General features: G+C 49.0%; 1 protein-coding gene and 1 long non-coding RNA gene across 5 annotated transcripts; one reads left to right on the forward strand and one right to left on the reverse strand.

Annotated features, from left to right (window-relative positions):
• Positions 1–16500: 16500 nt before the first annotated feature.
• On the reverse strand, positions 16501–59661 carry KCNA6 (potassium voltage-gated channel subfamily A member 6). Of its 4 annotated transcripts, none has more exons than XM_005207188.4 (3): positions 53952–59661; positions 34473–34616; positions 16501–22383 (listed from the first exon to the last, which is right to left on the reverse strand). In XM_005207188.4, the coding sequence occupies exon 1, from the start codon at positions 58662–58664 to the stop codon at positions 57078–57080; it is 1587 nt and encodes a 528-aa protein (XP_005207245.2). In that variant the 5' UTR covers positions 58665–59661; the 3' UTR covers positions 16501–22383; positions 34473–34616; positions 53952–57077.
• Positions 35991–41893, forward strand: LOC132345348 (uncharacterized). Its single transcript, XR_009494645.1, has 2 exons — positions 35991–36288; positions 39975–41893. It is a non-coding gene; the product is annotated as an uncharacterized lncRNA (long non-coding RNA).
• Positions 59662–71554: the final 11893 nt, after the last annotated feature.

Consider the following 71554-nt stretch of genomic DNA (forward strand, 5'->3'; position numbering starts at 1 on the left):
GCAGGGGTCATGGGTTCCATCCCTGGTCAGAGAACTAGGATTAGGGTTAGGGTTAGGGTTAGGGCACGCTGCATGGCACAGCCAAAAAAAAAGAAAAGACAAAGAGAAAAAAACAATGAATGACCACTAGATCACACACTACTGCTTGTCACCCTCTGCTCAACAAATGGCACCAACCCTAGACTTTATTTGATGTTGTATGCATATATGTGTCAGTCACTCAGTTGGCTCCAACTCTCTGTGACACTATGGACTGTATGTGGCCAGACACTTCTCTCTGTGGGATTTTTCAGGCAAAAAAATACCAGAGTGGGTTGCCATTTTCCTCCTTGAAAGGATCTTTCTGACCCAGGGATCAAACCCGCATCTCCTGAGTCTCCTGCATTGTAGGCAGAATCTTTACCTGCTGTGCCATCAGGAAAGCCCATTTGCTGTTGAAATGTAAGTAATAAAGAGTTCATATCTTATGCTTCCTTCACCCAGGACGAGTGTCATTTCTCTTCTTTGGAGATGTGTTCTGTGAGCCTTCCGCTGAGTGGTTACTTTCAGAGCCAGGAACACACTTGGCTAAGAGGGTCTGGGGATATTATTTCCTGCAAACAAGGCATTTTGCTGATGACAAGGAATCACTCAGAGGAGGCATTTGGGAAGCTGATATATATAAACTGGGCTTCCCAGGTGGCGCTAGTGGTAAAGAACCCTCCTGCCAAGGCAGGAGGCAGAAGAGACATGGATCCCTGGGTCAGGAAGATCCCCTGGAGGAGGGCATAGCAACCCACTCCAGTATTCCTGCCTGGAGAATCCCATGGACAGAGGAGCATGGCAGGCTACAGTCCATGGGCTGCAAAGAGTCGGACATGACTGAAGTGACTTAGCATACACACATATACACACGAACCAGAGCATAGGTCCTTTTTGGTTGTCAGTTTGATTTGGAGTCCTTCTGTGGAATTTTTTTTGGTGTAGACTTGTTGGACGTCTTGAGGAAAGGGGCCCTTGAGACCCACAACTGGCACAGAGGGAAGAGAAGTGACCTAGAATCAGGATATTTGGGTTAAAACTACAGTTTGGGTTCCAAGTGGCTTTGGAAATGTCCTTTATCTTCATGGTCCAAAACAGCGTATCTACAGACTGGGAACTATGATCCATGCTCTATTAACCTCATTAGTATGTTGACTTTTTTGCTTGTCTGTTTATTGAATGCTGCTTAAGCATAGGCCCATGACTCTGAGACCTGTAAAGAAAGGAGAAGGGGTCCAACAGAGCCTGGAAGACACAGGGTTATTCAATTGAAAGAAGACAATGACAAGAGGATTCGTGACATGAGCCCAATTCCCACATCATGTGGAAGCTGTCAGCTGGTAGACAGGGACACATCTGATCAGCAACAGGAAGGAGCCCAGGTGCTGAGGCTCCTTTAAGGTGAAGGAGGGAGGATGTGCCTTATTGTCCAAAGTGGAACCATTTCGAGTAAACATAGACACTATTAGTAACTATGCCTGGACGCTGGGTGTAGACACGGCTGTCCTGGGCAAACCAAGATGGCTGGCCATCCCCCTTAGGAGATGAAGAAAGAGTAGGAGGTACGTTCCCTTTGATTCTTCGCTGGTGCCTCAGTGGTAAAGAATCTGCCAGCCAATTCAGGAAAATTGGGTTGGATCCCTGAGTTGGGAAGAGCCCCTGGGGAAGAAAATGACAACCCACTCCAGTATTTTTGCCCAGGAAACCCCATAGACAGAGGAGCCTGGAGGGCTACAATCCACAGGGTCACAAAAGAGTGGGACGCAACCTGGTGAACAGCAGCAACTTTTCCTTCACATCTGTGAACTTCTCTATGGAGAGGTTGGTAGAGTTTTCAAAAAACTCTGTGATATAGGCCAGAAGGCCCTGGAGAAAGGAGAGGTTTGTAGTAGGCTACTGCCTTCCACACCCCAATCTCAGCTCTCCCACCCTACAAAATGCCGATCAACCCAGAACCGACAAAGCCTCAAAGCCTCGTAAGTTACAGGAGCTCAGGTCCTGAAAGTCTCCTATTCAGCAGCCCAAGACAGTTGGATGAGAGAAATATAAATAAAGCCCTGTGGAACCTCCCTCCAGAGGCTTGGTTCACAAGATGCCTCTGAGCCCTTGCTACAGCGATTTCCTTGGACGATGCCCGCCGTCCAGATGGTGAGCCGGGTAAACAAGAAGTCCCTGTTCTCCATCAGCGTCAGCGCGCGCCTCGCTCGGGGCATCTGCCGAGCTGGCGATGGGAGCTCCGTTTACAGCTTGGCCCTCCTCAGCGCACCAGAAATGTGCCCTTGTGTAAACACCAGAGCCTCCTCCAGGAGGACACGTGGACGGGGCAGTGGACACCTTGCCCCAGGGCCTGGGAGAACAGAAGCTTACCCTCCTCTCCCTCCACCAGCCCTTTCCCCAGCCTCACAACCCTCCAGCAGCCTCCAGGCCCCCAAATGCAGGAAGACACCCAACTGATTCCATTTCTACGAATTCAAATGGCCTGCCAATTTTTCTGAATGTGTATTCAGCTGCTACCCTTTTATCCTCATTGGCTCTGCCTTTTACCAGCTGTGTGACCACAGGCCAGTCATTAACCTCTCTGAGTCTCCCTTTTCTCAAACAAAAAACAAAATAATATTGCTGATTTCACAAGGTTCTCACCTTGCTAGTAGAACTTCAGAAAATACGTGTGACAGAAGAACACGGGTATGTGATAGTCACTTAGTTGTGTCCAACTCTTTCCAACCCCATGAACTGTAGCCCACCAGGCTCCCTTCCTCTGTCCGTGGAACTTACCAGGCAAGAATACTGGAATCGGTAGCCATTTCCTTCTCCAGGGGATCTTCCTGACCGAGGGATAGAACCTGGGTCTCCTGCATTGCAGGCAGACTCTTTACCATTTGAGCCACTGAGGAGGTCTGCACGTGGGTATGGGGATGGTAAAATAGAGGTTGCATCTGATCTAGCAGTCCCACCCCTGGGCACACATCTGGAGAAAACTCCAGTTCTAAAAGACATGTATCCCATGTTCATTACAGCACTATTTACAATAGCCAAGACATGGAACCCAACTGGGCTGGGTTGGGTTTTCTCTAGTAAACATGTATCTACAGATGAATGGATAAAGAAGATGTCGTCTGTATATACAATGGAATACTTCTCAGCCATCAAAAGAACAAGGTAATGCCATTTGTGGCAACATAGGCTGGACCTAGAGATTATCATACTAAGAGAAGTCAGAGAAAGACAAATGTCATATGATATCACTTATACGTGGAATCTAAAAAAACAAAATGATACAAATGAACTTATTTACCAAACAGACTCACAGAGACTTGGAAAACAAATTTATGGTTACCAAAGGGGAAAGAGGAGCGGGGTGGGGATAAATTAGGAGTTTGGGATTAACAGATACACACTATTGTATACAAAAGAGATAAACAATAAGACCTACTGTATAGCACAAGGAACTATATTCAATGTCTTGTAATAACCTATAATGGAAAAGAATCTGAAGAAGGAATATATGTGTGTGTGTGTGTGTGTGTGTGTGTGTGTGTGTGTGTGTAACTAAATCACTTTGTAGTACACCTGAAGCTAACACAACATTGTAAATCAACTATACTTCAATAAAAAGAAAGGAAGGAAGAAAGAAAGAAAATATACGTAAAAACAGCCTTCTTGACCCTGAATTTCCTGTTTCTGGTGATAGAGATCCCTTCCCTGATTAAGGAGGGTAATTTCACACAGGAAATTTATTTCCTGGTTTCAGGGGAACAAAAGAGAGCCCAAATATTTTTCTTTTACCTGCTGTTGCTTATGCAACTTTCATTTAAAATGATAAAATACTGACGTTGCATCTTTTGCAGTGGCCTGAATGCTATCCACTGCTTTTTTTAAATTATTTTTTATTTCTGTATTTTTGGCTGGGCTGGGTTGGGTTTTCTCTAGTTGCGGTGAGCAGGGGCTACTCTCTATTGGGGTGCACAGGTTTCGCATTGCAGTGGCTTCTCTTATTGCAGAGCCTGGGCTCTAGGGCACACAGGCTTCAGTAGTGGCGGTGCACAGGCTTAGTAGACCTGTGGCATGTGGGTTCTTCCCAGACCAGGGATTGAACCTGTGTCTCCTGCATTGGCAGGTGGAGTCCTAACAACTGGACCACCAGAGAAGCCCCACTGCTTACTGTTTCACTTTCACCTTGCAAGCAGGACTCATGGTCTGTCGCCCGCTCCCACCCCTGATTTATTCTCAATGCCTCACTGGTGGTCCTTCTCTTCTGTTGCCCATAATCTCCATGCCTGCCCTCCCAGTTATGTCAGATGAATGAACGAACAATTGATTAAATGAATACCAGGACCATAGAAGCACTTTGGAAATTGAACAATGGCATATAACCTTGTAGCAGATGCATTGGATTTGAGATATCCAAATTCATCCATCACCATAGGATGTTGTTGTTGTTCAGTCACTAAGTCGTGTCTAACTCTTTGCAATTCTATGGACTGCAGAATGCCAGGCTCCTCTTCTCCACTGTCTCCCAGAGTTTGCTCAAATTCATGTCCAAGGAGATTTGTACTCACTATTAAAAATGTGCCCTGACATTATTTTCCCAGTTCTGGTAGGAAGATGTAACCCATAAGCCTCAGAAGCCAGAGGAAATTTTTGCTACCACTGAATGTTAAATCTCTCTTGAAGGGGATCCAGGCAGAGATCAGAGTCTGTCCTCGTAAACAGAGCCCATCCAAACACGTGGCTCTGCCGCCAGCATGCCAGTTTCCATCCCTCATCAATCCCTGAGTATCCAAGTGGGTCAGCTGTGGTCTGGGTAACTCACTCTGCCTCTCTGGGGGAAGGACCACCCCCAGTGCCGATACGGATACAGGCCAGGGGAGAGCACAAGGGTCACACAGAGGTGTGGACCCGACTCCTGCTGGCTTGTTAGAACCAACTGTTAACTTTTCAGGAATTCTGCAGCCCTGTTGATAACCCCTTGGTAGCCTGAGATCAGCCACAACAGGGGTGTTAATGCCAAGGAAATTTGCAAATGCTCCAAAGCTGGGCTTTTTCTCCCTAGAGGGATGGTTCTTTACCATTTGTCCACATCCTCGAATGGGCATGCCCCCTCCATTCTGAGCCCCAAGGGAAGCCAGAATAGCATGGAACCTGTGAGCCTCAGCTGCTGCTTCTGCAAAATGGAGCAATTTGCCTTGTCTCCCACGTTGTGGGCAAGCACAGCCTTATCTGTGGGTGCAAGAGAGGGCCTTCTTCCTGCTGGCACGGTTTGAAGGAATACAGAGAGTATGTCTCCATCCAGACCTGAACCACTGCAGGTGCTTTCCTGAATACAAATCTGACCTTGCCATTGCTCTGCTCAAAAAACTTTGATGATTCTGTTGCCTCCAGGTTGTACTCAAATAAAACCTCCTTCATTCTCTCATCCAATCTGCCTCTCAAGTTTCATCTCCTTCCCCCAGCCCCCCTCTCTGCTCCCCAGTCACCAGTTCTGGGCACTTTCCAGATGTGCCAGGTGGACTGCTCCCTATGCCCCTTTTCCTGGGTAGGAGCATCTTCACTTTGTGGGAGCTAGCTAGGCCCATTATCTGGATTCAGAAGCTAGAGTGCATGAGGGGCAGCCAGGGACTAAAAACATGGTGGAGGCATTGATTTAGGGCTGGCTGTGGAGGCAGGCTTCCTGCATGAGAGACTCAGTCCTACTGCCTCCCTGCTATGTGACATACAGCAAGTTACTTAACCACTGTGAGCCTCAGTTTTCTTATCTGCAAACTGGGAATAATACTAGTATCTGCTTCATTGGATAGATGTGAAGATGAAATAAGCTCTTGTACATTAAGAGTTCAGCTCAGTGCCAGGTACAGAATTAGCATTCAGACCTTTTAGAACTAACACCCAAAAAAGATGTCCTTTTCATTATAGGGGACTGGAATGCAAAAGTAGGAAGTCAAGAAACACCTGGAGTAACAGTCAAATTTGGCCTTGGAGTTCAGAATGAATCAGGGCAAAGGCTAATAGAGTTTCACCAAGAGAACGCACTGGTCATAGCATACACCCTCTTCCAACAACACAAGAGAAGACTGTACACATGGACATCACCAGATGGTCAACACCAAAATCAGATTGATTATATTCTTTGCAGCCAAAGATGGAGAAGCTCTATACAGTCAGCAAAAACAAGACCAGGAGCTGACTGTGGCTCAGATCATGAACTCCATATCGCCAAATTCAGACTTAAATCGAAGAAAGTGGAGAAAACCACTAGACCATTCAGGTATGACCTAAATCAAATCCCTTATGACTATACAGTGGAAGTGAGACATAGATTTAAGGGGCTGGATCTGATAGACAGAGTGCCTGATGAACTGTGGATGGAGGTTCATGACACTGTATAGGAGACAGGGATCAAGACCATCCCCAAGGAAAAAAAAATACAAAAAAGCAAAATGGCTGTCTGAGGAGGCCTTACAAATAGCTGTGAAAAGAAGAGAAGCAAAAAGCAAAGGAGAAAAGGAAAGATATACCCATTTGAATGCAGAGTTCCAAAGAAGAGCAAGGAGAGATAAGAAAGCCTTCCTCAGTGATCAGTGCAAAGAAATAGAGGAAAACAATGGAATGGAAAAGACTAGAGATCTCTTCAAGAAAATTAGAGATACCAAGGGAACATTTCATGCAAAGATGGGCTCAATAAAGGACAGAAATGGTATGGATCTAACAGAGGCAGAAGATATTAAGAAGAGATGGCAAGAATACACAGAAAAAATATACAAAAAAGATCTTCACGACCCAGATAAACACGATGGTGTGATCACTACTCACCTAGAGTCATACATCGTGGAGGGAGAAGTCAAGTGGGCCTTAGGAAGCATCACTACAAACAAAGCTAGAGGAGGTGATGGAATTCCAGTTGAGCTATTTCAAATCCTAAAAGATGATGCTGTGAAAGTGCTGCACTCAATATGCCAGCAAATTTGGAAAATTCGGCAGTGGCCACAGGACTGGAAAAGGTCAGTTTTCATTTCAATCCCAAAGAAAGGCAATGCCAAAGAATGCTCAAACTACCACACAATTACACTCATCTTACATGCTAGTAAAGTAATGCTCAAAATTCTCCAAGCCAGGCTTCAGCAATACATGAACCGTGAACTTCCAGATGTTTAAGCTGGTTTTAGAAAAGGCAGAGGAACCAGAGATCAAATTGCCAACATCCACTGGATCATCGAAAAAGCAAGAGGGTTCCAGAAAAACATCTATTTCTGCTTTATTGACTATGCCAAAGCCTTTGACTGTGTGGCTCACAATAAACTGTGGAAAATTCTTCAAGAGATTGGAATACCAGACCACCTGACCTGCCTCTTTAGAAACCTGTATGCAGGTCAGGAAACAACAGTTAGAACTGGACATGGAACAACAGACTGGTTCCAAATAGGAAAAGGAGTATGTCAAGGCTGTATATTGTCACCCTGCTTATTTAACTTCGACGCAGAGTACATCATGAGAAACGCTGGGCTGGATGAGGCACAAGCTGGAATCAAGAACCTCAGATATGCAGATGACACCACCCTTATGGCAGAAAGTGAAGAAGAATTAAAAAGCCTCTTGATGAAAGTGAAAGAGGAGAGTGAAAACGTTGGCTTAAAGCTCAACATTCAGAAAACTAAGATCATGGCATCCAGACCCATGACTTCATGGCAAATAAATGTGGATACAGTGGAAACAGTGGCTGACTTTGTCTTTTTGGGCTCCAAAATCACTGCAGATGGTGATTGCAGCCATGAAATTAAAAGACGTTTACTCCTTGGAAGGAAAGTTATGACCAACCTAGACAGCATATTAAAAAGCAGCGCCATTACTTTGTCAACAAAGGTCCATCTAGTCAAGGCTATGGTTTTTCCAGTGGTCATGTATGGATTTGAGAGTTGGGCTATAAAGAAAGCTGAGTGCTGAAGAATTGATGCTTTTGAACTGTGGTGTTGGAGAAGACTCTTGAGAGTCCCTTGGACTGCAAGGAGATCCAACCAGTCCATCCTAAAGGAGATCAGTCCTGGGTGTTCATTGGAAGGACTGATGTTAAAGCTGAAACTGCAATGCTTTGGCCACCATTTGAAAAGACCCTGATGCTGGGAAGGATTGGGGTCAGGAGGAGAAGGGGACGACAGAGGATGAGATGGCTGAATGGCATCACTGACTCGATGGACATGAGTCTGGGTGAACTCCGGGGGTTGGTGATGGACAGGGAGGCCTGGCGTGCTGCAGTTCATGGGGTCTCGAAGAGTCGGACACGACTGAGCAAATGAACTGAACTGAACTGAAGCATTAGCTGATATCAACATCATCACGATCACCACCACCATCATCACCATCACCACCACCATCATCACCATCACCAGCATCATCACCATCACTGCATCATCATCAACATCACGACTATCATCACCACCATCACCACCATCAACATCACCATCACCATTACAATCATGACCATCATCACCAACATCATCACCATCACCACCATCATGATTAACATCACCATCATCACCACCATCCTGACCGTCATCACCATCCACATCACTGTTATTATTAGCCTCAGATCGTCATCATCACTGTTATTCCCAGAAGCAGCACCTTAAGACTGTAAGTCAGTCTCTGCCCATGCAGTCTTCTGATTTCTGTCCTCAGGTGGAACATCTTTGGACCAGAAAAATCTCAGGGAAGGACATAGTTCAGTGGCCTTCACTCCCTTCCTGCTACATGGGCAAGGACAGACTTTGGAGACTCCTGGGACCAAGTTAACAGTGTGAAACTCCCACGTTCCTATAAAAACCCACACTACGGTCAGATAGATAACCTAGTAGACAAACAGGAACCGTTATTTTAAAATGCACAGAGGCACAGGATGGTTCCTACAAATGGAATTTGGCCCAGGGCTCTCCCACCCTGCACATTTCAGTGTTAGCTCAGCCAGAGCCCTTAGCAGACCATATCCTCCCAGAAGCTGCATCTTTGACCAGAAGCTCAGTGCTGGAACTGTGCTGCTCTGGAAATTGCCAGGGAAGCAGAAGTGCCCTGGAGATCTGGTGGTTCATCACAGATGACTTGAAAGGGGAGAGGATGACCCAGGGAAAGCGAAAGTGCTGTGAAAATTAGAAGTTACTCCCCATGTTCTCTGCTGCAGTGCCACAGACTTCAGGGGCCCTTATGAGTGTTGAAGGTCCCCAGCTTACCGGCCTCTCCCCACCTGACTCATTTTAAAACAAAGGCTGGAGAAGAGGAGTTCCTTCACCTTGTATTCAGGCCATCTGCACATCTGAAGGACCATCAAGGAGAATCTGACAGAGCAGGTGATAGACATTAGGAAGCTTGTCTGCTGGGGAGGAAAAAATTCTAGAATAGCACCAATGGTAGCATCAGTGGGGTAGAGAGGAGGCGTATGGTTCTGAGTGTCACTCGGGTCACCCCACTCCCAGGACCTGTACCTGAATCCTGGCTGGGGGCTGGGGAGAAGTGATGGGGATGGATTAGATAAGCAGTGAATACTGAGAGTTTTTTCCCCTAAAATCTGTGACGTATGGGCTACACAGAGCAGCCTGGGGTGGTGAAGCTGCTCTTCTGTTCAGGCTCACATGGGAAACATTTCAAGGCAGGAGCTGCAGCAGATGATGGAGGAGAATGAGGGATAATCATGGCATGAGAGCAAAACAATGATGGGACCTCATACTTGCTGCCGGAACAGTCTTAGAGGATCTGAGGCGCTTTGGGGACACTCAAAACCACGTGGGAAGAATCTTCAAGGAACAGAGTTTCTTCTTAGAATGGACAAAGGAAATACACGCGTTTGTCTCTAACTGTGATCTGACATGTAACCAGGTTGGTCCCCAGTCCTAGAGAAATAGGACCATGTTCAGCTCCACGTTGGGCTTCCGCATGGGTGGCTCAGTGGTAAAGAAATCACCTGCCAATTCAGAAGACACAGGTTTGATCCATCCCTGGGTCAGAAAGATCCCCTGGAGGAGGAGAAGGCAACCCACTCCAGTATTCTTTCCTGGGATATCCCATGGACAGAAGAGCCTTGCAGACTATAGTCCATGGGATTCAAAGAGTGAGACACGACTTAGTGACTAAACAGCAGCAATTCCACACTGTCCCGTTCTGCAAATCCTGCTTCGCTCTTTACTACCGGCAGGCAGTTTGCAATTTACCCGAGTGAATGTCCCCACTTCTTCATCCACAATAGAACCTGTCTCCAGGGCAGTTAAATGGGCAGTAAGTGGATTAATACAGGTCAAGTGCTTTGGCTTCCCAGGTGGTACTAGTGGTTAAGAACCCTGGCCAATGCAGGTAAGACGTAAGACACGCTGGTTGGATCCCTGGATCAGGAATATCCCCTGGAGAAGGGAATGGCAATCCACTCCAGTGTTCTTGCCTGGAGAATCCCATGGACAGAGGAGCCTGGCGGGTACAGTCCATGGGGTCGCACAGAGTTGGACATGATTGAAGCGACTTGGCACAGCACAGCACACAAGTAAGTGCTCCCTAAGAGTAGCATCCACCACTGTCATCAACATCAAAGAGAAGAAGACCGGCATGAGGGTCTTCTTGAGTCAGGGTTGGACTCCCAGCCCCACCCGCCTAATCAACAGTGAGATGTTGGGGACTTTAACTCCTCTGTGCCTCTTTAAGTGAAGTGAAGGTGAAAGTGTAAGTCACTCAGTCATGTCCAACTCTTTGAGACCCCATGGACTGTAGCCTGCCAAACTCCTCTGTCCATAGCATTTTCTAGGCAAGTATATTGGAGTGGGTTGCCATTCCCTTCTTCAGGGCATCTTCCCAACCCAGGGATTGAACCCAGGTTTCCTGCATTGCAGGCAGATTCTTTATCTGACCCATCACTAATACCCACCCATAAGGTTGTCCCAGGGTTTCAGGGGCCTGTGTCAACGACTGGGATCTAGTTCACAGGGAGCCCCAGGCACATGATTGTGTATCCACATTCACAGCATTGGTTCAGCGTCTGGCAGTCCTGCAACTGTGTCCCAGCAGCTGTCCCCCATGCCCTGTACCCCAGTTCAGTGAGCTCCCCCAGTTCAGTGCTCAGCTCACTGCAGTGCCCCTCTGCATGGAACACTCCCCTTCCCCTGTTTCTCCAAGGTAACTGGGTCTTCAGTGCAGGTGGGAGTTAGGGTGACTGATGCTCTGGCATCAGATCTGTCCTCCTGCCAATGAGCCCTGGTAAGGGCTTTGGTTCCACTGGGAACAAGGGGATGCAGCCATCAGTTGCCTCCTGGAGATGCAAAGTGTCTCTTTTTGTCAAGTGGGTTCTTTACTGCTCCTGGTCTGGGTCCTGCTGAGAGCCAACATCTTCACAGGCAATGAGCCTTCCAGCTGGCCGGGAGTCTGGGATGTTGTTTGCTGATCTGTCCACCCCGCATTTGGGGGAAATCTTCCCTGGTAGCTCAGATGGTAAAGAATCTGCCTGCAGTGCAGGAGACCCAGGTTCGATCCCTGGGTTGGGAAGATCCCCTGGAGGCAACCCACTCCAATATACTTGCCTGGAAAATGCTATGGACAGAGGAGTCTGGTGGGCTACAGTCCATGGGGTCGCAAAGAGTCAGGCATGATTGAGAGACTAACACTTACCCCTCAGGGTCAGGAAAGCACTTGCTCCCTGGCCTGGGAGGGAATATAATGCTTTCCTCTCATTTTGAGGCAGAGCAGGCGGATGGTCCCTGGGACTCCCAGAATCATAACCCTGGAGCAGGGGACCCAGGTTCTGCTGCCTGTCTCTCACAGGCTGTGTGACTCTGGGCAGGTGGCCTCACCTCTCTGGGCTTCGATCCCTTTTTCTGCACAAATGTGGGGCTTAGTTCTGAGGACCTCTTCAGCCCCTTCCTGCTGAGCTTCTGAACCGCTTTTTATTCTGGGGCCAAAACTGATCTCATCTGTGTGTGCTGGGAAGGGAGGTGTCCCCATTTGGTCACCTCCCTGAATGCTCTGCTCGAGGGAGAGGGAGTCAGAAAGCCTCCCTAGGGGTGCCTCCACCACGGCATATTTTGATTTTTTTTTATTAATTCATTCAGCAAATACACATTCAGTGCTTAAAATATGCCAGTGCTGCCCTGGGCGTTGAGGGACTTGTCATGAACAGAGGAAAGGAAATTCCTGTCCTGATGGGACTTATGTTCCTGGAGGCAGATCATGAATAGGAGATGGAAGGATGTGTGTGTGTGTGATGGTGAGCAGGAGGGGCACACGGGTAAGAGGAGGGGATGACGATCTCACATGGAAGTGGGCAGGGGAGCCCCACTGATAAAGTCAGAGTGATGGAGCAGACACTCCAGAAAGAGGGGGCCCTGGGCTCTGTGAAGCCTGATCACGACATACCAGGCGAGGAGGGCATGCTGAGATTGGCCTGATTCCAGGTGGATCACGGTGGGGAAGCTGCAGAGTGTGGGCATCTCTTTGGGGCACCCAGGACTGGGCCCCTTGCCCTCCCACAGCAGGGAGGCCAGGCCAACCTGGATGGTCTGCAGTGCTGGCAGAGTCCAGGGAGGGTAGTGCTGCCAACCCCAATGGACCCACAGCAGCATCCTCAGAGCACTTGGCCAGGTGGCCAGGCGATGGTCAGCTAATGAACTGGAATCCAGGACTCCCTCCATCCCTGCCTCCCTCCTCCTATCCTCCAGGTGCAGCCAGAGGTGGTGGGGAAGGGCGGGGGCGGGACCAGGGGGCACCAAGACCCTGGTCATTTTCAAAGCAGCCCAGTGGATTCGGTTCCAGGAGGAGGGAGAAAGGAGAGGTGCGGAAGGACCTGGACCTCCTGCGAGTTGTCCTCTGTCCTTCCCTAGGTGCAGAGCAGAGAGAGAGAGAGGAGACTTCCGTTCAGCTGCAGAACATTTTCACCAACTCTGTCTGGAATTTTCCAGCCCAGCTCCTGTCCCCACCTGCCCCATCCAGTCCCACAGGCCGTGGTGGGAAAGCCTAAGGGAGCTGGAGGGCAGGTCTGTTGGCCCCCTCAGCACCTCCACCCATCAACGCCTCTGTCCAGGCAGCTCGGAATGGAACCTGAGTTTTCCTAGAAGCAGCCTTGCCCTGGGTCCCCGGTTCCTCCTCTTTCTGCCCCTCCTGTGGAACCTTCGGTCAACGGATCCCTGCCTGGCCACTTCTCCACCTCCAGCCACCTCCTGGGGCCCCCTCAGCCTCTCTCCTTACCCAGGGCTGGCCTCCTACTGGACTCACTGCCCAAAACCTTCCACAATCAAGCTCTCCTCTGCCAGGGGGGCCATGGAAGGAGGGGATGGGGAGACACATGAGTGTAGAAATTCAAGACACAGAGAAGGAAACGCAGTACATAAACCAGTGACACATATGAAGCCGTGGCGTTGCAACTGCCAGAGCAGACTGTCCTGACTCCCAGGCTTCTCGATGGAGGGAGAAGCAGGGTGGGGTCTCCATAGACCCCCACCACCGCCTGGGGCCCAGACTCTGCCAGCACTCCCTAGGCCTTCCCGGACCACCCTCTCATCTTCAGGAAGGCCTCTCCCACCTAACTCCAAAAGTTCTCTTGGGGGACACTGGATGCTTTAGCCTCCGTAAGGGCTTTAAAAATAGACTGTGGATCCCCTGCAAAAAAAAAAAAAAAAAAAAATCTGTGGCTAAAAATAGCTCTCAGCATCTAAGGAAGGAAAAAAAAGAAACTGCAGCAAAATTCAACTGGAGCAGCGACTTTCCTGCCTCTGACATTCCGGGTCAGTTACAGCGCTGGGGACTGCGGAGTGGGAGGGGGCGGGGCGGGGTCCTTCAAGGACCCGCATCAGTATCTCACTCCACAGAGAAGGGCCCTGGACCACGCGGGCTTCCTGACTGCGGGCCGCCGGACCCCTGCCTGGTCCCAGCCGGCAGGCTGCACTGGAAGCAGCAGCGGCCGGAGTCCGCCGTGGAGGTGGGCAGGTGCCAGAGGGGACAGGCCCTGCAGTGTCCCCAAAGATGCAAGTTCAGGGGCAGCTGTAGGGCAGCCTCGAATCCCATGCTGAGAGTCCCTGCCATCCAAAGAGCTGCAGGGGAGGTGAGGCCGATGCTCCATCTTGGAGAGCGACTGCCTCCGCAGTCAACAAGGGACAAAGAAGCCCTTTGGGGCACTGTCACTAGGAAAGTCAGAATTTATATCCCAGACTTAAGTGCAGGGGAAGGGGGACCCCGTGGTCTTTGGTTTAAGATGATCTGGGCAGCTGGCAGTAGAGCTATCTAGGGAATGAGCAGACAGCGCAGGGATGCGGCTCTGCTCACTAAGGGTGCTGTGTGTGTGTGTGTGTGTGTGTGTGTGTGCATGCTCAGTCACGTCTGACTCTTTGTGGTCCCTCGGACTGTAGCCCGCCAGGCTCCTCTGTCCATGAAATTTTCCAGGCAAGAATACTGGAGTGGGCTTCCATGCCCTCCTCTAGGGACTCTTTCCCAACCCAGGGATCAAACCCATGTCTCTTGCATCTTGTGCCTCGGCAGGCGGGTTCTTTACCAGGTGAGCCACCTCTCTTACCCAAAGACACTTTAAGGGGTATATGTGGTGTGGGAGCTTGTAGTCTAAACACTCAGACACACAAACATACATGCACACAGACACACACGTTTTTGTTTCTAGCCACAAAAAGGGAGTCTGCTCATCTGCGCAGATCAAAATGCTATCACAGGGAGCTGGAGCAAAATTTCAGGCCCCAGCCAGAGAAGAGAGGCTTCTGGTCCCTCCATTTATAACATTCTGGTCCCTCTCCTCCTCCTGTCATTCCAGCTTTGGTACAGGAGGAGCCATCTCCCTTTCATCTCAAGCCGCAGTCACTGACCGCACAGGGGGTGAATGAGGATGCACTTGGGAAGAGAAACAAGCAACCTGAAAAGCCAACAGCCCCCCCTCCCACGACACCCTGGATGTGGATGGAGTAGGTTCACACGGAGATGGCAGCAGTACGGCGGAGCCTGGCACACAGAGGGCTGCCTGGACATCTCTGCTCCCGTCTCCTCGGTACTTTTCCTCTTGTCAGCCCCTCGGGCCTGGAAAGAAATCACCCTGCCCCACCTGGTGGCCAGCAGGGGCCAGAAGCTCAGAGCATGGACCTGGGATGCTTCCTGGCAACATGGTAATTAGCCAGGAGTTTTGGCCTTCCCTGATGGCTCAGACAGTAAAGAATCTGCCTGCAATGCAGGAGACCCAGGTTGGATCCCTGGGTCAAGAAGAGGCCCTGGAGGAGGGCAGGGCAACCCACTCCAGTATTCTTGCCTGGAGAATCCCATAGACAGAAGAGTCTGGAGGGCTACAGTCCATGAGGTCGCAAAGAGTCAAACATGACTGTGAGACTGGCACTTTCACTTCTGCTTAGTTAGCACCAGAGCCTTGTGAATAACAACGGGAGGGGAGTGGGGACCTTCCGTTTCCTTGGAGATTTAGCTGTGCTAGCATCCACGGCAGTGACTGTTCCCTATGAGTGCGACAATCCCGGGTTAGGATCGTCACAGGGCTCGCCACCCTGGGGGTAGATGACGCGTCATTGTGTCCTAGGCCAGTGCCATCCCCCAGCTTGGTGTCCTGACCTGCAGCCTTGGTGTTACCCAGAGCCTGAGAGAAATGCAAGTTCCTGGGCCCCTTCTCAGACCTACTGTTTCAGTAACTCTAGGAGTTGGAGCCCAGGAATCTGCACTTTAACAAGGTATCCGGATGATCTGGATCCACAGTGAAGGGTGAGGAGGCCTACCCTGGATCACGCATGCCCCTGGTATCCTGCTCCCATTAATGTCTGGAGCCTTTCTTGACTTTTTAGGCACTAGACAGGGACGTCCCTGATGGTCTGGTGGTTAAGAATCCACCTTCCAATGCTGGAGGCGCAGGTTCAATCCCTAGATGGGGAACTTAGATCCCCTGTACCTCAGGGCAACTAAGCCCTTGCATTGCAACTACTGAGCCCGGGCACTGAAACAAAGACCCAATGCAGCCAAATAAAGAAATAATTAAAAAACAAAAACATTTTAAAAGCACTAGACAAAAAGAAAACTGAAAAAGCACGTCTTCCTTATTCCAATCAATCACGCGTTGCACAGAACAATGTATTAATTGGAAGGAATTTCTTCTCCTTACCTCTAAGGAAACCTCTTCAACCCCCTTACATTGTCATCCACTTTCTTTTGCACCACAACCAAGTCTGGGATGGAGTCTTGGTCACTGAGGCATCTTTAAGAGACAAAGCAGTGCCTGGAAATCCAGAGAAATGAGGACCCTGTCACCAAGCCGTGAGGCAGCATCACAGAGCCCAGACGAGCTGGTCCCAGCCCCTCAGAAATCAGCAGGACCAGGGAAGAAACTAGACAGCAGGCAAGTGATTGTTGACGCAAAAAATGGAAACCCCGGCCCCTGCTGTTGAGCTTTTCCAGCCTATTGCCGTGAAATGATCAATTACTGTCGACATCTAAGCGCAGAGGGCTCAGAATCATTTTTGATGAGTTCACTGGTTCTAGGAGGTCAGTTTAATTTTATTTTTAGTGGGATTTTTAAAAGAAGCTCACATGGGGAAGGACAATGACTTTTAACAGCCTTTAAACCACAGAAAGCAGAGAGTTGGTGGCAAATGAACCACAGTGCAAGAAGGCAAACTGAACAGACTGCTGTCCCTTGCGGGAGAGACCGTATAGGGCATCGAAACACAAACCTAACAACCTAAACTTACACCTGAAACAACTTCAGAAAGAAATATAAACCCCTGTTTGACCGAGATGGAAACTGAGGCCCAGAGGTGAAGACTTGCCCTGGAGCATACAAGGTTATGCCCAAGGTCACTTATCCATACTTCCCCTCCTAACCCTGATGGCAGGTAGGCATTCTGGATAATTCAGCCTGGTGGGATTCCAGACAATCTCTATGACCAAGTGGTATCTGAACTGGAAAATCACTTTTCCTAAAGACAGCTGATCTCTTTGCCACGTCATCTCCTGGCCCCTGTGGATAATTTCCCATCACTGACAGCAACTCAGGCAGAAGTCCCTGGGATGTCAGGTCTCTGAGTGCAGTTTTCAGGGCAGTTTGTGGCTGCTCTGTTGCCTCTTCCAGGAAGTAGGGGACACTCCCAGGCAGGGGACCCCTCAAGTTGCCCACTGGACTTCCCAGGCCAGGGATCTGGGAGCCTTTGAAGCCTGTGCTCTCCCTGCATCTGCCCTGGCTCTCTGAGAAGCACTGCCTTGCGCTCTTGCATGGATGGACAAAGGGGCGGCGGGGAGGGGGTCATCCCCACTCCCTGGACATCCAGCAACATCAGGACTGCTGTGTAGAAACCCTGGCGGCCCCAGGAAAGCAGTGCAGACTCTCAGCCCTGAATGGACTCAATCAGCAGGTGTGGCTAGACACGCAGGGACCCCTCAGAGTGACCGAGAGCCAGGAGGTGTCCAGCTCCCAGGGCAGCCCCGGGGTGTCCCATCCCACGGATGGGAGAAACAGAAGCAGTGGCCACTTGGGAGAACTAGTGGCTCCCTCTAGTGGCGCTGTCTGCAATGGCAGGTTACTGGGGACCAGAAAGGGAGCAGCAAGGACCTGCAGGGTAGGAATGGAGCTGGTGAGCGCAGTCCAGATTCTCACAAGTCATCTCAAGTAGTAGATTTTGGAGGAAGTTGTTTTCACCTCCAGAACAGGAGACTGTGACTTCAGGCCTCAGAATCAGCAACAAGCACAAGGGCCCTGAGCCCTAACCTCCCACTCAGAACGTCTCTTCCAGCCACTCACGGCCCACCGCGGACAAACCCCTGTCACTTTTTTGGGGTTGTCTCCCTCCACATGTTTGTGGGGGGCAGTGCGTGCTTATCAACCAGCTGATCGCCCATCCCTGAGATGCTCTGAGATGCCCCGACTCTCTGATGAGCCCACGGTCTACCACTCACCTACGAGGAAGCACAGCGTTGCTCATAATCTCCTACGCTTGGAGGGAGCCTGACAGTCACCCAGCACTTCCAGGAAGAGCATGATGACAGTCTGATGCACCTCGGCCTCACCTCTCCCACCACCAGCCCAGCATCATAGTCTGAGGTTGAGCTGAGAGATGGAGGAGGCCCTTCTGCCACCCGCAGGGCCAAGCATTCCAGGCTAAGGAGTCAATCAGGGTTTGCACTTGGAAGCCTAAGAAAACGAGACCCAGGAATTCTCCTCCTTAGAAGATCAAACTAGTCAATCCAAAAGGAAATTAGACCTGGATATTCATTGGAAGGACTGATGCTGACACTGAAGCTCCAGTACTTTGGCCACCTGATACAAGGAACTGACTCATTGGAAAAGACCCTGCTGCTGGGAAAGATTGAAGGCAGGAGAAGGGAATGACAGAGGACAAGATGGTTGGATGGCATCACCGACTCGATGGACATGGGTTTGAGCAATTTCTGGGAGTTGGTGATGGACAGGGAATCCTGGTGTGCTGCAGTCCATGGGGTCACAAAGATCTGGACACGACTGAGTGACTGAACTGAACTGAGCAGGAGAAGATGTCTATGTGGCCAGCCCATAACAGTCACGACAGTGACTAACTTTCACTAACATTCACACATGTGCTGATAGCATCCAGGCTCTGCTTCTGCGTTAACTCATGTGATCAGGACAACCCTGTGTTGCAGGCGATCCATTAACAAGCCATTCCTGCCTGGATCCCAGAACAGACACAGCCCATTGCCTCGTTATCACAATGCCTGTGGGTATTTGTGGTTCTGTCACTAAGTAGCGTTCAAGTGTCTGTGACCCCATGGACTGCAGCACGCCAGGCTCCCCTGCCCATCACTAACTCCGGAGCTTGCTCAAACTCATGTCCATCAAGTCGGTGATGCCATCCAACCATCTCATCCTCTGTCGTTCCCTTCTCCTCCTGCCCTCAGTCTTTCCCAGCATCAGGGTCTTTTCCAATGAGTTGGCTCTTCACATCAGATGGCCATAGTATTAGAGCTTCAGCATCAGTCCTTCCAATGAATATTCAGGGATGATTTCCTTGCAGTCCAAAGGACTCTCAAGAGTCTTCTCCAGCACCACAATTTGAAAACATCAGTTCTTTGGTGCTCAGCCTTCTTTATGGTCCAGCTCTCACGTCTGTACATGACTACTGGAAAATCGTAGCTTTGAATATATGGACCTTGCAGGTATAGATGCTTAATAAGAATTGAATACATATGATCTCCCTAAGCAAGATGAGAGGGCTTTCGTCTGCTGTTAGGTATCCGGAAATCAATTTGCTCTCAGTTACTCAAGTGATGGAGTTAAACATCTCAGAATTCTAAGTGGGAAGAGACGTGGGAGATGGCTGGGTCCGGTTCCGCATTTCTCAGGTGATAAGGACATGCAAAGTCTCAACATGTGTCATGCAGTGAGTTTAGTGGCAGAGCGGGAACTGGGTCCCAGGTCTCCGGACTCTCGGCCTTCAGCACCTGCCGCTCTGCTGTGTTGAGGAAGCTAAGCTGAGCTGGAGGGCAGCCCCAAGACCCTTCACCTCGCATGGCACAGTGGGCTCCCCAGACACCAGCCAGCACAGCTGAGCTCAGGAAGCGTTCCTCCTGACACCAGCCCCAGCGCCTGCAAGTGGCTTCGTAAATCAGATTCCTGCTATCTCACCTCAGAACAAAGACAAGAGTTTGATGTATGATGCTGGGCACCCAAAGCTGGTGCTCTGTGACAACCTGAGCAGATGGGTGGGGAGGGGAGTGGGAGGGATTCAGGATGGAGGGGACACATGTATGCCTCTGGCCAGTTCACGTTGATATATGGCAAAAAGCCATCATAACATGGTAATTATCCTCCAATTAAGATAAATAAATTTAAAAAAAAATGAAGACAAGAGCCACTCCAGGAAATGGTGCATCCCAAATGCAGACCAATGGCAGAGAGCAGGGCAGTCTGAGGGCGACCTGCTGTCCATTTCTCCACGCTGGACGAGGCCTCCATGGCCCTTCCAGGAGCCAGGAGAGAGGTGTTCTCAGCCTCTCTCTGCTGTTTCTTCTTTTCTCAGATCGATTTCTGGTTCTCCTACTGGAGCGCCCCAACCATCCCACCATTTCCTTCCCCAGGGTCTCAGCCTCAGGCAGTTCTGGTCTCCCATGTATCCACTCCAGCTTGGCTGCCCTGGGAGGCGACAATACCTTGACTGCCAAGGCCAAGGCCAGCCAGGTCCCCAGCCTTCCCAGCAGGGAGAGACTAGAATGAATCACAGAAATGCAGACGCAATCTGTCCTGGACATGGGGTCAGGGAGACAGATGGTGGGGGCAGAAGCAGCTGACCCTCACCCATCCACCAGCGGGGCCAGTGGGGCTGGGGGCAAAGTCAGGCTGTGATGGGGGCAGAGTCTGGAGGGTAAGGTCACCCCTCATCCCGGCTTCCGGGAGGGGGTTGCGGGGTCTCCAGCACAGCCACAGAATCCTCCAGCACAGTCCAGCCTCTGGTGTTTCGTCTCTCCCCCACAGGCTGGAAGTCATCCTTGCCTTCACTCTTTCTCTTAACCCCACACCCAATCCCTCCTGTGGGTTCTCTTTTCAAAGTTATGCAGAATCTCTGCTTCTCATCACTCCCCTCCGACTGCAGACAGCAGAATTCAACCACCTCTCTCACCTAGGTTATCCCACCAGCTTCCCAACTGTAAAGTCTGTTCAATTTTAAGTCTGATCACATCCCTTCTCCACTCAGAACCCTGGAGGAATGGCTTCTCCTCCAAGTCCAAGTCCAGGCAAAGTCCTTTCAGTGCCTCCAAGGCCCTGCCTGGCTGGCCCAGCCTCAGCGCTCAGCTCACCTTGACCTCGTGTCCTGCGGCTCACTGCCCTCCGGCCACGCTGGCCCCCTTGCGCTCCTAGAACACGCCGGCCAGTCTCCCACCCCCAGGCCTTTTCACCCAGATCACCTCCCTCATTCCTTGACCACTTCTGCTCTCCACTCGAACATCCCCTTCCAGGTCAGCCTTCTCCTGTCTCCCTACATTAACCTGGTCTCCACTCCCCTACTCTGGCTTCCCAGATGGCTCAGTGGTAAAGAATCTGCCTGCCAATGCAGGAGACACGGATTCGATCCCTGGGTCTGGAAGATCCTTGGAGAAGGGAATGGCAACCCACTCAGTATTCTTGCCTGGGATATCCCATGGACAGAGGAGCCTGGTGGGCTACAGTCCATGGAGTCACAAAGAGTCGGATACGACTTAGCAACTAAACAAGTGCTAACTGAGTATATTAACCAGAGCCTACATTCATTCATTCACGACCTTACTCATTCACCGGATCCTTTGTGAGTGACGAGTCCACATCTGGGGCTTTACTAGACATCAGGTGGCCATGTGGCTGAGAAGATGGTCCCTGCTGCCAAGACACCTGCAGTTTGGTGACCCAGCACTCAGATCTGGGAGGGCCCAGCATTAAAGCAGACAGTAACCCTGGCAACGCCTAATTAGAAAAGTAAGCCCAAGGCAAGAAAATCAGCCTCATGGGTTTTGTCACCAAGAGGACAGGACACTTGGATGAGTGGGCGCCCGTGGGAATGTCCCCCCTAGAGCACCCTGGACGGACGCTGCCAGGAGGGAGGGAGGTGAGGAGGAGGGACGTCCCGGAAGTGGAATCGCTCTCCTTCCCCAGGGCACAGGCCAGGAGTGGAGTGGGTCACACACGAGAAAGAAGCTCCTGCCTTCCTGGGAGACCCCGTGCACGGCTTCATCACCTGGCCTTGACATCCGCCTGCAGGCAGACCACTCCTTGACCACGGGTGGCACACCTGGCCTCCTTGGAGAACGTCCCCTGTCCAGGGTGGGATCACCGCGGAGGGGACTCAACCACTTTTCCTGATGCCACCCACTTTTTGTGGGTGGCCCCTGGGATGCTGGCCAAGTGTCCTGGCACCTCGGGTACCTGCCTGCCTTTGTCATGACTACTTGATGCATCTGCTCAACTTAGCTGTGGGTGTTTCACACAGTGAAACACGCAGCCTCCGAGACTCCGGCTGTATTTATTGTGAGTCCTCCATGGCCACCCTTTTCCTGGACGGTCCTGCAGCACAGCCATGCGCTTGCCGGCGTCACTCGACCCCTGACCCCTCCACACCTGGTTTCTTCTGTCTGCACCCTCAGTTCTTCTGTCTCACCTCCCTGCCCCAGCCTCAGCCCAGTATCCCAAGTCCCATCTTTAAATGCCCATGGGTCCCATCCCAGTTTTTTCCAGCCTGGTCATGGCTCATGGGAGGCCACTGGAGGAGCGTCAGGCCTGTCCACCCTAGGAGCAGGGGCGGGGGGTGTCTCGTCTTCTGGAGAAGTTGAGGGTCCCGGTCCTCTTTGTCCAGCCGCTATCAGAAATACAGGTGTAGTTCTCCTGGTTTGGAACTCTGGGCCAGCCTCTTCCTTAGTTCCCTGCCAGGGACAAATCAGAAGAAAAGGAGGTGAGTTAGTGATGGGAGGCTTGCTTGGCTGCATGAGGAGCAGCCCCAGGAGACCTGGGATGCAGCTCCAGCCTCTTTCTTGGTTTCTCTGCATGCTGGTCCCCCGCCTGCCCCATCCCTGGACCCTTTGGTTCACTCACTCCCACCCCACCGGCTCCACAAGAGTCCCCACAGCCCATCAGTAACTGCTGAGCCCTGAAGGGCTCCTGCAGAAGCTGCCTTTATACATGGCCACAAATACTCCACCTGTAACGGCCCCTCAGTCTCCAAACTCAAGTCCAAGCAATTCATTCAACTCCCAGGCCCAGGAAGATGAAGCTTCATACAACTTATCAGCTGAGCTCCCTTCTTTTGGACGCTGACACCGTTCTCCTGGGTTCCAGGGCTCGTCGTGACCCTCGGCATCCATCAGGCACACCATCCATCCCTGAAAGCGTTCTTGCCACAGCCTGACTACCCACCCTTGGCCCACCAGAATCTCCTGCTTCTCGCCCCAACCTCCCTCCATCTTCTCCCCATCCCTCCTGGCCCAGCCAAGCCCCAGAGCCTCCTGGAGCCTCCCTGGCCACACCAACACAATGGGTCTTTCTCTTCTCTGATTGCTGAAGCCTTTGCAGTCTGTCCCATGTGATATCAGACATCACTGTTTTCGACTGGAAAGCATGCGAGATTGGGAGCCCAGTGTTCCATGTTCAAGGTTTGTGTCTACTGTGCCCTGGGCTGAAAAAGCCATCTGGATGTGCCGGCATGTCCCTGTAACTCCCACAAAGCCCTTCAAGAATAGGCCAGGGTTGCCTTAGACCAATTCCTCCAGGTATCCTGCCCACTCCCACAAAACCAAGCCCCTACCCCTCTGCCACTCAGTCAGAAGAGGGGAAGTTTATCTGATTTGAAGAGGTACTGGCACCCCTATGTTTATAGCAGGACTATTCCCAATAGCCAAGACATGGAAGCAATCTGAGTCCATCAACAGATGAATGGATAAAGATGTGGTACACGTGTACAATGGAATACCACTCAACCATACAAAAGAATGCAATAATGCCTCTTGCATCAAGAGGACGGACCTAGAGATGATCATACTAAGTGAAGAAAGACAGAGAAAGACAAATATCATATGATATCACCTATATGTGGAATCTAAAAAAAATGATGCTGGCAATGCAGGAAATAATATTTGATAGTGATCACGGTATGAACCCTGAAGACTGATTTAACCAAAAAGTATGCTGGAAGCAGGGAAAGTGGGAATATGGTTTCCAGTCAAGACATGAGGTGCCGTCCCATCACTCAGGGTAGAAGCTGAGGTCATTCCAGCAGCCCACAAAACCCTACCCATTGGGCTTCCCCACCCCTACTAAGCCAACCTCACCCCCAGGGCCCTCCCTACTCACCTCGCTCCAGCAGCAAGGGCCTCTCTGCTGTTTGGACCCTCAGTGACTCCCAACCTCCTCCAACCTCAGGGCCTCTGCAGTTGCTGTTGCCCTGGCCTGGAATGCCTTCTCCCCACACACCCACAGGGCTCTCCCCTCAATCCTTCCAGTCTTTGCTCAGATGCTGTTTCTCGGATGGGTCATCCCTTTCCCCCCTTCCCTTACTGACCTCTACATTCCTCCCCAACAGTGCCCACAGGACACCCATGGATGCCTATTCTTCACCATATTACCTATAACCATAAGAGCCTGGCGGGCTACAGTCCATGAGACCGCAGAGTTGGACACGACTGAGTGACTAGCACTTGCGTCCCTACAGAGCCCTGCCTCTATATAGAGAGAGGCTGACAGCCTTTTATTTAAACCTTTACGCATCCTCCACACTGGCGTGATGGCTTCGTGAGGCGGGGGTTTTGTTCCCCACGTGTATTTGTACGGCGTGTGTTTTTGTTTACCGTGTATATTTTTCTTTACTATGCGTACTGTGCTCAGGTGCTTTATAAATATTTATTAGCTGAAAAGACAAATTAGGAAATAACGTAAGTATTACAGAGAAAAATGAAGGGAAATGACAGAAAGTAACTTAAAATAATTGAAAGCGCTAGCCTCTGAGGACTTGGATTCACGGTGAGAAGAGAGGTGGAGCCTGCCGGGTTTCCTTAAAAGCCTTACAGCATTATGTGGCTTTTCAAATTGTGTGTGTGTGTCTTGAATAAAAATGAAAATGTTTTAAATATGCTGTTTGCACCTCCCCCAGCTCTAACCATACTTCGTCACAATACTAAAGAAGTGAGTACTGGATTTCCTATTCTTTTGTATTATTAATCCTAAAAAATCACCTCCTTCCTCTCTTCCACCTCTTTCTCTCTAACCTACCACATCTCTGATTCACCCCGAGGCTGGAAGCGCTCACCTCCTCCATTGCTGTCAAATCCATTCACCTCCTCCTGTCTCTATCATTAGGGCTCTAGTGCCCTCATCCACCTGGATGCCGGCAAAAATTCTGTGACCAGTCCACCTTATCCATACAGAGCATCCAACCCACTGCACTGTGGTGAGACCAACTTGCTCCGTGGGTACCCTTCCCCTGTTCCCTTGGCAACCCCATCTCTGCACTCACTGTGTTAATCCCTTCTCAGGGCCTTTGGATACAGTTCACTCTGCCTGGAATGCTGTTTCCGGAACCTTTACCTATTTAATTCCCTTTTCATCATTGAAATATCGTGAAGTCAAATCCCCCCATTTCAGGCCCTTGTAGCTCAGGTATGTGGATATCTGTGATCTGTAACACTTGTCATGGTTGTAGTTTTATATTGGGGTTTACTAGATTAACATCTGCTTCCATATGCCCCATCACCGCACACACACCTCATGATTGCCATCAATTCTGTTAAAGGAAGAAATCATTTTTCATGATTTCACGTATCATTTTATTTATCATTCTCATGTATCGTTCTATCCCCACTGCCAAGCACACACAGGAGCCCAATGAATAAATGCTGACTCTGTTGAACCACTACCTTTCGCTACAGCAGCAATCAATATGTATTGCTTGGGGGCGCATAACATTCCTCTCTGCCTTAAAACTCTAGGATATGGAGACTGCACGCTTTTTTTAAAGCCCTTCCGCTCACACCTCTCTAAACTTGCAGTTCCCATCTTCACGCGTAATTTCTGGAAATGTGTATTGATGTAAAATGTGCAGAAGATTATATGTTGTGTGGGGTTTCTATCCCGGAGTGCTAAGGTCTGATGAAATCCTTCCTCACGCTCTGCCGGGCGGATACAATCATCCAGGTCTATTTGCAGCAGTTCACACATGACTTTTCAATATGCTTCCTCCCTTCATAATCCAACAGATGCAACGGGCTGCATCCCAGCGAACCACTGATTGAAGCTAAAGATACAGCACTTCCGGCACATCTAATGATTCTTATCTTGTCTCAGCTCTACTAACATCCTTGCTTGGTGCTCTTAATTTTTCCGCATTCCCCTCATTTTTCTAAAACAGAGGAAGAACGTGCAATGGCATGTTCTGAACTATTGCATGCACACGACTACACAGAAAAGACGGTGACACTGGCCAACAGCCAGGCCACCATGAGAATGACCGTTCGTTGCAGCTAACACACAAAATTCCAAATCCAACATAAGATCCAACATTGAGGGTTCTAAATTTGAACACCTAATGCTGAGCACCATTTGCGCACACTTCCTGTGCAATTAGGGACTACCTGGTAATTCAGTATTAATTTAACCCTTTGCTGAGTAAAGCAAGTTTTAATTCATCCATTTCTTCCTACTTATTCAGAATCGTATGAAAAATCAAACATTCTTTAAAGTTCCTTTTAAAGAGTGAGGCTGTCAGGTTTAACTCCCCTTCAGACACAAGCTAAAATAATCAGGGGGAGTCTTAAATTCTTGTGTTTCCAATGTAGCACAGTTGAACAACTAAATTTGAGAATTCTCATGCATGTTATTTTTCAAACACCCCTTCCTTTGCCCCTAAAATCAACTCTTGGCAATTTCTGTTGGCAGGGAGGGGGTCACATCTTCAAACGGGCTGCACTCTCAAGAACATGGACCATGCCACATGGGCAGGGGAAGGCAAGGACCAGAATCTGGACGATTCAGCTTCTTGCTGGACCCAGTGTGAACCACTGACCACTTCAATCTCGTGTCTACACTCGCTGGTCTTATCGCTGTTTTCAGAGGTAGGCTCACCAACTGTTTTCCAACCACTCAGCCTATCTGTGAGTGATGTGGAATTTGGCATCCCTTCAAACTTTGAGCTTGATCAAAATTTCTGCTCCTCTGGGATATGTCACCAAACCCTGTGCATCCCCAGAGAGATAGAGATGTGGCTTGCAGCAAAGTGAGGGCTCCGTCATGCTCCAGACACCGACAGGGAGATTGCTGGACTCCCCCAGGGCTTAGAGTTCACCATTATTTTTAAGAATGTGTGGCCAGGACATGGAAGCAACCTAAATGGCCATCGACAGAGGAATGGATAAAGAAGATGTGATATATATATATATATATATATATATATATATGTCAGCCATGAAAAAGAATGAAATAATGCCATTTGCAGCAACCCAGAGGGACCTAGAGTTTGCTATCCTGAGTGAAGCCAGTCAGACAGAGAAAGAGAAATACCCTATGATAATGCTTCTATGTGGAAGCTAAAAGGGAATGATACAAATGAATTTATTGACAAAACAGAAACAGTCTCACAGACTTAGAGAACTTGCGGTTACAGAAGGGAAGGGTAGGGGGAAGGGAGAGTTAGGGAGTTTGGGACTGACATGTACACACTGGTATGTTTTAAATGGAAAACCAACAACGACCTACTGTATATATAGCACAAGGAACTCTGTTCAGTATTATGTAACAACCTAAGCAGGAAAATCTAAAACCGAATCACTCTGCTGTACATCTGAAACTATCACCAGCTTTTAAATCAACAGTGCATGCATGCTAAGTCGCTTCAGTCGTGTCTGACTCTCTGCGACCCCATGGACTGTAGCTCACCAGGTCCTCTGACCACAGGATTCTCCAGGCAAGAATACCAGAGTGGGTTGCCATGCCCTCCTCCAGGGGATCTTCCCGACCCAGGAATCGAACCCACATCTGAGGCTCCTGCATTGCAGACAGATTCTTTATGGCTGAACCACTGGGGAAGCCCTAAATCAAGTATACTCCAATATAAAGTTAAAAGTTTTTTTTTTTTTTTTAAAGAGCATGTGAACATTATAACTAGCAACAAAATACAAACTACACAAGATCCCATTTAATCCCCATCTAGTGAACAGCCACCCTCCCCAACTCAAAGCTGGTTGGTGACATAAACAGTCTCATATAGAGCTGGCGATTCCTTCTGTTTGTCCCAGTCTCTATCCATTGACCACGCACTATAATGTTTCAAGGTGGAAATAACCTTTCTGATCCTAAAACGTACATACTCATTTTAAACAATGGAGGAACTACAAAGGAAAATTATAAAAGGAAACAACTTCACATACATCCCTTCCACTAAGACAATCATTTTGCCTTTGGAGTCACACAGATCCAGGTTGAGCCCAGTTACTCACGTGGTGGCCTCGTCTGATGGGTGGCAATAATAATCATGGAGGCTACCTTACAGTGTGAAGATTTACGATAATATTTTTGTTCAGCACAGTGTTCAGTAACTGGTAGCTATGACTATTATTGCTGTTAATACACCTCCAGTCTGCTTTCTATGCACATGTACATGTGTATAAATGTCCATGTGCACACTTTATGTCCCCACAAGGTGCTTTTGTGTGCCAAAAAGATGATTTAGGAGATCTGTTGCTTTGAGAGATAAGTATTCAATTTATGAAGGGTATATATCTTTAAATTGAGTTCTTTCTGAAGCTTTTGAGCTCAGCAGACAAACTGTACTATTCTATTCATAAGCAGAGGCTGCCTGTGTTGTTTTTCAAAAGCCTGAACTCCTTTAGACTTTGAAAGCAGTAAGAGGAAAACATCTTTAAAGATACATGTTATAGAGGACTTCCCTGGTGGTCCAGTGGTTAAGACTTCACGCTTCCAGGTCAGTGGGTGCTGGTTCCATCCCTGGTTGGGGAACTAAGATCCCACATGCTGCACAGCATGACCAAAAAAAATTTTTTTTAATTTTTTAAAAAGATGCATGAATGTATCGTTGTTGTTTAGTCGTTGTCACATCCAAGTCTTTGCGACACCATGGACTGTAGCCCGCCAGGCTCCTCCGTCCATGGGATTTCCCAGGCAAGAATACTGGAGTGGGTTGCCATTTCCTTCTCCGGGGGTCTTCAAAACCCAGGGATTGAATCCAGGTCTCCTGCATTGGCAGGCAGAGTCTTTACCATCTGAGCCACCAGGGAAGCCCAGAATATATAATTGAATTTAAAAGGTAATAAAGTATTTTTTATTTTTAGCTAAGTGTTTTACATGTACAAGACACATATAAACACACACACACACAAATCATCTGGAATAATTATACTACGATGACAGGAATTACCTCTGGACTGTGGGATTATTGGTGACCTTTATTTTGCGATATACACCTCTTTGCATATACAGTCGAACTTTGAACAACAAAGAAATGTGGGGTGTCCACTCTCCACAAAATCAAAAATCTGACTATAACATTACAGTCAGCCCTCTGTATTCTCAGATTCAACCAGCCCCGAACTGTGTACTGGAGTACACATATTTATTGAAAAAATATCTGCATAAAAGTGGACCCATTTCATTCAAGTCCATTCAAGAGTCAACTATGTTATCTGAACAATCAGAATAAAATAGTAAAGCTATTACAAGTTGGGGGGAAATGTACCATTAACTTTTAAAAAAAGAATTATGCAAAAGCATTCTTTGATCATCTAAAAAGCTAAAGCAGCAAGCCCATGTGTGTGGTTGTTCCTTGTCCCATTTTGGCGTTGATTTACCTAAGCTATGATATTTTTCTCTTCCTAAAAGAAGCACAGAAGAACCTGGATGTAGTAGATAGTCACTATTTTTGTTTGTTTGGGGAGGGTGGTGCTTATATTTTTAGTTACCCAACATCTATGTTATCCCTTCTCTTCCTCATGGAGCACCAACTTTCCTCTAGAAAAACAGTCTCCACACTGTATACTCAGTCCATGTGCTTTGAATAAAACTGACCCCAACCTTGGCTCCAAGAGTGTGCATATGACCCAGATACGTCCAATTAGATAAGAAAATGAGCTGAAATTCTGACCAATGAAAATCAGATCATGGATTTTTTTTCTGATCCATAAAAGACTCTGTTTATGGGACTAGGACCTGGGAGGATATATGCCTAGAGCTACTGGCCATCATATCACCATCTGCTGTCCATATGAACAGCAGAATTGCATTAAGAGAAATGAAAAAAAAAAAAAAAAAAACTCTGTCTCCTGGATCACACTGTACCTGAAGCCCACTTTTTTCAAAAGAATTGTATTGTTTTCAACTAACATACGATGGACCTTAGACTTATTTTGAATGTTCCAGCACAAGCTCTGGTTAACTTAATGGATATGCTGCTGCTGCTGCTAAGTCGCTTCAGTCGTGTCTGACTCTGTGCAACCCCAAAGACGGCAGCCCACCAGGTTGCCCCATCCCTAGGATTCCCCAGGCAAGAACACTGGAGTGGATTGCCATTACCTTCTCCAGTGCATGAAAATGAAAAGTGAAAGTGAAGTTGCTCAGTCGTGTTCGACACCTAGCGACCCCATGGACTGCAGCCTTCCAGGCTCCTCTGCCCATGGGATTTTCCAGGCAAGAGTACTGGAGTGGGGTGCCATTGCCTTTGAGAATGAAATTAATTGAGTCTAATAGCACTAACTGAAAAACATCATTTATAGGTACAGATAGAATCTCATGGGTAGATATACCCTGAGCCTAAAGAGGAGGCTGACATGCATCAGCACACACAGAATGTGTCTTGTATTTAATGACTTTGTCCTGCTTCTTGCATTGGCCTCCTCAGGACAGCCTAAATATCTCATAGTCAGCTTTTTTCAATACATTACAAAACTTCAGCAGTTAGAGCTATGCATTACATTATCTAGGCATTCTGGCACTTTCATTTTGTTAAAATTTGAGCCTTACTAAAGAAGTCCTCTCTAAGCCTTACATTCAGGCTTCCCTGGAGGCTCAGCAGAAAGAATCCACCTGCAATGCAGGAGATGCAAGAGTCGCAGGTTCGATCCCTGAGTTGGGAAGATCTCCTACAGAAGGAAATGGGAACCCACTCCTTGCCTAGGAAGTCCCACGAACACAAGTGGAAATCCCATGAACATAAGCATTATTGCTTGGCAAATCCCATAAACTGCAGAGCATGGGAGGCTATAGGCCATGGGGTGGCAAGAGTCGACAGGACTTAGCGACTAAAGCACCAACAGAGTCATTCAACCCCTACAGCTGTCCATGCTTTGGCCTATTCTACGGTATCTCTGCTAACCAAAGCCCAACTTTAAATGAATTTATGAGTAGTAGATTTCCCTTTTGGAATAAATTAGTTTGAGCCAGACATTTCAGTCTCTTGTAACCCAAAGAAAGCTAACTGGACCCATTTAATTATAGAATCACTAACACCTACGTTCTGCAGCCCAATTAAAATAATAGCTATTCTTTGCTCATCACTTGGTGTGTTCAAGATATTTTAAATGCATTATCTCATGAATAAGCCCACTCGTCTTTTGAGATAGACATTATTTTCTCTGTTTCACAGATGAAGAATCTGAGGCACGACGAGCCTAGATAATTACCCTCAAATCACCCCGCTAGATGGACAGAATAGGAAACACCGGCCCCACATTCCACCACTATGCCACGCTACCATCCCGTCTAGACTTAGAATTCTAAATTCCAGTCTCGCACTAGAGACATAATTCTTTTATTGGGCTTGGGTGTACTACCAGTTGAGTTAAAAAAAAAAAAGAAAGAAAAAATAAATAAATAAAAGAGAAACTTACTTCCCACAAATAGCCCTGACAGAAGCCAAGCATAGGAACAGCACACAAACAGAGCCTTGTTTAAAGTGGGAGGAGAGGCTTCACGAGTGGTCCAGCGGTTAAGAATCTGCCTTGCAATGTATGTGGGTTGCATCCCTGGTCTGAGACAATTCTGCAGACCTCAAAGCAACGCAGCTCGTTAGCCACAACTACTGAGCCTGCACTCAGCAGGCTCTGCAACTACAGAAGCCTGCGCATGTAGGGCCCACGCTCTTCAACAAGAGAAGCCACCGCAATGAGAAGCCTGTGAACTCAACAGAGAGCAGACCCCACTCTCTGCAACTAGAGGAAGCAGCACACAGCAGTGACGACCCAGCACAGCCAAAAATAAAATAAATGCTTAAAAAATTAAAAACTAAAGTGGATGGAGGAAGTCCCCTCAGTGCCACCATGTTCCTCTGATTTCCAAGCAGCAATAAAGATCTGAGAGCAGGTTCGGGGCTCACTTGAGTCATGCCAAATGCCCATTAGCATCGTGTAACCTCCGAAGCATCAGACTTTATTTCAGGGGGCTCCAAAATCACTGCAGACGGTGACTGCAGCCATGAAATTAAAAGACGCTTACTCCTTGGAAGGAAGGTTATGACCAACCGAGATAGCATATTCAAAAGCAGAGACATTACTTTGCCAACAAAGGTCCTTCTAGTCAAGGCTATGGTTTTTCCTGTGGTCATGTTTGGATGTGAGAGTTGGACTGTGAAGAAAGCTGAGCACCAAAGAACTGATGCTTTTGAACTGTGGTGTTGGAGAAGACTCTTGAGAGTCCCTTGGACGGCAAGGAGATCCAACCAGTCCATCCTAAAGGAGATCAGTCCTGGGTGTTCATTGGAAGGACTGATGCTAAAGCTGAAACTCCAGTACTTTGGCCACCTCATGCGAAGAGTTGACTCACTGGAAAAGACTCTGATGCTGGGAGGGATTGGGGGCAGAAGGAGAAGGGGACGACAGAGGATGAGATGGCTGGATAGCATCACGGACTCAATGGACATGAGTTTGAGTAAACTCCGGGAGTTGGTGATGGACAGGGAGGCCTGGCATGCTGCGATTCATGGGGTCGCAAACAGTTGGACATGACTGAGTGACTGAACTGAGTTGAACTGAACTGAACCTCTGAAGCATTAGTCAAAGCTGACTCCATTGGTGAAATTAGCTGGAAAGCTGCAGATTTTCCACTTTATAAGGACACTGTCTAAGCTGGACGTGAGCTATCACCAGATTTCCAATAAGTCACTTCTGTTTCATATAATTATATGAAAATGTAGCAAAATGGTTCATGCGCATTTACCAGGGACATGGCATCCCATCTAGTTTGTTATTTCTCACAGTAACCCAACTTCACTCCAAGAAACTGAGGTACAACAGATCCATAAAGATAGAGTGTTCACAGTCAGACAGGCCAGGAGCAAACACATAAAGTACCCTGCTTTTCATGGTGTTAGCTGCTAAGTTGTGTCCGACTCTTTGTGACCCCATGGACTGTATACCGCCAGGCTCCTCTGTCCATGGAATTCTCCAGGCAACAATACTGGAGTGGATTGGTTGTCATGCCTCTCTACAGGGGATCTTCCCAACCCAGGGATCGAACCTAGGTCTCCTGCATTGCAGGGAGATTTCTTCACTTTTCAGAGGCAACTAAGTCACCTGGTACATTGAATCACATTTTATTTAGGCTACAGAGCCATTGGAGGTCAAGGGAAGCAGTCTTGCTTTCCTCGGGTTCAGTTCCCCACTGAGAGCACTCACATTAATCCCTGCCGCCCACCCCCTACCCCGGGCATGGATGGCATGATGCTACAGCTCCCCAGGCAGCAAAGGTGGGAGTCGGTGCCTATGGAAGCCTTGGGGAATGGAGGCTGGCAGGCAAAGCTTTTCCTTCTGAATAACCCTGCTTGTCAAACACCTCCCCTTGATGATTTCCTGGCAGCCCTGACTCTTTTAGGGAGAAAGTTCCAGGGACAAAAGAGTGGCTGTTCCTTCCCACTGGTTCTCAGCAGTGGAGGGAGGGCTTCTCGGGCTCCCAAAGAGGGTCCAGGGGAGCCAGGATGGCCAGAGGAGATGGGGTTTGTGAGACCTGTGCCCCTGAGGTCAGCAGGATGGTGACAACTCCCCCCACCCCACTCCCACTCCACACCCTCCAAGCACACACACATGGGCAGCTTCCACCTTCAAGAAACTCTTGGAGGCAGACAGCTTCTGCAGCCTGGCGCCGCAGCACCCCAAGTACAAAGGCTCTTTTCAAATCCACCTCCGAACCGCAGAGCCAGTGCCCAGCCTGTCCATCCAAGAGCTCCCGGCACACATGACCAGAACCTCCTCTATTTACCCGGATTCCTGTAGGAGCCTTCCTTCGGGGGCACACCGGGAGCAGTGCATTAAGACAAGTCTGCCCTCGCACGGGCAATACAGGCCTGCCCTGTCCACAGTAATGAACCTGGCCAGAGGTCACCTGTGCCAGCAATGATGAACAATGTCAGTGATGAAACCTTGGCGGACCACTCCCACCACCCTTCCCCACAATGTGCCATGCCGGCCACTGCATAGCACTGGGTCTCGAGCCTCATTTCCACTCTGGTCCTCACTTCAGCCAGAGGGATCATTCCCAAAAGGCATCTCAGCAGGTCCTGTCTCTGACTGACAGCTCCTGCTGCTCCCACGGGTGTCAGAATGAATCCAGCCCCTAACAGTGTCACAGCTCGTCACCACCTGAGTCCACCCTATCTCTCCAGCCTCTGCTGCACACTCTGTCCCACGCTATGTGTCCCCAGCTCCCAGTTCCTTGAACACATCCTACTTTTCTTTCTCCCAAACCTTTTTTTTTTTTTTTTTGCAACATGTGAGATCTTAGTTTCCAGCTCAGGGATCAAACCTGTGCAGAGTCTAAACAACCTTTGCTCAAGTTATTCCTTCTATTGAGAATTTTCAATCCTGAAAACTCCTATTCATTTTGCAAGGCCCAGCTGATATACTGATTTTTTGGGGAAACCTCCCCTGACTCCCTCCAGCCTGCGGGAGAATTCTCTACCTTTCTTACCAGAAGCATCTTGCATATGATTTCCAAGGAAGGATTAAACCAGCTGGGAATGTAGACTTACTGCAATTTTCAGAGTCTTGCTCTCTCTCCTCCTTCTGCAAGTCACCTCTAAGAGAGCTGGTCAGATTCTGGTTTCCTCATTCTTCTCTTTCTGCTTTTGGACATGCTGGTATGAGGTCATGATTTCTGGAACCACTGCAGCCTTCTGTGGACATGAGGTAAGGTGGGGGTGCCAAGTGAGCCCCAGAGAGCAGGACCCCCTGAGCCTTGCATCATGAAGTGAAAGTGAAAATTATTCAGTTGTGTCCAACTCTTTGCGACCCCATGGACTATATAGTCTATGGAATTCTCCAGGCCAGAATCCTGGAGTGGGTAGCCTTCCCCTTCTCCAGGGGATCTTCCCAACCCAGGGATTGAACCCAGGTCTCCCACATTGCAGGAAGATTCTTTACCAGCTGAGCCACCAGGGAAGGACAAGAATACTGGAGTGGGTAGCTTATCCCTTCTCCAGCAGATCTTCCCAACCCAGGAATCAAACCAGGATCTCCTGCATTGCAGGCGGATTCTTTACCAGCTAAGCTACAAGGGAAGCCCTCCATCATGGTCATGGGCAAAGGTGGTTCAAACTTCCTTCTCTGTCCTTTGCAATGTGATCTGGAAGCTCCTTCCAAGGTAGAAAGGAGTAAGAGTCCCTCCCCACTTGGCCTGCAGTCCCAGGCAAGTTTCAACTCAGCCTTTTACCCCGGCGCCCCGAGCTGCAGGATCTGAGTGCTGCTTTGGTGCTAATAAAGTTGTTCCTTGATTCCTGCATCAGTGTTTGCCTGTGCATCACCGACCAGTGGACATGAGTCTGAGCAGGCTCCGGAAGATGGTGAAGGCCAGGGGAGCCTGGCGTGCTGCAGTCCATGGGGTCGCAGAGAGTCAGACACGACTGAGTGAACAACAACAGCAACACACAGTCAGAGCTCAGGGGTGATGAGAGGGAACGACAGGGCAGGACCTGGGCTTCATGGAAAGCCTGTCCCCCTAGCTTCCACCGCTGAGCACACTGTGCTGTGGCCAGCTATCTACTCATGTCTGCCACGTACTCCTTCCTCAAGATATTAAAGCCCTGCTCACCTTTGATTCTCCAGGGTTTGGCTCATGTGGGCCCATTATAAATGTCTGTTAAAAAAGAATGAGTGGGTACCAGACACTGAATAAGGCATTTCCTCCATCCTACCAATTCCCAGGACTGCTGCCATCCCCTGCCCTGCTTCTCTGTGCCCAGAAAGTCAGTTTTGTTCAAGTTTTTAAGCACGATGCTCTCCATGTTATAGCTGAGGAACACAAAGCATCAAAGAAGAAAGAAGGCCTCAAGGCTCGCGAGTCAGAGAGGCAGGGTTGGAACTTGCTCTGATGCTGCAGCCGCTGCTGGTATCTGCCAGGGGGTGCCGTCACCTGTCACAAGGATGCTGAGCAAGTAAAGGGAAGCAAGGCCTCTGCACCTGCACCTCCTCCCGGGACAGCTCCGCAGCCTGCAGCGCAAAACCCCGCCTCCTCCCTACCCCCTCCGCCCTCTCAGCATCCCAGGGACCAAGGATGCAGGGTTCTGACACGGAGCCTGCAGTCCCTGGGAGCTGGTCCAGGATCCTGCCTGCATGAGGGGAAAGGTTTGAACAAGGGAAGGAAGAGGAAAGAGAAGCAGAAGTCGTCGCTTTGAGTCGGGGGAGAGTGTGAGCCAATAGCTGGTTCCTGGGTGGAGGATGGATAGAGAAGAGCGTATACAGGTACCTGCTTCTGTCCTCCTCAACCTGGTCCACGTTGTCAAGCACCAGTCTGTCCCAGATGTCCAGAGAGGAGACCCGCCACTGCAGGGGCTCACAGGAAGGACTCAGGTGGGCCTGAAGGCTATCCTGGGGGCGGGGGGTGGTGGGAGGGGAGTAGGTGCAGGAGAGAAGCTTTGGTGGTGGAGGGAGAATTCAGATGGGAGGTGACAGCAGGGGAAAAGCAGAGGGAGTCCCGGGCAGCTGCTGCTGGATGCGGCTCTGCTGGCTCCTGCCAGGCACTAATGCAGAGGATCAGCCCTGAATGGCTAGGTCTGGGGCTGGGGGTCAGACCCCTTTGTCCTTGGGGCCATCATCTGTTACGTGGGGGTGGAGCTTGGGGAAAAGAGGTGACTGGCACCATTTCACGAGGAGCTCTCTGAGGAGGAGGCAGGGCTGCGGTAGAAGGGATGTGGGTGAGAAGGCAAAGAAGGAAGCTCCACAAGAAGGGGGCTGAGATAATTCCATCCTGCAGGATCTTCAGGGGAAAAGAGGCTGCCCCTTCCCAAAGGGTCGGGCGGGACTGGCCGGGGCTGGGCAGGGAATCTCTGCTCTGACTGGTGGGGAAGCTGTGCCACTTCGGGCAACTCAGTCAACCTCTCTGGGCCGAGGAAAGTCATAAAAATGCCTGCTCTGCTGGTCTCGGTGAACTGTTGTGATGTCCTGTTGCGATAGAGCTTTGTAAAATGTGAAGGGCACTTAAAGGTGAAGGTATAAAAGCATGAGCGCCAGCACCTCCTAGATCAGTGGTCCCCAAATGCGGTGTACCCTACAGTCTCTCGAGAAGCTGTTTTTTTAAGTGTTGCTTCTTGACTGCATCCTAGATCAGTGGTTCAAACTGGAGAAGCGAGAAGGTGTTAAGACAGCAAAGGGGGCAGAAAGCGGTACTTTTAAAAATAAAGCTCCCAGGGTGATTCAGGCTTCCCTGGTGGCTCAGAAGGTAAAGAATCTGCCTGCAACGTGGGAGACCTGGGTTCAATCCCTGGGTTGGGAAGATCCCCTGGAGGAGGGCATGGCAACCCACTCTAGTAGTCTTGCCTGGAGAATCCCCATGGACAGAGGAGCCTGGCGGGCTACAGTCAACGGGGTCGCAAAGAGTCGGTCATGACTGAAGTGACTAACACTTCAGGGTGATTCTGAAGCACTGGAAAGGTGGAGACCCACCACCTCAGATCTCCTCAGGTTTCCTGAAGACAGTCATGCGGCACACACATCTTAGAGAAGCAGACCCTCAGCTTCCCCCAGACCTCCTGCGTTGGGGTTTCTGGGAGGCCAAGGGGTCTCTGTGTTGAACACCATGATGAGGCAGCCCAGACCATCATTCTGTGATGTGTCTGTGATCCCCTCTTCCTTGCAGGATGAACAGTCACACCTGTGGGCATCACCTTGCTCTGGGCAGAGCCGCTTGGGGAAGGGACGTGCCCTCTTCAGGGAATACACACAGACATGTGCTTTGGGGATGGGGTGGCGCTAGACAGCGCTCCCCACCCCATTCCTGCTCCACTGGACTGACAGCCCAATTCTAACGTGACCAGTTTCCCAGCCATAGAGGCTGAGATGAGTTATCCTTGACGAATAACACCGAATAACCGCATTTCATTATTTTGTCAACAGATATCCAGGCTTTTCTGCCCCATACTCTCTCTGTTGGCTCTGCTCCATTCCTAAGATTACGTAAGTGTGTGTACGTGCGCGCACACACACACACACACACACACACACCAATCCCACTAAACACACAAATGCCAGGGTGAAGAGGATTCAAGGATTTAAGGAGTCAGGAACTCACACCAGGCAACCATGTTACTTGGGAACACGGCTAATGTAGAAATAAATGAGGTAGATGACCTTAGGACTGGATAGAGACCTGGGGACTGTTCCCTATCTCACGGGGAAGTTAAGAGCACGGATACTACAGCTAGAATGCCTGGACCGTGAGACTTGGACCAGCGGTCCTCTGGGGTAGAGATTCTCACAGTGCTGCTGGGAAAGCAAACAAGTCAGTGCAGGCGAAGCTCTTAGAAATGTGGCTGCACCCGCCACGCTGGTGCAGTGTCTCCTGCTCTTACTCGTTGTTGTTTCTGTTGCTGCTTTATGATAGGTGAGGAAGCTGAGGTATAGAAAATAATTTGCTCAATTTATCTATGGTACTTGACTCTTGGAGGAGCACAACCTAAGGAGAGAATCATAAATGTGAACACTTATATAGAGGAAAATGTCCACTGTAGCATCACTTAGAACAAAAAGCTAGCAAACAACCAGAATGACCCACAGTAAGCGGTAGGTTACCAGAATGATGGTGGATCTATGTGATAATTGCATGAGAAAATGAGAGACAAAATATGGAGCTTTTTTTTTTAATGAAATACAAAATGGGTCTCAATGGAGAGAGACGCAGAGACAAAGCTGGTCTGGAAGAAACACCAGCAAAATACCAACACTGAAAGTCTTTGGTTATGGGACTGTGGGAACTTTTATTTTCTTCCTTATGCTTTTCTAAATTGCACTAGTTTTCCATAATGAGCAGATACAACTTTTAAAGTCAGTAGATAAAACTGTTTGTTTCAAGCCGTTTGCTCAGTGTGCTCGGAGTCCACACGGGCTTTCTCTATCTCTGGCCAGACCTCTGCTGCTTGTCGGGCTGCACCAGCAGTAGGAAGCGAGGCAAAATGGGATAAAGATGATGCACAAACACCAGGAAGCACCAGGACTGGGAGCTGGGCAGGACCGGGAGCCAGCTCAACAGGGACCCTGGTCCCGAAGTGCAGCCCCAGCTCCCGGGACTGAGCTGAAAGGGCAGAGCTGGACAGACCTTCCTATCAGAGAAACTGCATGGCCAGCGGGAACATCCCAGCAAACACTCCAACACCCGCCCTCGGGGTTACCCAGAAACAGAAAGAGTCAGCCCTACTTTGAAGACACCAAAGAGCTGTACCTACTTGGCTTTGTCTTTTCTACAGGTTCCCTCTGCAAGTGGGGAGCCAGAGACCCAAGAGGATACTAGATCAGCATCTCTGCTGGTCTGCATTCCCTGCTTCTCCTTAACATAGAAGTGTCCGTCCACACCCCATGTCTTTCCAGTCATAAAGCCAAGGTTCTGACACAGACAACACCAAGGAACGCTTATTTTGCTACTCTGAGATTTAAAAGATCTGGAAATCACTTAATGACTAAGAAAGACTTCATCTAAGAAAACAAGAAGGAAGGGAGGGAGGGAAGGAGGAAAGATGGAGAGGAGGGGGGAGGAGGGAAGATGGAGAGAGAGGGAAAGTAACTGAGAAACAGAGGAAAGGGATTTATCATACTTGGTATCATATAAAAAGCTATGACCGCTTCCAAGACTTTGCTATAACCAACTCAGTGTATTTTTTAAGTGTTAAGTTCTGATCTTTGTAAAATAAGAGACTGGAGTAGATAACCTCTGAAACTGAATGATTCTATGTAAAGTTGAAATTGTAAGTTAACGCCCACTCTCTCTTTAAAAGATCAATCTAGTGGCAAAAGTCAAGCAATAAAGTTGGCCAAGTGATCGAGGGAACCAACTGTACATTTAATGAATAGGCTTGAGCGCCCACAGAATTTTCCAGCAAAAGCTCAAAAATTGTCTAATGCAACCACCTCACTGTACAGATGAAAATTCTGGGACAGAATCATACCGACAGTTAATACCTGCCCAGTGCCAGGCAGGCGACCTGCTCAGGGTCACAGCAAGCCAGTGACACACCCAGAATTAAATGTGATTCTCACTTTTTCCACAGTCTACTTGTTCTGACTCTTGGTGGATTTAAAGATGAAACCATCAGTTATCAGAAGCTCCTCCTCACGGTCCAGGATGTTCAGAAGAGGAGCCGAGACAAAGGCAACAGCAGGTCAAGAGCAACCACATCCTCTCCTTTTGTCTCCAAGCACAAAAGGGACTTCCCCAGTGGCTCAGCGGTAAAGAATCTGCCTGCAATTCAGGAGACCCAGGAGGCCTGGGTTCAATCCCTGGGTCGGGAAGATTCCCTGGAGAAGGAAATGACAACCCACTCTGGTATTCCTGCCTGGAGAATCCCATGGACAGAAGAGCCTGGCAGGCTACAGTCCGTGAGGTTGCACAGAGTCAGGCACGACTGAAGCGACTTAGCACACATGCGTGCAATCTCTGATTCGGTTAACAACATGCATGGAAATCAAACTGCTAGCACCGTAAGGCAACCCCTGAAGTCAGTCATCCACTGGCGAAGTGTATCTGAAGTATGTCCACTTGTAAGCAAAGCAGAACATAAACTTCACCTCTAACAAAGAACAGCGCTTACAGTTCTTTTTCTCAAGGACTTCTACTTAAGAGAAAGGTCACCAGGGGAGGGAATGTCTCCTTTCACATTATTCAGAGCCTTATCAACTCACTGATTCTGTAAGCCTCTGCACAAACTTAAGAGGAGTGTGGAAAACTTGAAGAGGGTTGCTAAGGAGGTCTACAACGATCCATTTGAGAAGACCTTATTTAAAGGGCTGAGGTTTCACGGACTCAAATCCATTGCCGTGAGTTTCAGATCTCTTTGACTTTCTCGAAATATATTAATATTCCTTGGATTGCAGGGTTTTTTTTGTGGGACATGAATAGAAGTTCCCTCCAAAAAGAGGTGGAGCTTCTGCAGTTAAAAATAAAAAATACTTTGAACAGCACTGACTTGAGAAGTGAAATAGCTTTACTTGTTGCAGGACTTCTCAGAGGCTTTAATCTTCTGCACATATGCCTCTGTATCTCTCAGAGGCAGTGCTTGTTTTCTTTTCTTTTTTTTTTTTTTTAATTTATTTGGCTGGGTTGGGTCTTAGTTGCAGCACTTGGGATCTTCCTTGTTTTGTGAAGGATCTTTTGTTGCGGCCCACAAACTCTCCAGTTGCTGCTCGTGGGTGCCCGAGCACGCGGGCTCAGTAGTCGTGGCGTGCAGGCTTAGCTGTCTCTCGGCATGTGGAATCTTAGTTCTCTGACCAGGGATCAGACCTGCATTCCCTGCATCACATGGCAGATTCTTAACCACTGGGACCATCATTTCTGAAACGGGCATCATGCCCAGAGATTCTGTTCCCGTGGGAATGTTGGACTGGTGCTCTGCAGATCACCTTGAGGAACTGACAGAAGGAGCTATTCTAGGTAATGCGGTCAGCTGAGTATACATTGCAGCAGAAGAAAAAAACACAAGGAAGTTAAAATACCACAGGAGATGTGTAACTGACATAGGAGGGAAAAGTCCCGAAAACAAAGGCTGTGAAGCCCAAATGCACGTCCTTGAAGGGGTGTAGGATACGGATTCTCATTGGGGAAGTCTCAGAAGAGGCCTGGGGGACTTGCCTGGTGGTCCAGTGGCTAAGACTCTGGGCTCCCAATACAGGGGGCCCAGGTTCGATCCCTGGTCAGGGAACTAGATCCCACGTGCCGCAACTAAGACCAGGTGCAACCGAATAAATAAATATGAAAAAGAAGAAGAAGAGGCCTGGGATAATTAGGAGCTTACTCAAGTGCAAGGCGGAGTACTGGATTCCCTGACTTCTGGAAGTCTCTTCTTATTCAATTATTCCACGTCATTTTGTCTTATTTTCTACGTATTTACCATGGAGCTCAACTGACTTCCATGCAAATGAAACACATTCCTGAAATGCTGCATATAAAGAAATACGTTCTCTGTAAATTGAATCATATTTTCCACCAGTTTGTGTTGTAATTTCAAAGAACATCGACTCCAAACACATAACAAAAGGCACGTCAATGAGCTGCTGGGCACCCCAGGTAGCACCCCACCTGGACCCACTAGCCAGGCAGGTAACCAGCTGAGCCCCAGATCTGTCTACACTCGCTTACTCTCACGCTCAGTTAATTCCTAAGTGAGCTGGAGGCTCTCACTGCTCCCGGGGATATGTTGCCTCATTGCTTACATCCTTTTCAAAGGGATTTACTAGAATCCTTGGATACTCTCTTCTGCTGGCATTTTTAGCCTGGAAGTAGTTTTCAAGTCAAAAAGGGCATTAAACCACTTTCCATGAGTCTCCTCTGTGACAGTCAAGTATCTGATGATTGAATAGCTGGATCGTGGTCAGCCAATCTAAATCTACAAAGCGAGAGAAACTATTATATATACTCATATCTCCCAAAAGACTAATTTATGAGAGCTCCGAGTGGTTTCCACCATTCCGAAAGGTTGGACAGTTTTCAGACGCTTGCCGATTGAAGCCTCAACACCCCACTGAACCAGGGAAAGAAAAGAGAGACCATGGAAACAATACTGCTCTCTGATTGGATGCTTGCCAGGCCGTGTGACACATGGGTCAGCTCTGCCTCAGTGCATTCCACTGGCCACCATGAGGGATGTTTTTACAGGGAAGAAAAGGCTCAGAGAGGTTCCCAACACACCCAAGGCCACACAGCGGCAGAGCCAGAGGGTGGCAGCACTGGGCGCTGACTCCCGGCTTGGCTGAGATCACCTCTTCCGACTGGGCTTACAGAGGAACTAGGGGCTCAGAACTGTGTCCTCAAATCTCCCATCCTGCCTCACCTGACACTGCCTCAGGGACGGAAAATGCAATGCTGCAGGTGGCGCAGCGGTAAAGAATCCGTCTGCCAACGCACGAGACCCAAGAGATGTGGGTTCGATCCCTGAATCAGGAAGGTTCCCTGGAGGAGGAAATGGCACAAGCCTGGCAGGCTCATGAGGTCACAAAGAGTCGGACAGGACTGAGTGACAAAACTCGCACACGTCGGAATCCTGGCAGGTTCAGCACCTAGAGTCAAAATGCAGTAAGAAAGACATGAAAATGGTCAGAGTCTCCTCAAGTTTCCACTTTTGAAGATGCATTTTGAAAACTATCCCCTGCTTCTGCCAACAAATAGAGACGCTCTTTCTTTCTCAAATCTTTCTAATATGAGAGTATCCCTTTACCCGCCATTAGAGAAAGGAAATCAGGATGGTATTCATAGAAAGCGTGCCACGAACTAGTCCAGGTTCCTTTCTCTATAGACCAAATAGCCTCATGTAAGTTTAGCTATACTGTGATTTTTTTAATGCGAAAAGGCTCCTTACCATTGAAAACACCTCTGACAGAAAGTGAATCTATTATTTTTATACACACACACACACACACTCACACAACAAAAACAGCAACTTTTTAGAAGTGCACCTATTAGAAAAAGTGAGGCAGAGAAGCATTAAGATGGAAGGCCCATGATGGATTTCCTTTAAGTCCAACCTGATTTCATTTTTTCCACACTCCTGGAAACAGCAGATATTTTAGGGGGAATGGAAGGAAGGGTTATAGAATTCTTTTCAACTTGGGTTTTCTGCAGTGAAAGCTGTCCCTGGTAAGGGATGACCTCACCTCTCTTGGAATCTGGAGGAATTTGAGCTGATTGCAGCTCAAATTGCTTTTGAGACTTTCCATTTGAATTCTAGCCCTGAAATATCGCAATGAAATTACCCGTAAAGCACTGAAAAAAGGGAGACTTTCTTATCTGCCTCCCAAGGCGATATGTTGGACATGGATCCAATTCTACAATGATTTAACTTTCGGCCAGTAAATCTCACAAACACAAGAGTTCCCCTGGGAGCCAAAACTCACTGGGAATAATCTCAGAAGGACAAGAAGGGGTCTGGGGCTGACAGCGGGGTCATGATGTTCCAGACAGCCAACAAATGCAGAGTCCGGGCTGCGAACAAGTGATGACCCAAGAAAGCCATATGGTCCCACTTTAGGAATGCCCTCTCTCAATTTTCTCCCGCTCCCAGCCGGCAGGCATGGGGGACACCTAGTGATCTGACATCAGAGATGCAGGAGGTCATCCTCAAATGGGAAATATCCCAACACCACAGTTTTCCTTTTTTCTCATTCTAGTCATTTTGATGGAAACCCTTTATTGCTGTCTCCTTGCCCACATAATTGAACAGAACATGTAACTTAGGGTGTTCGTTTTTCCCCAAATTGAATGGTCTTATTGCAATAATTCTAGGCTTCCCTTGTGGCTTAGATGGTAAAGAATCTGCCTGCAATGCAGGAGACCTGGGTTCGATCCCTAAGTCGGGAAGATTCCCTAGGGAAGGAAATGGCTACCCACTCCAGTATTTTGGCCTAGAGAATTCCATGGACAGAGGAGCCTGGTGGGCTACAGTCCATGGAGTCACAAGGACTCAGACATGACTGAGTGACTAACATTGCAATAATTCTAACATTGGGTGCTGAGAACCTACACAAAGGTGATGGCAGAGAGCCCCAGGGTGTTACATTTGTACATTATATTTGCACATTAACTGAGCGTGTTCTTGATTGCTGGGAGGTCCCTGCTCCCCTGCAGCCACACCTCTCGTCTGGAGTTGTGACTGTCTCCTCCCCAGCTGCCAGCCCTCACTTCTACTCCCTCCCACTGTCTGTGTCTGATAACTACCCTCCTCCCACCCCGATCTTACAGTCTGCTGTGACTCAGTCCAACATGATCCCGCAGGAAGGCTCCCAAGAGCGGCCACACCAGATGGAGGAGGCCAGGGCACCATGGTTCAGTCTCTGATGTTCCAGCCCGGGGTTCAAATGCACACGTAGGAAGAGGTCTTCCTCCCAAGAGAAGCCCAACACTACAGGCACAGTGCCTCCATTGGCACCGGGCAAGAGCGCCTTAGTCCAGTGACTAAGACTCCACACCCCCAGTGCAGGGGGCCTGGGTTCAATCCCTGGTCAGGGAACTAGATCCCACATGCCTCAACTCAAGACACTGCATGCTGCAACAAAGACTGAAGATCCTGCGTGCCGTAACTAAGACCCAGTGCAGCCAAATAAATAATAATTTTTTTAAAAAAAGGGATCACTCCGCCCTTCTGAAGCAGTGACTGTGTTCAGTGCTTCTGACCAATGTTAGAAAACTGAAACACAAGCCCAAGGAGACCAGACCTATTATTCTTCAGAAGAAAACAAAAATCCAACACTGCATGTGAACTCTTCCAACATTTCTTCTGTTTTGTTTATTTATTTCTATTCTTTCCAGCTTTACCAAGACATAACTGTCGTGTCCAGTATTTCTTAGTGTCCCATCATCTTTGATTTAGGACATGTGGTCAGAAGTAGCTGTGAAATCTTAGGTTAGGCGCTTTGTGACAGCTGTTTGGAATCCTGCACATATGTAAAACCATGTACCAGGGCAGTGCAGATGCGGAAAGAAAAAATAAAGAGTAAAGTAAAATACAAAAAAGATCTTCACGACCCAGATAACCACGATGGTGTGATCACTCACCTAGAGCCAGACATCCTGGAATGCAAAATGAAGTGGGCCTTAGGAAGCATCACTATGAACAAAGCTAGTGGAGGTGATGGAATTCCAGTTGAGCTATTCCAAATCCTAAAAGATGATGCTCTGAAAGTGCTGCACTCTGAAAGTGCTGCAAAGTTGGAAAACTCAGCAGTGGCCACAGGACTGGAAAAGGTCAGTTTTCATTCCAATCCCAAAGAAAGGCAATGCCAAAGAATGCTTAAACTACCACACAATTGCACTCATCTCACACGCTAGCAAAGCAATGTTCAAAGTTCTCCAAGCCAGGCTTCAACAGTAAGTAAACCATGAAATTCTAAATGTTCAAGCTGGATTTAGAAAAAGCAGAGGAACCAGAGATCAAACTGCCAACATCTGCTGGATCATCCAAAAAGCAAGAGAGTTCCAGAAAACATCTACCTCTGTTTATTGACTATGCCAAAGCCTTTGACTGTGTGCAAAAAACTGTGGAAAATTCCTCAAGAGATGGGAACATCAGACCATATTACCTGCCTCCTGAGAAATCTGTATGCAGGTTAAGAAGCAACAGAACTGGACATGGAACAACAGACTGGTTCCAAATTGGGAAAGGAGTACATCAAGGCTGTGTATTGTCACCCTGCTTATTTAACTTCTATGCAGAGTACATCACGTGAAATCCCAGGCTAGATGAAGCACAAGCTGGAATCAAGATGGCTGTGAGAAATATCAATAACCTCAGATATGCAGATGATAGCATCCTTATGGCAGAAAGCAAAGAACTAAAGAGCCTCATGATGAAAGTGAAAGGGGAGAGTGAAAAAGTTGGCTTAAAACTCAACATTCAAAAAACAAAGATCGTGGCCTCCAGTCCCATCACTTCATGGCAAAAAGTTGGGGAAACAGTGGAAACAGTGAGAGATTTTATTTTGGGGGGTCCAAAATCACTGCAGATGCTGATTGCAGCCATGAAATTAAAAGACACTTGCTCTTTGGAAGAAAAGCTCTGACCAACCTGGACAGCATAGCAGAAACATTACTTTGCCATGTCTAGTGATGTAAAGGTCCATCTAGTTAAAGCTATGGATTTTCCGGTAGTCACATATGGACATGAGCATTGGACTATAAAGAAAGCTGAATGCCGAAGAATTGATGCTTTTGAACTGTGGTGTTGGAGAAGACTCTTGAGAGTCCCTTGGACTGCAAGGAGATCAAACCAGTCCATCCTAAAGGAAATCAGTCCTGAATATTCATTGGAAGGACTGATGCTGAAGCTGAAACTCCAATATTTTGGCCACCTGATGTGAAGAACTGACCTTGATGCTGGGAAAGACTGAGGGCAGGAGGTGAAGGGAGTGACAGAGGATGAGATGGTTGGATGGCACCACCAACTTGATGGACATGAATTAGAGCAAGCTCCAGGAATTGGTGATGGACAGGTAAGCCTGGCGTACTGCAGTCCACGGGGTTGCAAAGAGTCAGACACAACTGAGCGACTGAACTGAACTGAAAGTAAAATAAAAAGTAAGGCATGTACATGAGGAGCCCAGGTTCCCATTCACTCCCAGACTTCAGACGGGGACTTCTTGGCAGTCCAGTGGTTAAGATTTCACCTTCTCGTGCAGCAGGACGTGGGTTCAATCCCTGGTCGGGGAACTAAGATCTCACATGCCATGAAGGCAAAATACCAAAACATAAAACAGAAGCGACATTGTAACAAATTCAGCAAAGACTTTAAAAATGGTCTACATCCAAAAAAAAAAAAACTTTTAAAAAACAAAATAAAACAGTAAAGGAACACCCTTCCAAATGAGCAGAGGGCAACTGCCTGAGGTCTAGGAGTGAACGAGAAGCTGGGCTCACCACACACAATGTAGCTCCTGAAAAGCCTGACACATCCCCTACAGCAGAGAGCAAACCTCACAGCCCACACGATTTTTCCCAAGCACACCAGACTTTTCTCTCTTCCCAGGGATACCAAATTGCCTTAAAGCAGCCGATGAGTGTCTGTCTGATTTATGACTCAGCTACCATGGCCTCTGGAAACTTTACTCTGTCTGACTCTGGTCCTGTGATTTTTGTTGTTGTTCAGTCGCTAAGCCACGTCTGACCCTTTGTGACCCCATGGACTGCAGCACGCCAGGCTTCTCTGTCCTTCATCATCTCCCTGAGTTTGCTCAAACTCATGTCCATTGAATCGGTGATGCCATTCAACCATCTCATCCTCTGTCACTCCCTTCTCCTCCTGCCCTCAGTCTTTCCCAGCATCAGGGTCTTTTCCAGTGAGTCTGCTCTTTGCATCAGGTGGCCAAAGTACTGGAGCTTCAGCTTCAGCATCAGTCCTTCCATTGAATATTCAGGGTTGATCTCCTTTAGGATTGGCTGCTTTGATCGCCTTCCTGTCCAAAGGACTCTCAAGAGTCTTCTCCAGCACTACAGTTCAAAAGCAACCATTCTTTGGCACTCAGCCTTCTTTATGGTCCGATTCTCACATCCGTACGTGACTATTGGAAAAACCATGGCTTTGACTATGAGGACCTTTGTTGGCAAAGTGATGTCTCTGCTCTTTAATACACTGTCTAGGTTTGTCACAGCTTTTCTTCCAAGGAGCAAGCATCTTTTAATCTCTCTATATTAAATCATGTCTTACGCACAATTTATTTAGAGATTCTGCAATGAATCCTTTAAGAAAAGAGCCTTCAAGCTTAAAAGTTTATATCCTGAGTCTATTTTTTATGCTGTATTTCATTTCAATGTTGGTTTCAGAGAACGAAAATGAAATCACCTGGGATGCCCTTTCTTTGAGGTGCAGGTGGCTGGTCACTCTGGGTGGCCGATCAGTGTCACTGAATCCCCATCGGCTGCCTGGCAGAGTGGGGAGCCAGGCTCTCTTGAGAGTGTGTGGCCTGGGAAATGTTTTCGCTTGCAACCTCGCAACCACCAGGTGGGCTGAGTGGAATTTGCTTCCTTATTTTGCAGATGGTAAACAGAAGCATGGAGAGATTTAAACAAGGTACAGCTAACAGATGGTTCAGACCTAAGTTCTCTGACTCTGAAAGCAAGGAAGCCAGGAAGTTCTGAATTCAGGATGGGGAGGGCAGTCCCATTTCCTGCCTGGGGCCAGGTCCCCCGCGGGACACTGCAGTGGCCTCAGGAATGAGCTAAGGATGTGTACAGCTGTTGGCCCGGAACTGAGACCCCCAAGCCAGCAGCTGCCCTTCAGTCGCAGTGGAAGAAGACCAGAAAACCAAAGGAGGTGGGGAGCAGCTTCTTTCGACCCTAGGGTCTCCTGTACCCTCTGAAAGAAGGAAATTGCTCAGACACTCAGTAATGTCCAACTCTTTGTGACCCCATTGGCTGTAACCCGCCAGGCTCCTCTGTTCATGGGATTCTCCAGGTAAGAATACTGGAGTGGGATGCCACGCCCTTCTCCAGGGGATCTCCCCGACCTAGGGATGGAAACCATATCTCCTGCATCTCCGGCATTGGTAGGCAGATTCTTTATCACTAACACCACTGCAGAAGCCCTTGAAAGGAGGAAAAAACAGTGGAAAACAACTAAGGAATGTCAGCAAGTACTCCACTGCAAAGGAGAAAGGACACGGTGGGACAAAAAAGGACGCTGAGGGTGAGGACCAGGGAAGTGGGATTTTGAAAGCTGCTAGAACTGTAGACAAAAACTCTGAGCCAGGGTCCAGCTTATGGGTTCTGTCCTGAGGGTCACCTGTGAGACCCTGCATTTGTCCCAAAGAAGAGGATTCAAAGGAAGTGTTAGAGGAAGGCTCTAGAAGAGAGCCACTCCCACCCTCCCAGGCTGCTAACACACGAGGGGAAGAGAACAGTGATGGGTGAGGAAAGACCCTCTAGAAAGATGCATGAGCAATTCTGCGCCTTCAGAGCCCCAGAAGGAAAACAGCATGGGAAGCCTGTGGATTTTCAGTCAAAAGACAAACTGGCAAGTAAATAAAAGCCTATCGGGAACTTCCCTGATGGTCCAGTGGTTAAAAATCTGCCTTGTGATGCACGGGGCTCGGTTTTGATCCCTGGTCAGAGAACTGGGATCCTGCATACTGCACAGCGAAGCCAAAAATTTTGTTTAAAAAACAAAACCTGGGACTTCCCTGGTGGTCCAGTGGTTAAGATTCCATGCTTGCAATGCAGGAAGAGCAAGTTTGATCCCTGGATGGGGAACTAGGGATGCTTCGAGACGCGGCCAAACAAAAAGCTATGTGCACATTCAGGAACCATGATTCATTCTCTCTTCTTGCTGAATATCCATTGGACTTTTCCTAGGTTCTGCTCATCACGTCTCACCTGAGGGCGGTGGACCACTCAGTAGCCAGGTGCCCTTGAACTTGCCCACTGAGCCTCAACTGCCTTCTCTGCCAAAGAGGAAAACAATGCCTAGCCTTCCCATTGCATTTGGTTGTTGAAGGATAACAGCACTGATAATATCAACCTCTGTGTGGTGCTTGCTTACATCACACTGTGTGCATAGTGTTACTTGGTGTTACATAAATAGGGTACTCATATCAACTCATCTAATCCTCGAAACAGCCCTATGAGATTGTCCCCTTTATGCCTCTATTTTATAGAGAAGGAAACTGAGGCACAGAAGGTTCCAGAACTTGGTTTACATCACCCAACTGGTGAGCGGCAGAGGTGGGATCTGAACCCAGCCAACTGGCTCCAGAGTCCAGGCTCCTAACCTCTGTTATAAGACATGATGTCTGAAAGCACTGAACTGAGATGCTTTCTTAAATGAAAGATGCCATTCTCATCCCTGTTAGGACTACTCCCACGGGGCAGGATGGATTCCCAGATGGCGGTGCCGCCCCAGCCTCAGACCCACCACCCCACTGGTCGGGTGCCAGCCTCCTGGAGGAGCGGGAAGGCACAGCACCGACCACTCCCGGCTGCAGGACTGTCTTCCTGTATTCTTTTCCAAAGCAAAATGTCTGCTGCCAAAAGCAGGGTTTGTCTGTCTCCTGGAGACAGCGGTTGTCAGGTCCTGGGAGCAAGCAGGCATGTCAAAAATAGCAGCGCCGTAGATAGCTCGGCTGCAGGCTCCTTGGAGATGGTGGTTTCACTCTCGCCAAAGAGACAGGGTCTGTCTGCATTCCCTGCACCTGTGATGAAGGCCACTTAAGGCTCCAAGACATTTTCTAGGGCCAGGCAAAGAGTGTCCGCCGGGCGCGTGACAGACGAAAGGAAAACCCTCTCCATAGCAACAAGGATGAGGTCAGAGCCGTGCTCAAAAAAAAAAAGTCATAGATAAACCATGATGAAAAAGAATATTAAAAAGGATGTCTATATATGTATAACTGATCATTTTGCTGTACAGCAGAAATTAACACACTGTAAATCAACTATACTTCAATAAAATAATTTTTTTAATTGTCATAAATTCCACCAGGGCTAGGCCTCCAATAGCTAATGCTGATAGCCAAGGTTAGACCAGTATGGATGGCCAAGGTGAGATACCAGTATTGAGGTGTCTGCCTCTTTTTCTTTCTTGTTCTAAAAGAAGCAGTCACTCATTCTAGAAAACCTTTCCAAGGTACTCACTGATAGGTTTTCATCTCCTTCCTAGGGATGAGCACCAAGATAACTCACAAGGACCTACTTATAGCACAGGGCACTCTGCTCAATACTCCGTAATGACCTATGTGGGAAAAGAATCTTAAAAAATGAGTAGATATACATATAGGCATAGCTGAGTCACTTTGCTGTACACCTGAAATTAACACAACACTGTAAATCAAGTAGTCTCCAACAAAAAGGTTTTTTTAATATATGGAACAAAGAGGTGGCAAGAACGCCCTTCTCTAGGAGTTCAGAGCAAACGGAGGGGAAAGAAATGACCGTCTCCAGCCCCGCAGGGACCTCAGGCCCAGATCAGGAAAGTGGTTCATCACGAGACATGATAACACAGGAACTAGGAGCCCATCTGTCTTCATTCCCAGTGGCTTGCATCTAGAGGCTCTCTCTCAGGAGAAGCCCCAAGCTCCAGCCCAATTCTGCCCCAAGAGAGCCTCGTACCCTGGGGCAGCCCGGCGTCAAGTGGGAGTGAGAGAGGAAATCCTTCAGTTTAAAGAATGGGTTTCTTTTCCTTCCCTAAGTGACCCTGACAAGCTAGAATTAGACCAAACTTTGCTTCCCCAGGCAATAACTCACAGTCAGAACCAATCAGAGCCGGCCCGGCAGGTTCCAGCCAGATTGTCCCAGGAGGACCGCGTTCCTTAGAAATCTATCTTGGCATTTATGGAGAGATGCCGGGGGACAAAACATTGCCAAAAGCAAGGGCTCAGCCAGCCGAGAGAAGGCATGATAAATAGCAGGACTGGAAGGTGTCACGTAAGGAAAAGCGCCAAGGGCGGGGAGGGGAAGGAAGGGATCAGTGAGGGGAAGGCAAGTGAGAGCAGAGAGCAATGGCATCTGATGAGCACTCCAAGAGGAGGACTGGCTAAGGGAAGACCCTCACCCCCGCTTCTCCTGTTTTCTGAATGAGCCATAAGCCTGCAACACCCGATCAGCCACTGGAGGGTGGCGAGCAGATCAGGAGAATAACACCTTGGCCCCTGTGTAATTTCTCAAGGAACTCTGAGTTTCCAGGGAAACAGAGATGAGGTGGAATTTTCTGCATTTGTTTGTGAGGTTTTGCCAGGGAAGTATAAACCCCTTAGCTTTGGGTGGGTGGGGAGGAGCGGGGGCGGGGGGCGGGGGCAAGTTCATTGTCTTTGTGCTGTCACAAGTCACATCCAACGTGTTTATCCTAGTTCAAGACAAGCTGCCCAGGCTCTACATGGACTAGAAATGGCTTAGTCTGTCTTCAGAGCCAAAAGAAAGGAGCACGTCAATCCCACAATGGTCTCATTGTCAAAATTCAAAACAAAACAAATGGTTCCTAGCACTGGATGGGAGCAACATGAAAGCTCTCAAGTGTCCCCATGCGGCAGAGAAAAAAACTGTCATCCTTCTCGAATATGCAATCTGGTCCATCTTTAGAGAGGCTTAACGTCTAGATTCATAAAACCAAACCATCTCCCAGACAAGACATGAAACTCTGGGGTTATTAGCCTCATGTCACTCAAAAAAAAAAAAAAAAAACAATTCAGTGACTTTTGTGAGTTAACTTATGAAGTACAACTGTCACTGCAATCCTCTTTTAGAAAATGTCCATTACCCTCATTGGAAAAGACCCTGATGCTGGGAAAGACTGAAGGCAGAAGGAGAAGGGGGCAGCAGAAGATGAGATGGTTGGATGGCATCACCAACTCCATGGGCATGAGTTTGAGCAAATTCCAGGAGACGGAGAAGGACAGGGAGACCTGGCATGCTGCAGTTCATGGGGTTGCAAAGGGTCGGACACAACTGAACAACCCTCCAAAAACCTAATATCCTGATACACGTGGGACTCAGTCTACATGACCTCCAGCAAAGAGATGCACAAAGAAAAAGCCTCCTTATAGACCGGTTGGTGAATCTCAAGCCATCTTTCTAAGGAGAGTCGTCCCCTGAACTTCACACCACTAGGATTTATGAACTCTGCTTTTGTTTTGTTTTTAGGATTTGAGAGAGACAGCTCTGAGAACCTTTGAGTGAATTCAGGGCATTCAGAAGGCCAGCCTTAAATTAAGGCTTTTTCTAGGTTAATTCCACTCTATGCTTTCCTCCTACATCCTCTTTCCTGTGTTTATTTCACTGTATCTATAGTGCATTGTCCGGAACTCTTCTGCAAGCTTCTCAAGGTTGGGGACCCAGAGTGAGCAGAGTCCAGTGCTACACAAGCGAAATATTTATCTGAAATATATGAGGTTCTCTTTCTTCTCTCCAACCCGCCTTCTCTATTTTCTACTTGCAGATTCAGGAAATTTCATCAGAGATGTTTTCTAAACCCACAGCAATCTCATCTTGCTTCAGAAACTCAGGACTCCGCCCCCAGAGGTGAGCACACTAGGACAGGATGCTGTACTGGCAGGAAAACAGAGAGTCCACCAGCTGGAGAACAACCTTCTGAGCAAACACCCAAGGTCACAGCCATCCTCGAATGCAAAGAGTGAGCCCCACTGAAATGCCCCAAGGTGCTCCCAGCTCCCGAGAAAGTGAGAGAAAGATGCACAAAGAAGGAAGAAGAGGTTCAAATGGCAGATGAGGGAAAGCCAGAAAGGTGAGAAGAAAGCAAGGCAGAGCAAGTGAGACTGCAGAGAAGAAGGAAGGGGGGGAAAATGCAGAGGAAAAGGGGGGGTGATTTAGAAGGGGGAGTGAAGGGAGATAGCAGTGTGCAAGCAGAAACAGAGGAGAGTAATATAGATGGAGACAGAAACACACGGAAAGAGAGAGAGCGAGGAGGCTGCTTAGGAAAGACAGTCAAAGGCTTCACTCTCCCCAGATGCACGCTCTCCCGCCCCCTTTCTGCCCCTCCCCACTCCTGTTCTCATTTGACCTGAAAGACTGAGCCAGAACGAAATTCCCCAGCAGCAGAACCTACCTCGGGTGCAAAGACGGCCAGCTGTCCCCTTCTCTCCTGGGGCTTCTCAGGCAGAAGGAATCCCCCCACGTCTCAGCTGAGCCTGACAGATCCAGGAAGACCTCTGGGAGCTCCTGCCGGCCCAAGTCAGGTGTAACAAAGACCTGAACCCCTTTGCTGACAGCTGTGAAAACGCCACCCCAGCTGTCACGGCGACATGGGGCACAGATTCCCTCGGTGCTCAGGGAACAAAATCCACATCAAGAGGCTCAGAGTCAAAGGGGGTCACTTGGCGAAATCCATCAGAGGAAGTAGGTCAGGTCACAGCCTCCCAGTTTGTCTTGGATGTCTTTAAGAAGAACCATCTATGAGGTCCCTCCCAGGAGCTAGACATTTCCTTGGGAAGAAGCATCATCTCTCTGTCTTAGAGCTGGGAGGGGCCGACGTGAGTGCTCCATGGTGCTATTATGGACTAAAACTAGTAGCAGCTGCCTCTTGAGAAGCTAGTCCCCTCCAAGGCCATTTCGAAAGAGAGAATATGGTCTAACTGGCAGTTGCCTAGCATTCAAGTTTCTGAAGACTCGAGTGAGATGAGATAGCTCCAGTGATGGGCTGGGGAAACCAGGAAGAAAGGTCCAGATAGGAAGCTTTGGGGATCTGCTTACCCTCATTTTCCAAAGGCCACACATCCCTGTCCCAGCCCTGCCAGCCCCTAAACAACGTTATGTGAGAGGCGTCCCCATTTCAGAAGCTGGGACTACATCGTCTCTCGTTCTCCCTGGCTGCCCAAATCAGAAGATAGAACAGTCTGGAAGGTTGCTACGGCAACCAGAATCCCCGGAGAGCCCAGCTCTTCATAAACCCTTTCCACTCGGGCATGCTCTGACTTGAAATGGTGAGGACGATGAAAACACACACACTCCCATTCTGAGAATGACACATCCATGTTTCAACATTCACTCTCAACATGAGCATCCCTTTTGCCTCTGGGTGGGCCTTCTCTTCCCCCCTCCCCCTGAACTGTCAGGAGTAATATTCCAGAACAGATGTGGAAAACTGGCACTTCATAGCCTCAGAGCAGGTGTGTGAATCATGAGCATTTTCTACTGCATTTCAGATTTGGAGAAGCCAAACTCCCAATCAAGATGGTGCTGGCCCTAAAAGGATGCCACTGAATCGCTCCAAAGAGCATCTTCCTTGCTGAAGGGGAAGAAGCAAAGAATAAGGCCCAGTTCAAGAGGCGAGGGAGGGATTTAAAAAGCTAAGGACCCAGAATGGCCTGGATGTGGGCTTTGGACCCAAAGCGGGAACCCTGGGAGGAGGCTTGGCCTATAGGACAGGGGGAAGCAGGGTAACGAGCTAGAAATCATTACAGAAGTTCACGCATTTGCATAGCATCACCCCCAGGATCCAAGCTGAGTTCCTGGGCCATTCCCCAAGAAGTGGGGGTGGGGGGACAGACATCAATGTTCCCATCAAATGGGTGGGGACACCGAGGCACAAAGTGGAACTGTGGCCCCCAAGTTACCCTGTAAAGTGCGGCAACATCCAGACACAGTGTCTCTCAAGAAAACCCTCAAGAGGCTGTACCTCGTAAGTTGGCTCTTCGAGAAAAGCTTTAGAAAAAAAAAAATCTCATCAAGGAGTCTTAAAGCCTAGATTATAAAACTAAAAACATGTTAACAGTCCTTTCGGTTTCTGAACTGCACCCAGGAGAGCTCAGAACAGTACATCACAGTTGATCAAGGCAGCAAATGAATGGCAGTGCAAAGAGGAGAAAAAGGGGACGTGGGCAGGTGGTACAGGAAGAGCAGTTCAGTTCACCATGGAAGAAGATGGCTCAGACCAGGTGGGGGCACCACCGGGCATCTCCCCGGTGACAGCCAACAGCTGCATCTCCAGGGCTGGAGCAGGACAATGTTTACCTGACTCAGCAAAAAAAAAAAAAACAACCCTCTACCGGTGAGGCTGTCAGCAAAAGAACAATGCTTCTTCCTTACTCTAAACCGCCTGTCTCATTGCCCGCAAAATGCAAACAGAAACCCACGCTAGCATCCAATGTGTGCTTTTACCTGGCGGCAGATTTAAGCTGGAGTCTGCTTTAGCAAGCCTTCAGCTGCAAACCTAAGTCAGATTCCCAGGAAGAAGGATGGAAGGCTAGAGAGGGCTGGGGGAAGTGAGGGAAAGGAATTTGCTGTCAGCAAAAAGACTCCTCCACCGCTCTGAGATGGCACTGTCTAAGGGACACTGCTTCTCTAAGAAGTGGTCAGGCCAGGTACTTGGTTCCGTTCGGCCATTTCTTGCAGCTCCGTGGTTCCCCTTTGTCAGTTCCTCTGCACAGGAAGGCACCTGAACAGACAGAGTATTTGGCTCTGAGAAGGAGGAGCCTTCCTGGAAGCCAGAGAGTCAGGGGAATCAGAGTCGAGAAAGCTAAGTGGAGACCAGAGACTAACGTCTGTCGTGCCAGGTCACGCTAGAAGAATCCACTGGCCCTTTTGGTCCAGGACTGACCTCTCACGTCCTCCAAATGGCCAAGTGTCATCGTAGTTTCTCTAATTGCATCCAAGATTAGAGACAGATAACATATGTTCAGGCTGTGCAACTGAAGGCTCTCCTAAGGCTTCTCTGCAGAATGACCAGCTGACCTTACAGGGCACTGGAGGAAAACAACAGGATGAGTACTGTTTCTGTCCACCGGCTTCGGCTAGTTAGCATGTGGCCAGAAGCTACGATGGGAGGGTGCATGCCCCAAAGCCAAGGATGCTAAGGAGAAACAAGACCCAGGTATGCCTGGTTTCCAGCCTGTCGACGTCACTCTTCCTAGAGACATCACAAGTCCCAAACGTGAAAAATCAGAGTCTCGAGGGAAGGTCAGATGGAAATCTCATCCACGTGACATAAGATGGGCACGAATGGGTGGCACCATTAGAATTTCAAAAATGTCACTTAGATGGAGAAACCTGGGATGCTGCAGGGGTCAAGTAACAAGGCTGACAGTCCAGGTGTATGGTCCTGGCACCAACCACTGTGGGGTGAGGGAGTCAGGAGGTCACCTGGAGCTGGGGTGCGAGTAGTGGAGGATAAGAAGGGTCCCTACAGAAGGGTGTGTTTGGTGTCTTCCTTCCATGCAGGCACTGCCCGCATCCATCAAACCTCAGTGAGCATCCTTTTCTCTGCATACCCTCGATGTGGTGTGGGAAGGTAGCTGGGTCTCCGCTCCCGGGTGGCCTCTGAGAATTCAGGCTTGCCAAGTCCGCTGTCAGCTGCCTTCAGGTCCGGGGCAGGCTGCCCACAAGTGACGTGGGTATACTGCCCTTGCTCCTCCTGCTCTGTCTCTCGGTGGTAGAAGTAGTTGAAGTTAGAGACGATGACGGGCACGGGCAGGGCGATGGTGAGGACCCCAGCGATGGCACATAGCGAGCCCACGATCTTGCCCCCCACCGTCATGGGGTACATGTCCCCATAACCTACGGTGGTCATGGTGACCACCGCCCACCAGAAGGCATCCGGGATACTGGGGAAGAGCGAATCGTCGTCGTCAGCCTCCGCGAAATAGACGGCGCTGGAGAAGAGGATGACCCCGATGAAGAGGAAGAAGATGAGCAGGCCCAGCTCCCGCATGGAGGCCTGCAGCGTCTTGCCCAGGATCTGCAGCCCCTTGGAGTGGCGTGACAGCTTGAAGATGCGGAACACGCGGACCAGGCGGATCACTCTGAGGATGGCCAGGGACATGGCCTGCTGCCCGTTCTGGCCGCCCCCACCAGTGGCCGACTGCTGCTCCTGCTGCTGCACCAGCTCGGTGCCCAGGGTGATGAAGTACGGGAAGATGGCCACCAGGTCGATGATGTTCATGATGTTCCGGAAGAAGGCTGGCTTGCTAGGGCAGGCGGAGAAGCGCACCAGCAGCTCGAAGGTGAACCAGACGATGCACAGCGTCTCCACCAGAAAGAAGGGGTCGGTAAAGAAGGAGCCCCCGAGAGTACTTAGTGAGGATGAGCCCCCTGCCACCATTCCCCCGGGGGCGATGCCAGGATGGAAGGTATAGGAGTCACCTTCATCCTCCTCTTCCTCCTGACTGCCCCTGGACCCTGGGGAGACGCCGCCACCGTTGCTTCCACCTCGACCGTCTGCACGGAACTGGGGCAGCGTCTCCAGGCAGAAGATGACGATGGAGATGAGGATGACCAGGACGGAAACGATGGCGATGCCCCGGGCGGGCCCCGAGCTCTCCGGGTACTCGAAGAGCAGCCACACCTGGCGCTGGAAGGGCTGGGAGGGCAGCGGCTTCTCGTCCACGCCACCCTCGGGCAGGCAGCCCTCATCCTCGCGGAAGGCCGCCAGGGCCTCGTCCCCCAGCTGGTAGAAGCGGATCTCCTCCAGGAAGATGTCCAGCGGCACGTTGACCGGCCGGCGCAGCCGGCCCCCGGACTGGTAGTAGTAGAGGATGGCGTCGAAGCTGGGCCGGTTGCGGTCGAAGAAGTACTCGTTCCTCAGCGGGTCGAAGAAGCGGACGCGGCGGCCGGGGTCCCCCAGGAGCGTGTCCGGGAACAGCGACAGGGTGCGCAGCTGCGTCTCGAAGCGCAGCCCCGAGATGTTGATGACCAGCCGCTCGCTACTACAGCAGCCGCCGCCACCGCCGCCGGCCTCCGGGAAGTCTCCCGCATCCTGTTGCTCGCCCTCCGGCCCGTGGACCTCCCCCGGCGCCGCCAGCGTCAGGGATTTCTCCGATCGCATGTCCCCTCCGCGCTGCGCTCCCCGCCGCTAGGACGGCGCCCACTACACGACCACCACCCGGCTGCCGCGGCGCCTCCCAGCTCTCGGCGGCGCCCTCTTTGTAGGGTGGGGCTCGCAGTCCGACCCGGCGGCGGGTCCCTGAGTTCCGAAGCCCTGGTCTCTGCCGGGCTAGGTCTGGGGAGGCGACCAGGGCGTGGAGGGTTCGGCCCCGCGCCTCCAGGTATCCGCGCCAGATGCCAGATGGAGCTTGGAGTACCTGGAACCGCAGCCTGGCGCGTGTGCAGCTGGACGCCCGAAAAAGACGCGTGGCTTGGCCCCTCTCGCCCCGCCCCAGACTGGGCTCCGCGACGCGGGGGTCCGCCCTGGGTGTCAGCACGTCCCAGCTCCCACGGCTCCAGACCCCCTGCCGCCGCTGGGACTCGTGCCCCAGATGTGCCTCCCTCCGACTCGGCCAAGACGCCCGGCGGGGCTCGGCCTCCGCCCAACGGCCACTGCGCGTTCCGCTGGCCAAGGTCGCCGTTCCCGCCGCCACGGCCGCCACCGCCTCCCTCCGAGCCGCGCCGCCGGCCTGCGAGAGGGGCCCTGGGGCCGCCCCGGAGGCCGGGGCGCGCGGACCCACCTCCCCAGCGCTCAAGCCTTCGCTGCAGCCGCCGCAACTGCAGCGGCTCGGCTCTCCGCTCTGCCCTTCCTTCCCAACACACTCTCTCCAAGTGACGTGGCAGGCCCCGCCTGCTGCCCCCTCCCACCCCACTCCCGCATGACACCCCTCGCCCGGCCAGGGGCTGCGCGAGCCCGGGCGCGGCGAGCAGAAGCACCCTAGCCTCTCCGGCAGTCTTTCCCGCGCTCTCCTGGCACGCCTCTCCCTTAAGCGCGTCCGCATCCACGGCCCTCTGAACAGGCGCTTATCCCCCTGCCACACCCCCCCGCCCCCGCAATCCGATTCTCCCTTTTCGGTTTGCGGAGTTGACCTGCGCAGTGCATTTCATCAATAAGAAAACACCCCGCCCCGCCATCCGGCGCAGAGCTCCGTGCCTCCACTCACCCCGAAACTGAAGGACCAAAAAAAAAAAAAAATCAAATCATCTTTTCTCCTTCTGAATTTACAAAGACCCATTTGCCAGTTTTTTCCAGTCTCTACTTAAAAAATAAAGGAAGCACGTTTTGATGTCCTGAGAGCTCCCAATTTAAACTGTACTCGAGTGTTACTCCCCAGAGAATCCCATGGGTCTTTTTGCAAACCGAGGAAGGCGGGTGAGGCTGCCCTTCTTCTAGGATTGCAAAGTGAAAAGGATGGGAGGTCGCCTGTTGCCTTTCCCAACAGAGGTTTTCCAAAGGAGCTTGGGCATCAATCCCAGGGGAAAAAGAACCAGAAGATGCTGGCATCTCACAGGTAGCATAATCTAAGGAAGCATTATACATCCTGGAATTCATAAGCTCCCAGCCTCCCTGGGAACGAATCTGAAGTGTCTGAGAAGGGCATGTTAATTAAACTAATAGCTGTGCTTCCTGGGCACCTAATATGTGCCAACCACCTTCTGGGTACCTCACCTGCACCATCTCATTCACTCCCCCACAATCTTGTGAGAAAGATGGCCTCTGCTCCTGGGCAATGTTACAAGGAAGACCCACCTGGCAGTATTTGGGGAGGGACCCCATTTGGTTGTAGGGAGTTTCCAGGAGGGAGGAGGTAAGAATGGTTTTCCACCCATTTCAGCCAGAGACCATTCACTAGATCAGACAGGTTAGGGTCTGATCATTTCACACTGCCTACCTACCCAGCAGGGTTGATGGCTGGCTTCTCACTGCCTCAGTTTTCCCCTTTTGGGGTGGCTACCGCCAAAAGTAAGTTGGCTGACAACCAGAACAAGAAGGGTTTTTTTTAGTACCTCCTGGTGCTCTTAGAGCACTGGTACGAGTTCATGGATGATCTTGATGGGAAGGGTACATGGAGCTACTCTCAAACCACAAAACTCGCGTGAGAGTTCTTTGCATAAAGCGCGGTGTTGTAAATCCACAGTGGTTCATTCCCAGCAGGGTGCTGGGGAGGAAGGTGAGTAGGGAACCAAGTGTGCTAGATGTGTAGGGCAGAGGTCAAGTGATGAGAGAGTAGGAGACAGATGGCCGCACCACTGCGTCTTAGTTCTCTAGTCTGGTCGCTCACCACGTCTTCCAGGTAGGTGTTTCCATTTCATTCCTGGTTGTTTCTGCTCCCTTCTCCCAACGTGCGTGTTTCAGTGAATGGCGAGAACGCAATTATATCACCCAGTCAGTATCTTTCTTTTTCACAAGCTATTGTCATTAATCAATTTAAACTTTGCACTAGTAGGTTGCTCCATTAAATTTTTTTTTTCTTTCAAGAAAGAAAAGGAAACCTACAAGTATAACACAGAAAGTACTGGGGTTTTTTGCTTGTTTTTACCCCTGTCCAATTATCTGTAGTTCTTTCCTGAGTGGTAAACTGACTTACTCACGATTCCCTTTGTTTTTGGTGATCAGTTTTTACCATGAAGTAGTCATGGGTGTGTTTGTTTTCATCACTGCCATTTTTATGCATGAGGTTGTCCACTAGGTCAGTCACTCTTCCAAGCAAACCTTGGAGAAATGTGGGGAGGAACCTGAATTCTGTCTAAAATGTGATGGGAACAGACCTTTGAGTATCGCCTGGGTTAAGGCTTCCAAGCTACAGGCAGAGAGAAGCTCCATGGTTCCCTTGACACGCGGCAGAAGGCTCTGCCCCGAGAGAGGTTTCACTGTGCACAGAAAGTTTCCCCCCGAGGGAAAACCCATTAGCAAGTTCATGAATCAGAGTTCTGTTTTTAGTTCTTGTGTGAAAGAGACTCATTTCTTAGCCACAGAAAAGCCCTTTTCTCTAGATCATTCCTCTCAAGCCGATATTAAAGGGTGAGTAAAATCACACCTTTAGAAGTGCCAGTTCCCACGTGAAGGAAGACAAGAGGAATAACCCCATGCTCAGACTGCACAAGTGAACATTTCTCCAGAATTCACGGAGCCCCAGTTTCACGACAGCATAGGGTTTCCTAACTCTGTCTAAAGCCAGACGTTTTCACTGATGGTCGCTATCATTCATTTATTTAGTCTTGCATTGAGAAGTTATTGGGTGCTCATCATGTGCCAGGTGCTGGGGTTTTAGGAGCAGCCTGGACAGACCGTCTGCTTTTATTTCTTGCAATAAATATATGACATTCTAGATAGAAAATTTTCACAGTAAACAATAAAGAAGATATTTATATATTGTACTGAAGGCTCTGAAGAAAATAAACTGGATGCTGAGTTAGGCATGAACCTGGGAATTCTGCTTTGAAGCATCAGGTGATTGGGAAAGTTCCTTCTGAAGAGGTAGTGATTTAACTGAAAATTCAAAGAAGAGAAAGAACCAGACTTGCTACAAGCAGGGAAGATCATTCTGGGCAGACAAGTTCCAAAGCTGTGAGCTAGACAGGTCATGGGTGTGTGTGTGTGTGCGTGTGTGTAGGAACATGTGCGCTTGTCGTTACCCCAGCAGTGGGATCTTCATGGTTTTCCTCTGGGGAGACTTAGCCTTGCTTCTCTGAGTAATCTCTATGAATGGGCCTCTCCACTGCCCTTTCAGCCACAGACCTCCGTGAAAGGAGAGTGGTAAGGGGTCAGCTCCCTCAGTTCCTACCTGTCTATAGGTGTGTATACACACACTCTCCCTAAGAAGAATCACCTCTCTCTGTAGCTTTTCACCGTAGATTGTTGAGGACAGGAATAATAAGTCTAACACCGTGGCCCATGACCATTTCCCTCCCTCTGGGCTTTCCCTGGGACCAAAGTGACAAGAGGAAGGACAAACGCAAATACATCTTATAGATAAGGATCATTTATAATTAGCTGCTTAGGTGAAGTTTTTGACGATGATGGTGATGATATCAGCTACAGACTGGTGATGGAGATAATGATGCTCCAGAATCCACCAGAGAAAAATCTAACAGTTTTCAGCTGAGTGAAGCTATATATTGGAAAAGGAATGCATTAGACATCTGAGTCGTGCAAATCAACAGCCCTAGGAGATGACTAACCCTGCCAAGAAATAAATCTATAAAGAGCATTTTATCATGCAGGGAGGATCCCAAGAGCACTTGTTAGTTCTGCAAGTTTGCAGCCTGCTTTTTCATCCCATTTCCCTACTGTGGCATCATCAGTGATATTTTCCAAATGTCTCCAACTCTCTCCATTTCAGGAAGGTGGGGAATTGTACACTCTACCTCACTTATGGTTGGACCAGGCCAGTAGTTCTAACCAATGAGCTGTAAGCAGAAGCAATGTGTGCCATTTCTGAACCAAAATATTTAATTAAAGGTTCCAGAGCTTTCTTTATCATAGCCACGTGGTTGGCATCATCCATGATGGTGACTGCTCTGGCAGAGTGAGATGAGTCCCAGAGTGAGGTGACCTGAGACAGGGCCCCCAGACAAAGCAACAGGGATGAAGCGTAAGAAAAAATCTTTTGTTGTTCTGATCTCTGATATCTGGGGATGGACTTGTTACCATGGCCTAATGTGGTCTACCCACACTTACTCACTGTAATACCCAGAATTGAGAAACTACTATAACCAAAACCTAAAATTCATGGCCTGGTACGTTGCCTGGAAAATCCCATGGACAGAGGAGCCTGGTAGGCTGCAGTCCATGGGGTCGCAAAGGGTCGAACACGACTGAGCAACTTCACTTTGACTTTTCACTTTCATGCATTGGAGAAGGAAATGGCAACCCACTCCAGTGTTCTTGTCTGGAGAATCCCAGGGACAGCGGAGCCTGGTGGGCTGCCGTCTATGGGGTCGCACAGAGTCGGACACGACTGAAGTGACTTAGCAGCAGCAGAGGTGGTTTAGACAGTAAAGAAATTGTCTGCAATCCAGGAGACCCTGGTTTGATCCCTGGGTCAGGAAGATCCCCTGGAGAACAGAATGACTATCCACTCCAGTATTCTTGCCTGGAGAATCCCATGGACAGAGGAGCCCAGCGGGCTATAATCCATGGTATCACAAAGAATTGGACACAACTGAACAACTGCCACAATAACAATCAGGGGCCAAGTTATGGGCCATAAAGACACTTTACTGGAGGCTGTTATGGGCCATTTATGTTATGAGTGGAAAAATATTTGAAAAATCGTTGCTGGTGATAACTTAGAAGGCAGATAATGTACCTAAAAACTCGCATGTCTGTGAAGAAGTTAGAAACCAGATTGTTAGTATCACATGGTGGCTACTATTGGCCAGCAGAGATGAGACGGACAAGAGAAGAGTCCTGAAACATGGGGATTTTCAGGGTTGGTGGAGGCAACTGCTTGTCAATCAGAAATAAATAAAAATTAAAAGACTTCTGTGCCAGAAGGGCTGACTAGGATTCCGGCTTGCTTCATGGAACAAATCAAGCATAAGACAATTATGCCCCTTGCTAATACCTCTGAAGAAAATAAGGTGTTTTACAGAAGTCTAATTAAAGTTGTGGCTTTCAATAGATAAGTATTTGAATTAGACAAAGTGACTTGTGGGGTAAAGGGGAGAAGCTAGAGGTGTATAAGCTCCAACTGAAAACCGATAAACCTGGGACTTCCCTGCTGGTCCAGTGGTTAACACTTCACCTTCCAATGCAGAGGATGCAAGTTCGATCCCTGGTCTGGGAGCTAAGATCCCATATGCCCTATGGCCAAGAAACCAGGACATAAACAACATAAGCAATATTGTAACAAATTCAATAAAGACTTAATTTTTTTAATTGTTAAAAAAAAGGAAACTAATAGGCTCAAATTATCCACTGTTAGGTTCATTTCAAGAAGAACTGTGGATGTGGTTATTGGCCCCAGGATGTATGGCTGTATTTCCAGAGAGCTGCCTGGACAGGTAGGAGAAAGTCTAAGATGATTTACACCAGTCATGCCACCAAGGGAAGCACCATCTGGACTAACCTATGCAGGACTGTTCAAGACTTGCAACAGCCTTTTTTTAAAATTATATTTATTTATTTTTAATTGATTGATGTGCAACAATCTTTAGTGTCCTAAATCTTTATGTTCAAGAAGCAGGCAGAGAAAGCTGCTCTGTCTCCAAGGGGCATATCACTTGCAACACCCATCTCAGGTAGGGCCAAGGAAGATGACAGAGAAAAGGGGGGGAGAAGTCGGGGGACAAAGAACAGTGACCTGGGAATCCCTCCCAAGCAGCCACATGAGGACCTCATTCTGTGAAGAGCTGTTTAGAACCATCACGACCACAGTCCAGGGATGGCTGCACTGCTTCCATCTCTCCCCTTTCTGAATGGGAATATTTATTAAGGTTGTGTGTGTGCGTGTGTGTGTGTGTGTGTGTTAGTCACTCAGTCGTGTCTGACTCCTTGCGACCCCCTTGACTATAGCTCGTCAGGCTCCTCTGTCCATAGGATTTCCCTGATAAAATACTGGAGTGAGTTGCCATTTCCTTCTCCAGGGGATCTTCCCTACCCAGGGAATCCAACCCAGGTCTCCTGCACTACAGGCAGATTCTTTACCATCTGAGCCACCAGGGAAGCCCCAAATCAATCTTTGTCTGTTGTGCTGTAGACGAGGGAAAGATAATCTATCTTTTTGTTTCCCTGAAGTTTTGAACTAGGAGGAGCCACGTCCATATCTGATTTAGAGTCCAGAACATGTCCCTTTTCTAAATGCATTTATTTTTAATTGGAAGATAATTGCTTTACAATATTCTGTTGGTCTCTGCCATACATCAACATGAATCAGACATAAGTATACATATGTCCCCTCCCTACTGAACCTCCCTCCCACCTCCCACCCCATCTCCCATCCCTCTGGGTTGTCACAGGGCACCTACTTTGAGCGCCCTGCATCATGCAGCAAATTCCCACTGGCTATCTATTTTACATATGGGAATATATATGTTTTATGCTTCTCTCTCAATTTGTCCCTCTTTCTCCATCCCCCGCTGTGTTCACAAGTCTGTTCTCTATGTCTGCATCTCCATTGCTGCCCTGAAAATAGGTTCAGCAGTTTCATCTTTCTAGATTCCATATATATGTGCTAATATCAAACATGTCCCTTTGAACACAAATAGTACTGCCCATCACTGGAGGTCCTGCACTTTGAGCTTGATATCTGAACTGGATAGGACTTTTGCGTTGTCTCCCTTAGAAAGTACGTGTGTTTCACCTGTGATGGTCAAACATTTTTTATCAGGAGTGCAGACAACGGTAGTCATTGCTGCTATTTACCAAATATTTCCATCTTCTTACCTTCTGAGTGCATGGTAGGATTGTGTCCTTCCTGGTCCATGGTCAGCAGGGTGGGGTCACGTGACTAGTTCCAGCCAATTCACTGTGACTTGTGTTCCATCTATGGCATCACTGACTCAATGAACATGAGTTTGAGTAAACTCCAGGAGTAGGTGATGGACAGGGAGGCCTGGCATGCTGCAGTCCATGGGGTCGCAGAGTCGGACATGACTGAGCGACTGAACTGACCGACTATGTCCTATCTGGCCTGCAGCACTGAAATACCGAGAGTCTTCTCCTCTGCCATAACAATCCTGAGTGCTTGAGAAGGTGGCCACTCCATCAACCTGGGCCCCGAGAATGCCAATGAAGTGTGCATAGTCTGAGAAATAAGTAATCCTTCAGTGGAACCCACTGAGAGGTGTGGGATGTTGATCACTACAGCTTAACATAGCCTCTCCTGACTCATTCACCTACCTGTTTTCCTTCTTGGAGATACATACAACAGACATCATTTTTATTTTTTGGCTGCGCTGGGTCTTCATTGCTACACAGGCTTTTCTCTAGCCATGGTTCACCAGCTTCTCATCGTGGTGGTATCTTTTGTTGCAAAGCAGGGGATCTAGGGCAAGCAGACTTCAGTAGCTGTGGCTTGTGGGCTCAGTAGTTCTGGTTCCTGAGCTCCAGAGCACAGGCTTAATAGTCGGAGCACCTGGGCTCAGTTGTCCCATGGCATGTGAAATCCTCTTGGACCAGGGACCAAACCTATGTCCCCGGCATTGGCAGGTGGATTCTTCACCACTGAGCCACCAGGGAAGCCCAACAGAGATCATTAATGTTCTATTTTCTATGGCCACAAGAAAAACATTGAACATAAATCATGAAATTCATTTCAAAAGCTTAATTTTGGCCAACCTTTTGTTCTTGGTGTTCTTGTTGTTAGCTATTTCTTCCTCCACCATATCATCCTGCAGAGGGGATGCTCAGAAAAGATGGAGAAAACATTTCCCTGCTTCTTCCTCCACTGGAGTGAGGTTCAAGTTCCTGAAGAGATAGATCTGGAAGCTTTGACACAGTTAAAGGAGTTGTTTGTCTAGTTGATTTTGCTAACTGGGGACTCCATGGAGTAAAAAGTTCTTTTAGTTCCAATGACAAATGAAAGGATTTTTATAATTAAGAGTGGTGAAACTGAGCCGGTTTGTGATGGGAGCTTAAGGCAAAGGAAATTCTATTGCTTTGCATCAAAACAGAAGTAAAATGATTTTTGATTGTCTTCCCAGGGTCAGGAACTTGCAGGAAGCTAAAAAGGAACAAATTGGGACTTCCCTGTCAGTCTAGTGGTTAGGATTCAGCACTTTCATTGCCCAGGGCATGGTTTTGATCCTTGGTCGGAGAACTAAGATTCCACAAACTATGCAGCACCACCAAAAAAAAATTTGTAAAGGAAGAAAGAAAGAGAATAAAAAAAATAAAAAGGAAGAAATTAGAAAAGGCTGTCTATCAAGGAGGACAGGTCCCAAAACAGGGTGGGGAGGCAAGGTCACAAAGACTTTGTAAGGCAGCCTGTCGGACACAGAGATTGAAACAGAAATGTCCGGTGTGCACTTTTAGCCTGTTTTCTCTTCTGGGCTTGGCTTCCCCTTGGATAACGACAGAGCTGCTTTGGAGAAAGAGATGGAGGAAGTTAGGGAGGACTCTACAGAAAGAGGAGACCCCACTAACATCCACCACTCCCCTCTCTCTCTTTCAGATACAAACAGATAGATGGGAGCAGTAGGGGAGGCCAGATGGCTGGTGCCTGGTTCCTTCCAAAGCACATATGCCTCCCACCCCCCAAGTGTAAGGATATATGGATGTGAGAGCTGGACCATAAAGAAGGCTGAGTGCCAAAGAGTGCCAAAGCATTGATGCTTTTGAATTGTCCTGGAAAAGACTCTTGAGAGTCCCATGGACTGCAAGGAGATCAAACCAGTCAATCCTAAAGGAAATCAACTCTGAATATTCATTGGAAGGACTGATGCTGAAGCTGAAGCTCCAATACTTTGGCCACCTGATGCAAAGAACTAACTCATTGGAAAAGACCCTGATGCTAGGAAAGATTGAAGGCAGGAGGAGAAGAGAGTGACAGAGGATGAGATGGTTGGATGGCACCTCTGACTCGATGGACATGAATTTGAGCACACTCTGGGAGAAGGTAAAGGACAGGGAAGCCTCGTGTGCTGCAGTCCATGGGGTAGAAAAGAGTCGGATGCAACTTAGCGAATGAACAACAAAGCCCCCAAGCGCCCTGCAGACAGAGAGCCACTGTCCCTTGCCCAGTGAGTCTCAGTTAGATGTAGTTGGGCCTCCAAGGTGCTGCTTCCTTTCCTGAGGAGCTAAGAGTGTGATTTTCATGTTCTGGCTCGTCCGCTTCCCCGAGGGAATGAAATAGCTGGGGCTGAATAATGCAACACTCCCAGTCCAGCGATGGTAGCCTCTCTCTTTTTTTAACTACAGCCTCTAATTCACTCCCAGGAACAAATTATATTTGATGGCCTTTTACTAAATTATTCATCCCTCCTCCCACTGCTCTCAGTGGTTCAGGAAGCCTAGAGATGGCCTGGGGTAGGGAGGACCTCATTTCCACCCATATACAGTTCCCAGAGGCAGCCAGGCTCTGACCACAGTGGAGGCAGGATGCTGGCTGCCAGGCTGGGAGCAGGGATTCCAGAATCCCGCTCCATAGTGCTGGTCTTCCGGGACACCTGGAGGTTGGGGGCCTTGGGGGCCTCAAGGGCCATACGGGAGGAGAGTGAAGGGGAGTCATGCTGCTCGCCTGGTTTCTCCACGATTCGTGAATTTCTTCTGAAGACCTGGAAGGCCAGCCAAGCAGCCTTCACGCATGTCCTTCGTCCTCCACACCCTCTTTTCTAAAATGTACGTGTTGCTCCCACCCAGGCCCAAGGCCAGGACACCAGCAAGGGGGTCAGAGTCCAGAGAAGGGGTGAGGGGAGGCTGGTGGGAGGTGGCAGAGGGAATTTAGGGGAGAAAAAGGAGGGGTGATGGCTGCTTTCTCTCCATGTATGTTTCCCATCCAATGACCAAGGGACACGTGTTCATAATATCATGAATAAGGCCTTCACTTGCTCACAGTGCTTTACAGTTGGCAAAGAACAGTCACATTCAGAGCCTTGAGCCCTGAAGTCAAAGTTGGGGAGCTTGACTTCCAGATCCGGGGTGTCTGTGTTCAGCCCACATCATTGCACTTTACCGGGCCTCAGTTTCCTCGCTTGCACAGTGAGAGGTTTATATGAGAGGTCTTTGGGGTCTAAGGTAAATTCTAACCCTGGTTCTACAACCCTCACTCTCTGTCTTGTGAGCTCCTAATCCTAGGCTGTTACCATTTTAGAGGGTCTCTGGGCATTTGTTCACTGAAGGTAGAAAGAACTCCATTTTCTTCCAAAGCAACAGCATCAGTAGAGAGAGCTTTCCCAATGCCAGTCTCACATCGTGATCCCTGGCATCACCCACTAGGTCCTTCCCTTAGTGGGGGGAGAGGTGGACTCTAGGCACCCCTCCCAGCTGGCCAGGGACCTGATTCTCGGAGGTGGTGCCCAGGAGAATGTTTATCACCAGCTGCAGTGCACAGAGCCAGTGAGAGAAAAGGCAGACACCCCCAACACCCAGAGGCCACTTCCCCCCATCTTCCTGAGCAAGCCTGGTCCACTCCGCATGGGGACATGCTCATGAGGACAAGAAGAAGGATCTGACACTAACAGCAAATTACAGTAGAGGATTTTCCCAACTAATTTGTCATCTCGAGATCTCAAAGTACTCTGTGTCTCTCAGTTATTCCCAGAACCTGTTCATGTAAAAAGACTAGATTAGTTAATGTGCACATTTTCAATTATATGAGACAGAGTATGGATGAGAATGTGTGAGTCCTGGACTCCTCAAGCTGTATTAGCTGTCAAATAGAATTCTCCTAGTCCAGAGTGACCTGAGCAGTGTTTCTGTGTGGGGAGGGCACAAGTGGCTCCTTGAGAGGGCTGTCACCATGCTCACTCATCTTGTCATTGCCCCCTGTCTTGGTCATACACATTGGTAACCCAAGAGGCAGTCATTCATCTATTCAACAAATAATCATTGAGCGTCTCCTGTATACCAGTACTGTGTTACATGCTGGGTTGAGAGTGTTGAATGAAATAGTCATAAGCATGACTCTAACCCCCAGGACAGTCGACCTAACTGGGGAGGGGGAAGTATATACATACAGGTGTACAGGCTTCCCAGGTGGCTCAGGGGGTAAATGAGAAGCAATGCAGCAGATGCAGGAGTCACCAGTTAGATTCTTGGATCAGGAAGATCCCCTGGAGGAGGGCATGGCAACCCAGTCCAGTATTCTTGCCTGGAGAATCTCATGGACAGAGGAAGCCTGGCATGCTGCAGTCCATGGGGTCGCAAAGAGTTGGACACGACTTAGCAACTGAGCACGCATGCATGTACAGACATAGGTGTATAGACACAGGTGTACACACACCCTCACACACACACATACACACACACATACACGTTTAAAGAGACTGAGAGACTCCTCAAGCAGCCCTAGCTGTTTCGGGACTCGGTAATTCACATCATCCCAGCTGAGACCCCAGACACCACAGAACAGATACAGAACAACGCCACTCTGACTTTTCTGGATTCCTGAGCCCCAGCATCGTGAGCTATAATGACAACAAATCAATATTTGAAGACACTAGGTGTCAGCTGCCTTGTCATGCAGACAGAGATAACTGAACCCCTCAGAGAGGCCACGTAACCTGCAGAGAGTTGCTCAGCTATTAGGTTTTACAGCGGAGGTTCCAACCCAGCTGAGTTGTGACAATAGATTACCTCCTGGGGAGTGAGGGGGGGTGGTAGAGTCCAGGGGAGCCCAGAACTTTCCTCAACGTGGGACTAGCCCTCTGCACTTTCTCGTCACACACACACACACACACGCATGCACACAAACACACACGCACACACAAACATACATAGGCACACACTTGCACACACATGCACACGTGTGCACATGCACACACACGCACACACACACACGTACTCACTCACCCCTAGGCATCACATTTCACCATCTCATCACCAGAAGGGAGTCCATGCAGGAAAAGCACCGGCAGAAAGCCCCTCCTTTAGAGAGAAAGCTGCAGCTCAGCTAAGCCGAGTCAGCAGACCTGTGGAATCCGAGTCTGGCTGGTGCAGGCCACACTCTAGCCCTGCTCTGCAACACATAAGGTTCCAATTTGAATTCCATTTCCATGAAAAACACGTCCAGCAGAATCCTCTGGTCCTTCCCTAAGCCAGGAAGGGGCCCCGGGCTAGGAAAGAGCCTTGCATCCTTACAAAACAGGTTCCTGCTCTCTTGTCAAAAACAAGGAGGTTGAGAATGGGGGATGCAGAGGGGGCAGGGGAGGTGGAGGGTGGGCCCCCACTGTCTGGAAATTCTGCTTTCAGAATTTCTCAGTGTATTTCTCAGGTATTCTCAGTGTCATTTGCTCAGGAATTGGCAGAGGAAGGGGCAAAGCAACATTATGGAAACAGGAAAGGGAAGTTGCAACTTTTGATACTTATCATATTTTGTTGCTTAGTTACTAAGTCCTTTCTGACTC

The sequence above is a fragment of the Bos taurus genome, chromosome 5 (genome assembly GCF_002263795.3).
Source record: "Bos taurus isolate L1 Dominette 01449 registration number 42190680 breed Hereford chromosome 5, ARS-UCD2.0, whole genome shotgun sequence".
In the NCBI taxonomy this organism is placed as follows: domain Eukaryota; kingdom Metazoa; phylum Chordata; class Mammalia; order Artiodactyla; family Bovidae; genus Bos; species Bos taurus.

Bases quoted from the DNA above. Each gene is read 5' to 3' on its own strand.
- KCNA6 (XM_005207188.4), bottom strand. From the start codon at position 58,664: ATGCGATCGGAGAAATCCCTGACGCTGGCGGCGCCGGGGGAGGTCCAC.